The sequence below is a fragment of the Pongo abelii genome, chromosome 4 (assembly GCF_028885655.2).
Source record: "Pongo abelii isolate AG06213 chromosome 4, NHGRI_mPonAbe1-v2.0_pri, whole genome shotgun sequence".
Taxonomy (NCBI): domain Eukaryota; kingdom Metazoa; phylum Chordata; class Mammalia; order Primates; family Hominidae; genus Pongo; species Pongo abelii.
Genome location: NC_071989.2, coordinates 97,041,316 through 97,113,404, shown reverse-complemented (window position 1 = coordinate 97,113,404; position 72,089 = coordinate 97,041,316).

Here is a 72,089-nt window from a genome sequence, read left to right as displayed (position 1 = left end):
CACATTATCTAAATTGATATAGGGTAAAACGGTGTTTACTAAGGTGAAACATGAACAAGAACAGAATTTTCCAGAATTTTTTTTCTTTTTAGAGCAAAATTCTTTTTATATAGGAGTTATCTCTATCTTTGAGACCTGCCACCTGATAATGAATAGAAGTTTGCTGAGAGTTTACATATATCTATACTAGATTTCACTCACTGAGCTTTCTTTAATATAAACAAGCATAGAATTTAGGAATTATGCTGAATAAAAAATACCATAAAGGATGGAATAACTTGTCCTGATGATTAAATTTAGTTCCAAGTCTTCGGTTTAGAAAATTGTTTTTAATATCTCTGTTTTCATAATTGGTCTAGTAGAAGACACTAACCTCTTTTATTTCTTTATAAGCTCATATCTTTCTCAGTCATATTTTATGTATACATACACACACACACACACAGAGAGAGACACACACGAAAGTGCACTTTTTTATTCAATTGTTACTTTAGCAGTGTCTGCAATTAAGAACCAGCTTACTAAATGAACTGTAATTATTGCAAATTGTGGTAAGCACCAGTAATTAAAATGTTGCAGTAGTGCTAGCCAGCTTTGCTACATGCCCTTTGAGAGAAGCATAAAATGATATTATGTCTTTAACTGGTATTTGTATTACAGATGAGAAAACCTGGAAATTCTGGCCTTTAGAATCCTTTGGCTGAGACTTTAAAGCACAATGTGAAGTGGGGATTAACAGTTATCCAGTGAATTCAACTGGGAAGATATTCAATTTGGTTAATTCCACAGTGAAAGTGGCTTATTCTTTCAAATGTGCAATCTTTAGGGCATAAACATACATGGCTTCTCCATGGGGGGAAAATGAACAATAAATTCTAATCTCTTCTTTGTGTTTTCAGGATGTTAATAGTGAGCCTTCTGGGTACAAAACAGGAGGGAACTCCTTCAATACATACCCATCTTTTGAGGATCCTCACCCAGCTGCTACCCCCAGTGAACCCTCCAGCTGTGTAGTCATTTGGCAGGGTGCACTGTTATGCATAACTTAAAGCTATGTGTGTGTGACTCTAAAACAACTGGTGAATACAGATTGTTCACATGAAAACCCCCAAATGATCTGCAAGTGAAAAAAAAATGTAAGCAATGATTTGATGACCATGAAAATGACCCAAATTTCAGATTTAGCATTGGCTGACTTTATCCATCACCAACATATTTATTTGTTTCTTATCTGCCTTTGCTCTAGGTAACCCGAAAATGCTATCTGGTTAACCAAAAAGTTGTGACTTAGAGAAATATATGCTAATATGGATTATCATATATTAATTAATGCAAATAACATCAAGAGCTATGTAAAAACAGAGCTAATAAATAAGTACTGTGTTTTATAAGATTTAAGTACAATAAATCTACATAAGGTTCTCAGAGACTATAGAGACCCGGGGTAAGTAAAAAATAAAGTCAGGAAGTAAGGTGAAGAGCAGACATTTGCCATTCCATGTTGCTGAAACTATTCGGGTCACCAAAAACATTCCAGGTACAGAAACCAATGGACAGGACTTCTGGTCTTGGCTAGGACAGATTACTGGTTATGGGAATAATCTTCCCACCATAGGCATTTGTGTATCTAGACAAAATGTAAAAATCAGCTGATTTGAGACATTGTACAACAGACAATACCAGGGAATTGATTTTTTTTTTAACTTTTAAGTTCAGGAGTACATGCGCAGGATGTGCAGGCTTGTAACATAGGTAAACTTGTGTCATGGGGGTTGGTTGTACAGATTATTTCATCACCCAGGTATTAAGGCTAGTATCCATTAGTTATTTTTCCTGATCCTCTCCCTCCTCCCACCCTCCACCCTCTGATAGGTCCCAGTGAATGTTGTTCCCCATGTGTCCATGTGTTCTCATCATTTAGTTACCACTTATAAGTGAAAACATGTGGTATTTGGTTTTCTGTTCCTGTGTTAATCTGCTAAGGGTAATTGCCTCCAGCTCTATCCACGTCTCTGCAAAGGACATGATTGCATTAATTTTTATGGCTGCATAGTATTCCATGGTGTATATGTACCACATTTTCTTTATCCAGTCTATCATCGATGGGCATTTGGGTTGATTCCATGTCTTTGCTGTTGTGAATAGTGCTGTAATGAGCATACATGTGCAGGGGATTAATGGGTCGAATGGTATTTCTGTCTTTAGGTCTTTGAGGAATTGCTGCACTGTCTTCCACAATGGTTGAACTAGTTTACACTCCCACAAGCAGTGGATAAGTGTTCTTTTTCTCCACAACCCCACTAACATCTGTTATTTTTTGACTTTTTAATGATAGCCATAATAAAAGGGAAACACCCCTAATCTGCTTTACATTCACCCCAGAATTCAGCCTGGGGATATTTTTCACATTTCAGCACATGGAACTAGAGTCCAAACAGAAAGCACTGGTCTTTCCAGGCAGGCAAAAAAAAAAAAAAAAAAAAAAGGCGATGGGAGTTCGGGAATATCGAAGTGGCCAGAATTTGTAGAGTACTAGAAAGCAGAGAGCAACATAGAGAAGGCACCTTAGGCATCGGCAAAAGGGTCCCCTTCAGTCATTGGCCAAATAATGCGCTATATATACACAAGGCTTGAGAAATCAGTTACTGAGGGACTGTGAGATGAATTGCAGAGAGTACTTAGTGCTAAACAGTTTGGAGTGAGACTACTCACCGAAAAACCCAATTATTCTATTGAGATCCTAGAAAGGCCTTAATGGTAGGTCAAGTCTACCCCTAAAGTAAGGGATCTAGACCAATTGTAACAAAGCCTGAAAGTAAGCCTCAACAGGATCAAGTTGAGCTGCCAGCAAATTGACTGCCTGCTAGAGCAAATCTCAACATTTTAAAAGAAGACAGTACAATTTATACTGTAAACAATATAGTATCCACAATATGTAAAATTCAATAAAAATTTACTAGATATACAAAGAATAATTTTAAAATGTAACTCATAGCCAGGAGAATCTGAGTGAATAAAAACAAACCCATGCATAACCCAGATATTGGAATAAGCACACAGTGACTTTAAAATAGTTATTATAGGCCGGGTGGGGTGGCTCACGCCTGTAATCCCAACACTTTGAGAGGCTGAGGCGGGCGGATCACAGGGTCGGGGATCGAGACCATCCTGGCTAACATGGTGAAACCCCATCTCTACTAAAAATACAAAAAATTAGCTGGGTGTGGTGGCAGGTGCCTGTAGTCCTAGCTACTCGGGAAGCTGAGGCAGGAGAATGGCGTGAACCCAGGAGGCGGAGCTTGCTGCACTCCAGCCTGGGTGACAGAGTGAGACTCTGTCTCAAAAAAAAAAAAAAAAAAAAAAGTTAATATAAATATATTCAAGGATTTTTTAAAAAAAGATAATACGTGAAATGATGGGAAATCTCAACAGAGCAATACAAACTAGGAAAAGAAAACAACAAGTAGAAATTTAAAAACTGAAAAATAATATAATTGTAGTAAACATCTCAAATGCATGGGCTTAACAGCAGAGTGGATATTGTATAAGATCAGCTAATAAAAACTGTCTAAAGCAGAAGAAACCACTGAAACAGTGAGTTAGGGCACAGTGTCAAGTGGTCCAATACGCACGTGATAGGATAGGAGACAGGAAATGACAAAAGCAATCATGGTGAAAAAAATCTGAGCACTGCTCAGCTTTGTGTGGGAGAAATTGACTGGAAAGGAACATGAGAGAACTTTGGGGAAAGACAGAAGTATTTCATATTTTGATAAGTATGTAACACAATTGTATATATTTGCCAAATTTCATTGAACTACATACTCTTACAGTCTGTTCTTTCTATTGATTGTAAATTATATCTCAATAAAAAATAGAAGAAATCCGAGGGACAATGACCATCAGTTAGTATCATTACCTGATCTAAGCAACAAAATACTGGCAATTACCTTCTCATTCATGAAATCTTGTATAACTTTAGCTCTCACTTTAACAAACTGTTGGTTTCATCTCCTCCCTTTCTGCTTTTTTACAACCTCTTTCAGTGATCCTTTCTTCATCCCACTGTTAAACATTCATATTTCTAAGTTTATGTCCTTTTCCATATTTTATCCCTACTTTATGTATTCTTTCAAGGCCTAGGATATGCACAACGCAGGTGTTTAGTGTTTGAGAGATTGACGAACAAATGGACATATAAATGAACAGATGGGTGGGTGGATGGATGGATGGATGGATGGCCAGCTAAATAATGAGTACTCTCCTGGCTATCCAGTCATTCAATTTCTGTGCCAAGTACTCTTCCGGGTGCTGAATATACAATTTTGAACAAAGCAAAAAAAAAGAAAATCTTCTTTTCTAATGTTTACATCATAATGTTTGTAGTACAATCTTGGTTCAACTGTTAAGTTCGGACTCACATATTTCTCTAATAAGGGCAGACCTACCTTCAATTTGTACCCTCTAAGTCAATGCCAGAGTAAAATTACTAAGATTTATATATGATTTGTTACTTCTATATAAAATCTTTTTGATATTTAATGTCCATGTGTTTATGCACACTTTTTGGCATGTTCAACCACATCCTACCTTAACATTCTATGTTCTAGTCATATAACATTTTTGCTGTTCACCACTCTCACTGTGTGTTTTTACATAAGGTGTTCATTCAGTCTAGAATGTCTTCTCTCCAACTACCACCCTCAATGTTACCTATCACAATTCTCATTCATTTCCCAAGACTGCTTAAACGGTTTCATTGATATTTTCTTGACCTTCCAGACAGAGTTAAGGTTTTCTTCTTAAGGGTTCTTTTCAGTCCTCCCTAGTTCTCTGTGTATAGGTTTGTGTCTGTAAGCTGGGTGTTGGTACAGGTTACCTTTCCATAAGCAAAGCATGCAATGGACATGTAAGAAAGAATATAGTAGAAAAATTAGGGGTATTTGGTATTATTACCAAATAAGGCACTGGGTATCTAAAAAAGTCAAATTAATGAGGGAGCAGAGGCAAGAGTAGAATATAAGAAAACAGAAGTGGGATCCAGTGTTCCTAAGCAAAGATCTCTGAGGACAGTCTGCAGCCAGCTATCAGGTACAACAGGCTGGGCTCCTCATCCACACCCAGGTCCCAGGGATAGATGAAGGAGCACCTATACCTTTCAGGGTGGGGTACAAAAAGCCTAGAAACCAATAGCTGGCTGACCAAAATTTTTACAAAGATCATTAATGACCAAGAACACTGGGAGTGAGGAATATTTTTTTGCCTCAAACACAGAAAACTCATGACAAATTTTGACTTCTACTGAATCCTCAGCAGGCCACAAGAATAGTGTTACCATTGAATTGGCTATGTAATATAGGCAGCTGATATGGGCTAGTTTGGGAACATAGGCTGATACTTTCTCTCAAAAGGAGCTTGTTTGATTTGTTGTAGTAAGCTTGTTTCTCCATTTAGGCAATGAGGCCCTCAAAGGCCATGTTAAGTTCTTCTCTACATCTACTACCATGGATGGCTTATTGTAGGCATTAAAAATTGTCTTTTAATAATAAATTAACAGTTTCCTGCAAGTAGAACAGTATTCACAAAAAGCTTTCCTTAGTCCTTACACATTCATTCTTTGTTTGGAATTGTGATAAGTTTTGTTGCCATGAGAACACATTGCCAATTAAAATTTTGTTGAGAAAATAAAGATGTCACATTCAAATATCAAATAAATAGGTCACCTCAAACTCAATTAATAAGCTTTATAGTGCATAGACAAATAATCTTTCTCTATTCTATTTTTTCATATCACAAATGATTATTTTAATATCATCTATAATTATTATCCAAATGTACAAAGTCATTTTTCACCCATGATAAGTGGAATGGACTTCCTAGACATTTCAAAGCAGTTCCCATGCCATTCAGTAGCACACAGACTCAAGGAGGTATTAACAGATGCATCACATGAAAATAAGTTAGCCATCCTGATCTCTCTCAAAGATTCTCAATGCATCTTTACATACTAAAGGCTCCAAGAATTCTATGTGGGGAGAGTTTTAACTCACAGATTTTAACTCACAGATCTCCAGTTTATCACAACACACTTCTTTTATGACAAATCATCAACCTTTGGAACACTGCTTTCTGAGGATAACAGTTTAAGAGATTTCTTCTGAAAAATAATAGTTGTTTTCTTCTAGGAAGACATGGAAATATGTATAGTGAAATTATAATAGACTTTGGAATTAGAAGCTATAGGTTCAAATCACCCAAACTTGTTGTGACTCTGTCATCTTGGAAAAGTTCTTTAACTTCTCTAAAGATTATAAAGACTGTCTCACAGGTACAAACTGCTCAATAAATACTGGTTTTATTTTTCTCACTTTACAACACCTCCCATATTCTGATAATGGACCAAGTACCGGGCTGTGGGCCCAGCTGGGGGTTAACATCCTTTAAACAAGTGATGAGCCTAGCTTGTAGCACCTGTTCTTCTCGTGAGCCAGGTGGGGCATAGTGATATTGAGACTAGCAAAAGATAAGTGGGGAAGTGGTTATTCCACCCACACATTCTCACATGTTGCAAAATGCAGCTGGTGATTATTCTCTCAAGAGAAGTCTACTAGCATGAATGCCAATGAAAATAAGTCCTTGGGTCCTGTTTGGCACGTGCACCTTAATTACTGACCCCCCACTCTAGGGAGGTCAACAAGAAAGAAGGTCTCTTCTTTTCTTTGAAACGGTATGAAATTGAAACAATCATAAAATCTGGCAGGAGAGTTAAGGTCAATAATTTTCAAAGAGAATACTTGGAGGTTTCTTTACACTATAAGCACTATATAATCAAAAATTTTCTTTTTCTGTATTAAACTATTCAATGTTAGTTATAGATCAAAATGTTAAGCATGTACTAAAACTTTTGCATTTTATAAAGTCATGAATAGATATGTTTTCCACAAATTTTAAACAGATGAAGCTTTAACCTAAGAACCTTTTTTATTAGTTTCTTCATTTTAGTTTATCCTAAGAAACGAATAACTAGTAGAGCACCGACAAACACTTTGGTGAAAGGGGTATCCCTGATTAAAATAGAGCTTCAGCTCTCTATGGACACAGTGTTCACCCTCTCCCTATCCCACCCCCAGCCTACCTACACTCCATCCCAACCCATGGCAAACTATAAGCCAAAACACATACCATGTAAACTGTTTCTCCTTTAGAACAAACTTCCTTGGTCAGATTTCCTCACAAATTGGATCTATCTTCATAAGAATTACAGCAAATTGAGGAATATAGATTAAAATCCACAAAAGACTGAAAATTAAATGTTTAAAAATAAAACTACATTTTTTTTCTTGGAAATCTAGAGGAATGTCACAAGATTCAGAACTCACATATTTCTAGGGACTAATTCTGTGGTTGAACCTAATGTCAGCTATATTATGGCTGGTTGGGTGACTCCAGGAGGAATGAACACCTGAGTCAGGAAGATGCCCAGCAAACTCTACAAGTGAAAGGCAACACAGCAGCATCATGCATTCTTTTTCTTTTTCTTTCTTTCTTTCTTTTTTTTTTTTTTTTGTAATAAGAATGTGAAGTAGTTCCAGATGGTGTGCAAGTGGCCAGACTCAAACAAGTTACTAAGCTTGTTGGCATGAAAGAAGCTGCTTAGTGGTGACATACAAGTACAGAATCCCCACAGTCCTGCTTCCTGGTGAAACTGGAGAGAACAAACCAACAATAGAGAAATGAGTACTGTAATTTATCTTGGAGGCCAGTTAGGTTGTTTATCCCAAACTACATTTTGATTCTAGTTACAGTTTAATTATGAGTATTTGTTCTCTAACAGAGACTAAACAAAGGGTAACTATTTTCTTTTATCTTTTTCATTGTTATGAAAATTTCAGTTTCATGTTTGCCTATCCTCTCTCTTTAAATAGTATCTTATACTATGTGAATGCATTCAGCCCAATTTCTTCCCATTTGCATGAAGTTTCTAAAATAAACAATAAGAAAGATCAGAAGTTTTTACGTATAAGAAATGCATGACTTAATAATGCCTTGTGTATTTCTGTAAGCTTTTATTGCATGTATTTAACAAGTCCCTTTGGTTATAAAGGAGACACTACCATGTATCTCTGCCATCAAACTATTGACATAAAGTTTCAGAGTCGGGGAAACCCACCAAGTCAAGTTACCCACTCCAGTAGCTACTGTCAAGATGTTTTTGGTTTTGACCATGAAATGGGAAGTTATAAATATATGAAAGGCATGTGGGTGATGCTCATTCTCTTCTGTGTGCCTCATACAACTCTTCTCCCAGGGCAGCAGTAACTGGGATTTGTCTTCTGGGTTTCAGATCACATATGCTCTTTACAAAAGATAATCAGTATTTGCTTTTGCAACTGTTCAAAAGTTACTTTAAGTACATCATTTTTATCAATTATATTGCCAGGAGGTTTTTTCCTTCTATCTAAAACACCCCACACTATGCTCGCTGCTACTTTTTATGGTGGGAAATTATGTTTTCCCTCTGTAGCTGTAGATGGACTCCCTGAAACTTGCTAAACCATCTCTGGGTTCTGTCTAAATTGTATTGATGAGGAGTGTTTGTAACACCTCTATTTTTGCAGAAAAAGATACTTCCAGATTGGGTTGGAGCAGAAAACAAATCCTATATTGCTAAAATTAATAATAATACTGGATTAATTTAAAATGTTTAAATATATAAATCATTGTGTTTAACAATTTAAGAAACAAACTTTCACTATAAAGGTCCCCAAATTTTTATATTTAATTCATATTTACTACCATGAGAGTAATACATTTTAATTGTTTTCATCTAACTTTTGCATTATTGATCAGTTTTTTAAAATGAACTTTCCTTTATCTACATTTTGGACCAATTCATTGTTTTTTGACCATTCTCCTAAAAGATCTTGTTTTCATTTCAGTCTGTGTTTTATTTGGTCTAGCTTTTTATTTTCTCATGAAGCTTTTCTTATTTCAGTTCAGATCAACTAGGATTGCCACATAGTTTTAACAAAAGCTATCAGGGACAGACAGTTGTAAAAAAATTGAACAAAAAGAAATTAGCACCATATTAGTTTATCAGTGATAATCTGCATGTCCTTCTATATGTAACAGTAAATTTACATTGTATTAAGTTGATTTTGTTTTTCAAAAATCCATCTTTGGTCTTTGAACAATTAAAGGTATTTTAAAACTTTTACTCAATGTTCAATTCTTACTGATCCAAATTCAAACTTTTCTGTCCATAGTCCATATGTTTTACACTATACCACCAATTATTAAGCAAGAGGGGTTGAGGTCATTCACTTTTGAAAAAAATAAAAAAAAAAATGAATCTCAATTTTGTTATTTACAACCTGTAAGATGTCCAAGTCACTTAAATATCAAAGTATCAGTTTTCCAACATTAAGATAGAAATAATAATATTTACCTTATAGGTTTATCATGAGAACTACAAAATGCAAATTTATAAACATATAATTTATAAATTAGATATATGGAGAAAATAAGTATCATGATAATTTTGGTTTTTAAAATATTTTTATTTCCATGCAATAATTTGACACAGAAATTGAATGAAAATACTTAATAAATTGAAATTTTTTAGACAGGAGATAGCCTACTGAAAATGGTTTGTAAATTAGCAAAAGTTATTATCTTTGCAAGAAAGTGAACATCAAACTTAGGCACTGACTTCTTGAAAAAATATTACTTAAAGGGTCTTTTTGTTCCATGGGAACAGCTATAAGATTTTAATATAAATATTGAAAGAAGGAGTTGTCTCATAATTTATCAACTTGAAACATTGAAGTACTATAGTTCAAAACTTTGAAAGGAAGTGATTTTTCCAGATATCTGAGGTTCCTTGTTCACATTTTGGGCTGCATAGATATTGACCACATGAAACAAAGGTAATTTCTTCTACAAAGTAATATAACACTTAATTTGAAATATATTTCCTAAGAAATTTCAGAATGAAAAAAAATAAGAATCTACTTTGAGATTATAAGAAAGGTGAAAAGTAATATTGAACAACTCTTTCTCAAAGCTTATTTTTAAATAAATTACTCTGTATTTACTCAGTGTAGGCATATGCCACCAAACTACTGTCAGCTCATAAACATTCAGAACTCTGCTGTTTGACTTACTGTCAGGTACTCACAAGGGCACCCTCACTATTGCACCAGCAAGACTCTCACTGTTACAGTCAATAAGTAAGTTAATATAGTAGGTCAAATGCAGACCTAGAGCTGGAAAGCACATCTCAAAACATGATTATAATACAACTTACTTAATTAGACTATATTACTTGCCGGAAATATATTCTCTAGAAAAGAGAGCTTACTATCTAGGCCATCTGGTTCAAAAGTGGTATTTGGTGATTCTTAATTGCAGCAACCATTTATCAAGTGCTGATCAGGAACCAGGCAAGGCATTGGGGACCCACACTGAATTGAATACAGTTGCCTGTTCTTAAGGATATCACTGCCTCTGGTGACAGATTCATAGCAAACATTTGTAATGTACTGTGTTATTATGGAAAATGTGTATGTTCCATGGAGACACAGTGGAGATTATCTATCCCAATCTCTCCTGCAATATCTTATGCAACAAGGTACAGAGGAGATGACATGGTCAGGAGGGACATATAAACAATAAAGGGACAAAGCAACAGCTTCATAACTGAGGGACAAGTTTGCTTCAATTATAAGCTTTCATTTAGTGAGCAACAGGGATCAATACCTAAGGAGGATTGACTTGAACATGGCAAGTAATTGACTGAGCATCTTTGCACTTGGATAAAATGGAAAGGAAAATATCAAGTGTAAACAAGCTTGCCTTTTGTTTTCCAGAGAGTGGTTTTGCTGCTCCCCTACCGATAGTTTGAAAACAGATTTTTGAAGCACAATGTCTGTTCAGCATCTCTTGGTTTATCCTTCTATTTGAACTAAGAGTTATTATAAAGAGTTAATATGTTTCTCCTGATTCTAATTCCTTGTCTCTGTTTACTACATGTAGATTCGCTCTTCTTTTTAAATGTAATGAATGAAATATACTTCACATTTATGAATAAAACTATTCCTGATGGACTTTATGTATTTTAAAACGTGTCTTAATGGGGATGCATTTGAAGTTTACTCTTACTCTACAAAGAACTGTAATGGTAGTAATTTGGCTAGATACAAAACTCATTTTATGTTGCCAGATCTTTACAGCCTCCTCAAATTGTCAACAGGAAATGGGAGTTCCTTGACCACAAAACCATTGGAATTAATAGTATTTTGAGAGTACAGTGAATGGGATTTCCTAATGTCTCTTCTCAGAGTTTGGCAACTGCAGTGGTGACCAGAATTCTTGATGCTTAGCCCTCAGGCCTGTAACATGTTTCCTGTTCATTACCCAGGAGCCTGAAATTGGTAGTTTCTAAGTTACAATGCAAGAAACATCTGCTTAAAACATTTTTTAGCAGTTGGAAGGAATTTCTCACTGACTGTTATGGTGAGGTCTATTAATGAGATAGAGTTAATTTTTGTCATTCTTTGAACCATGGTAATTTCTTCTAAATGTTTGCTTTATATACTCAGAAACAATTGTTTTTGAATGAATACAAAATAATAAATACAATGTATTAAATAGTATTGGCCATACACCTCAACAAATAGACTACTGTAATCATGAACAACCATTTAGGTTCATAAAAACTGTATCAGTTTGGGTCCTCTAGAAGCAGATACCAAGACAGAATAAGAAGCACAAGTAATTCACTGGGGGAATTTTCTGTGAAAGATAAAGCTGAGAGTGAACAGGAAAGCAGGGAAGGCTTTCAGACCAGGATACAGGTCTAACACCTATGATGGAAGATTGGGAAGACAGAAACAGCTTGAACAACAGGAGCCCCAGACTGCTGTACAACTCTAGGAGATTCTTGGCCAAGCCAATGGGGAGCCCCAGAGCAAAAGTTGAGCATTAGCTGGGTGCTGCATTGGCCAACGAAACCTGGACACTAGCTTCACTACAGTGCTGTGTCATTAACTGATAGAGATTCAGTTATAGTAGGGCCTTTATGAATGCTGCAGTGGATCCCAAAGATGTGGCAGCTGGACGCTGTCCACTAAGTCCTCACAGCAGGTTCTTTATTATGGGCAATCCTAAGCACTGCACAGCCATGGCTGCCACACTTGTCTTTCACAATATTTTGCTTCTTATCATGGAAGTCATACTTGCCAGAAAAAAAGCAATTGGGGAGATTTCAAAGATTACAAATTTCATTACAACGTTATTAATTACTGCTATATTTTCAGTAATTTTGACAAAATTCAGTTCATTGAAAGAAATGAATTTCAAAGTCTCAATAAAAGTTGTAACTTTAAAATTGATAACTTTGACCTTAAAATGTCTTGGAGAAATTTAGTTTTTTCAACACTAACATGAAGTTTGCAAAGATAATTAGACACATTTTGTTTGAGCGGAATTGAGGATCTCATTTTCATTGTGTTAGAAAGAATACAAGAGTATCATAATCATTAAAACAATTTTGGATGATATTGAATAACTTGTGTTAGGTAGTATGGGAATTATATAAAGGAAACTAGACATGGAGATTTGTATAACCTATCCTATTTGGAGTCTTCAATTGTACCTTCTGGTACCAGAATATCTTAATAGAGAAGGAAAAAGAAAAGAAAAACATATGATCCATCATATATAATATACAAAGTACATAACAAAACAGTTTAGAAAAAAAGTTAATTACAGGAGCAAATACTTAATGGTATTACTAAAGATAATAAAATAGTGAAAAACAGTCTTAAAAGATCCTTCTTATTGCCAAATTTATACACAAATATTTTAACAACCTAATCCCTGAGTATTAGAATTCTATTTCTCTTTCTTTGGGTTTTATATTTGCAAATGGCCTACAATAAAGATGTCTGTTTAAAATTTCAACTTTTATTCTAGATTCAGGCGGTACATGTTCAGGTCTATGACATGGGTATATTGCATGACGCCAAAGTTTGGGGTAGAAATGGTCTAGTCACCGAGGTAGTGGTCCTACTCATCAATTTTTGTTTTTGTTGCAATTGCTTTTGAGGACTTAGACATAAATTCTTTGCAAAGGCTGATGTCAAGAAAGGTATTTTCTACGTTTTTTTTCTAGAATGTTTTATAGTTTGAGGAGTTACATTTATACCCTTAATCCATCTTGGGTTAATTTTTGTATATGGTGAATGTTATGGGTCCAGTTTCATTCTTCCACATACAGCTAGCCAGTTATTCCAGCACCATTTATTGAGCAAGATGTTATTTCCCCATTGTTTATTTTTGTCAATTTTGTTAAAGATGAGATAGTTGTAGGTGTGTGGCTTTATTTGTGAGTTCTCTATTCTGGGTTCCATTGATCTATGTGTCTGTTTTAGTACCAGTACCATGCTGTCTTGTTTACTAAAGCCTTATAGTACAGTTTGAAGTCAGGTAATGTAATACCTCAGACTTTGTTCTTTTTGGTTAAGATTGCTTTAGCTATTCAAGCTCATTTTAGGTTCCATATAAATTTTATAAAAGTTTTCCCTAATTCTGTGAAAAATGACATTGGTAGTTCGACAGGAATAGCATTGAAACTGTAGATTCCTTTGGGCAGTATAACCATTTTAGCAATATTGATTTTTTCCAATCCATGAGCATGGAATGTTTTTCCGTTTGTTTGTGTCAAGACATATTATTCTCGTAATTCTGAGCAACAATATAGTATAAACTTTTAGATTTCAGGGTAATAACTAGCAGACAAGTTTATGTACATGAATGCATATACATACACATAAAGAATCACAAATGCTTGCAACACATCAGCAAAAAGTCAAGAGAAGAAATATATTTGGCATACAGACTCATTGTGCACCATCTACTTTTCATTGCCCAGACTAAAAGGCTGAAATATATATCTGTGTATCCAGTTTTATTTCAGTGAAGCTTGCGTCTAAAACTGTAAAGATCCTCAAACTTCCAAACTGTGACCCTGAGCTAAAGTACCTAACTCTATCTAATTCGAACAAATGGCATTGGCTTTCATGTAGGGACATGTAGTGTCTTACATCATTTTTTTCTTTCATCTACATTGCATTTCCTGTCTTGGTGCTTATTTCTGACTTTTGACTTACCTGTATGTTTAATATGTGCAAAGAAGTAGGTTGAAAATGCTAATAAAAGGACATACAGAAAATGTGATTACCATGGAGAAAATACAGAAATCTTTTTAAGTTATAGCAGGTAGAAGATCACAAATTTGTATAGGATACATTTTTCCAGGGAAGATATACTAATAAAGGACAAAAGCTAAAGGGCTCTGCCTTTGTGATTGAATACAATTTGCAAGAAATAATTAAGTGCGATCTATAAAAAATATATATTTGAGAGATTGGATGATCAACATCTGTTTTGGATACTCTTAATATTAATTCAGGGAATTACCTAGGAGTTGGCTCAAGAGTTAAAGGTTAGACCTGGAGAATGTGCCACTGATGATACTTCAGATGCAACTATTAATAGAATTTGTTGGTGCTTTGGAATCTGAGCATCAGTTCAGATTCAGCAGCCAGGCCCAGAGTGGGGGGCCCATTCAATGTTATGCTAAGATCAAGAAGTGGGAGTACATGCTTCACCAGATTATGAAAGTAGGTGAAAGTAATTTGTTCTTGAAATTGTGTGCAACAGAATTTCTGTCACTAATAAAAAAAGAAATATACTTCGTAGAAAGTGTATCCACAGACCGCAAGCCTGTATCTCTGCCAGTCACCAATGACTCGGGAACAAATGGAGTCATGGGTAGAATCTTTTCTTTAGTAGATAAAGTTATCTCTATATTAGGTAATCATTTTTCCAAAGTTGAATTTGGGAAACTCCTTGAGAGACAAAAGCAAAAGAAAGTTTAGAAATACAACAGTATTTAATAAGTTGCGTTTGTCTTGTCTCTTGTTATAACACAGATCCCCGTTATTAATGTAAGTGTACCCAAAGCAATAAATAAAAGCAGCAATGAAATTGAAGTATTCTACATGGATAGCCATCTCAAAGTAGATTATTAAAGTGATAGCTCCTTAAAATGAGCTAACCCAAACCAAACACAAACATTAAAATATGAATTTTATAAAAATACAAAAATGCAAATTTAATGAAATACGAAATATCCTGAACTCTTTTTTCAATACAATCTTTCTAATTAAAAATAACTTATATAATTATATCAGTTTTAAAGCTAAGTTAAAGACGTAGAAGATACCAGGAATAATTAGGTGACTGAGTTCATCCGAGTGGAAGTTTTAACCATGTAGAGTCAAAAAAAAGTTAGATTTTGGATTAGAAAATCTTACTAAGAAGTGTCTCAGCTAAGAAATTCTTTCTAGTTCAGTGAATGGTCAAACTGTTGTAATTCTTTCCATGTTGCCTGATGTCATTACTACTTCATCCACAAGAGAAAAACTGCTCCTTAGAGCCTCACATCAAAAAGTTACATAACCTTTTCCTTCCTCTATCTTTGGTCCTAATTTTACCAAGTTCTCAAAGTTTTCTCTTCATGCACTGAATATTTTATTTTATTTTATTTTATTTTATTTTTTTATTTGTTCAAAGTGTTTAAAGAAAATTTATTCATCTCCTTTGATCCGTTAAAAATACATGTATGTGTTTGTATGTGAATATATATGACAGAATGTATTTTCTCTCACTAATCTATTGTTACATAAGAAAGAATTAAAACCCTCTTGCTAATCTATTTTTACATAAGAAAGAATTAAAACACTTTCTCTTAAAAATATATAACTAAAAGTTTCTCTTCAAAGTATGCAACCAGTGTTCCAGTCTATGTGTTATTAAGAGTTTAGAATTGAATAAACTAGAGCATGCACTGAATATTTTAAACTATTTCAGCATTTGTCTTTATGACACCTCCTGTCATCCTCCAGGTAATTTCTGGGTTCATCTGGACATTGCAGCTGTTACACCAGTTTCTCTTTTTTGTTAACCTCCTGAAGATCAAATCCCTTAATTACACAGCCACCATTACCATAACCACATCTTTTGACATGATCATCTTCTGAACTGCTCTACTTTTGAAGTCTCCAATTTTTTCTGTTACTTTCTCAGGAACTCTCCAGGATTTAAAAAAATTTTTAAAGCTTATGAAAAAATCAGAATATATGTCTTAACAATCTTAAAAGCTATGTGAAAGAATAGATAAATTACTTACAAAGAAATGACAATTATACTGACAGCATCAATAGACACCAGAAACAAATGGAATAGTGTTTTCAAAGTGCTAGGGGAAAATGATTGTCAATTAAACTTCCATGCTCAGAATTAATGAGTGAAGGGGAAATAATGATACCTTTTATACATACAGTGTCTGAGAGTTGTTCTGCTCATAGATCTTACTAAGTGAACTATCATATTTCACTGGATATAAGATGTCATAAATTATATGTTACACCAATAAAAAATGCTCCTAATTAGATTATGATAGGCTGTGAATTGTATAAGTTTCATCTAAACTACAGAGATGGTAAAATATAAAAACCTGTATCTTAGAATGGATATTTTTAAATCCATGGAGAATTAAATCTTCTCCTTCTTGATGAAGTGGAGAAAATACTTCATCAAGAAGGAATGAATCCAAAAGGTAGGAATAAGGTGTAAGAAACAATAACCTGACGATAGCTAATAATAATATCTATATGGCTTAAAAACAAAATTGAGCGAAAACACCAGTGAACAAAAATGTGGAACAGAGGGAAAAGATCATGTTATTGATAAAGTCTATGAATCTTCTATTGTTTGAGGGAAAGGTTAGCAATACCTTGGGCATTGCTAAATGTGTTAAACCTTTGAATGGTAAACTAGACAAGAATAGCAAAAAGCATACCATATTCAAGTAGGTTGAGTAAAAATATAGAAATTGTTAACACAACAGAAAACAATAGAACATCTAGGATGATCTAGATCTACACTACAACTATACACAAATCTCAAAAGTATGATAAATAAAAAAGAAACTGCAGTGTAATACTGATAATGAATACAAATTTTTAGAAATAACCTTTAGGGTTAGGGTTAGGGTCAGGATTAGGGTTAGGGTTAGGTGTTAATATAAAAAATTTATACTTATGTTATTAGAATTATACTGCAGTTTGATTTTTTCATTTTCTAATACTAAATTATACAATCTATAATATTAGAAATTTAATATATAGATAGTATACATACAATCTATACTAATTTTAAAATAAGTATCTCACATATATATATATAGCTTTGTGTGTGTTTGTGTGTGTGTAGAAGACATATAAAAACACTGAATGAAAAGATATTCATCAAATCCATGATGGTGATAGCCACTGAAGATAGAAGGAGAGGGAAAACTCTAAGTTTGGAATAAAGGAGATTCAGGTCTATCTGTAATGTTCTGTGATTTTTAGTTTGAAAATTTAATGAAATCCTCACAGGACGGTGGTGTTAAATTTTATATGCTGAGACCACAGAGGTTTATTAACAATTTTTCTATATTGTTCCATATTTTGAGCTTTTAACCACAACAATGGCAATTATCTTCATCCCTAGACCTGATCCTCTGATTTCCTTGCCCACTTCAGGAAAATGAAAAACTAATTCTTTCTCCATCCCAAACTATTCTTTCTCCAACCCATTCTAGCCCTCTTTATTTTATTTGATTTGATTTTTCTCTGCCTATAGTCTTGCTCCTCCTTCCAACAACAAAACTATTTTCCAAATTGGGGCAGGGATGACCTTTTGAAAGGGAAAACTATCTGACATGTACGTCCCCAACTTAAACTTCTTTGATGCTCCTCAAGTTCTTTAGCAAAGCATGCAAGGCCTTCAGTAACCTATCCTGGAGAAACTATTAAGAACACTCCTCCTCCCTTTGTACTCCAGACTTCAGCCAATCCAGACAACTTGTATGCTCTTAGAAAGGTATAGCTGCAAGTCTTTGCTGTTGTGAATAGTGCCGCAATAAACATACATGTATGTGTGTCTTTATAGTAGAATGATTTATAATCCTTTGGGTATACACACAGTAATAGGATTGCTGGGTCAAACAGCATTTCTAGTTATAGATCCTTGAGGAATCACCACACTGTCTTCGACAATGGTTGAACTAATTTACACTCCCACCAACAGTGTAAAAGTGTTCCTATTTCTCCATATCCTCTCTGGTATCTGTTGTTTCCTGACTTTTGAATGATCACCATTCGAACTGGCGTGAGATGGTATCTCATTGTGGTTTTGATTTGCATTTATCTGATGACCAGTGATGATGAGCATTTTTTCATGTCTGTTGGCTGCATAAATATCTTCTTTTGAGAAGTGTCTGTTCATATCCTTTGCCCACTTTTTGATGGGGTTGTTTGTTTTTTTCTTGTAAATTTGTTTAAGTTATTTGTAGATTCTGGATATTAGCCCTTTGTCATATGGATAGATTGCAAAACTTTTCTCCCATTCTGTAGGTTTCCTGTTCACTCTGATGATAGTTTCTTTTGCTGTGCAGAAGCTCTTTAGTTTAATTAGATCCCATTTGTCAATTTTGGCTTTTGTTGCCATCGCTTTTGGTGTCTTAGACATGAAGTCTTTGCCCATGCCTACATCCTGAATGGTATTGCCCAGGTTTTCTTCTAGTATTTTTATGGTCCTAGGTCTTATGCTTAAGTCTTTGATCCATCAATAATAGACTGGATAAAGAAAATGTGGCACATATACACCATGGCATATGATGCAACCATAAAAAAGGATGAGTTCATGTCATTTGCAGTGACATGGATGAAGCTGGAAACCATCATCCTCAGCAAACTATTACAAGAACAGAAAACCAAACACCACATCTTTTCACTCAAAAGTGGGAGTTGAACAATGAGAACACATGGACATAGGGAGGGGAACATCACACACTGGGGCCTGTCAGGGGGTTGGGGGCTAGGGGAGGGATAGTATTAGGAGAAATACCTAATGTAGTTGACGGGTTAATGGGTGCAGCAAACCACCATGGCACGTATATATCTATGTAACAAAACTGCACGTTCTGCACATGTACCCCAGATCTTAAAGTAAAATAATAATAATAAAAAAACACACAGTGAATCTGCCACCTACTTAAAAAAAAGAAAAAGCAATATATAGCTGCTTCACCTCTCCCTAGAGTCGTACTTCTGTCCTCCCTCTGGTCCCTTCCAGACTGGCAGACATTACTAACCTTTCAGGACCTCATTCAAATGTCACCTCCCCAGAAAAGCATCATTGCCCTCCTTCAAGGCTGTTTCAGTTGCACTTCTTATGTGTCTCCTCTTCCTTGCACTTTGAGCTGTAGCACGGTATGTCAATAGTGCATGATGAAATTGCATTATTTTGTAACTTCTCTAGACTTTGTAATTCTCGATAGAATGGATTCCATAATAATGATAGGTAGCAAAACAGCTATCATTTATTGATTGTCTATTATCAGTCATGCCCTGAGCTAAATGATTTGCCCAAATGTTCTTACTGAACATACTCAGCAACATTCAGAAGAAGCCCCACTTTCCAAGTGAGCACATAAATGCTCAGAGGTCAGCTGTACAGTACGAATGTTACTACATACTCTTTGATTAACCTAAGTGATGGAGCTCAGCTTCAAATCCAGTTGTTCTAACTCCAGAAGAGCATGTGTCTTTTACTACTGTCTCCTAGCACTATTTCTCAAATCCTTCTACAATAGCACCTCATACATAGCAGGCACTCAATGGACATATTTTAAAGGAATAAAATAAAGGAGCAGAGGGGAGGAAAAAGATGAAGGGGCAGAGAGGGAGATGCTGGGATGTAGGGAGGTAAGGTAAGGGGAAGAATGCCAATCAGGACACCAAAACCAACTACATTTACAAACCTTATTGCAGTTTTGAGATGCTGAGAAGGTTTTCTGGGTCCATTTCCTTAATCAAATAAATAGAATGAAATTTAAAATAAAGAAAGGTTGATCTATAAGTGTGCAAAGAGTCAAGGAATATATCATACTTGCACTCCTTGAAAAACATATCAAGGAGCAGCTAAGATATTTGCCATCTATAATCAATCAGTCTGATGAATGTCATTTATATAATTCTGGTAAGAAGATATCTTTATAGTTATTCTGCAGTTTCATCTGCTGAGAATATTTGAGGTTCTCTAAATGGTTTTAGTCTTATAAAAATGAGCAAGGTGGATGAGTAAGAGGGGAATAGAGTAGGCTGATCACTTATGTAAGATTATGAGGATCCAAATATAAATTTCTAGTGGTTTCCCATTATGGAAATAACAATTTCATTGAAATGTGAGTCAATGACTTAACCTAGAATATTATATATAACTTACTTGACTGGTGTGAGTCTTTATACTTGTAGGATCCGACTATTTGCTGAGACAGGGGAGAAAACAGATTTTTTTTTTTTTACTATTTTTAAGATTAGATAATCAGTGACAAAGTCAAAGTATATAGTGGCTTTTTTGCTCAGTGGAATATTTGATATTAGTATTTGATTTTTAAATACAGTACATGCCTCTCTTTTGGAACAATGTAACAACAGGATCACTTGGGAATGGATTAAAAAAAATAGCTTTCATCCCAACTATCTCCCAAATCTTCAGCATATCAAGGATTTCACTTTCCTTTATATGGGCTTTCAAATATGGATGGCATGACATATAGACAAAAGAGTAAGTAGAGAAACTCCTAGAAGGAATTGGAAAAGATAAATGCTGGAATTTGGAATTTGGAAAAGATAAATGCTGGAATTTGGAATTTGGAAAAGATAAATGCTGGAAATTGGAAAAGATAAATTGGAAAAGATAAATGCTGGAATTTTTCTTACCGTTATTACCAATGTGGGTGCCATAATCTTTCTGGGAGGTGACAAAAACTCACATTTGAATGTTTTTCGTTTGTAGCCCACTGACTATTTACAGACTTTTTTGGGGGGAGAAGGTTTTAAAATAAAAATGTGGTCTAAATGCACGGTACTCATGGAATCAGTTCTACCATTCTGCTTCATAGGGAAACACCTAAGTTGTACTATTTCATATACCAGCAAATGAAACAATATGTATCTTATTTGGGGTTGAAGAGTTAGTTTAATGCAGACAAGCACAAGTATTTCTCAAAATGTGCATAGTTATCATTGTTGATCCTAGGAATAAAGCCACATTATTAAAATTTTAACCTTTAAAAATTACCTATACATCTCCCTTTTTTTTTTTTTAAACAAAAAAAGAGGAGGCCTGAGAGCCAGAACCTGTGGCAGGTATTAGTACCTAGGTAGAATCAAATAATATTATTCTGCTTTGACAGTATTTACTTCCATTTATTTTAGTGATTCTAGTTTTTCTCTTAGAGTAGTAGCATGTATTTTCTTACAAACAAATGTATTCAAAGTAATAAAAGCAATTCAGTTTAAAGACAATATTGGACAATTGCACAAGTTTTTTTGGTAAAATGAAAGTCACAAGTTTGATAGAAGAATGTCTGAAATCTGGTGCAAATTGTGGATGGTGTTAAGAAGGTGATTGAAACATTAATTGAAGGAAGGATAATAGAGAATAAATTCCTTCTATATCAGCAAACTTGATATGGCTTGGATCTGTGCCTCTGCCCAAATCTCATGTCAAATTGTAATCCCCGTTGTTGGAAGTGTGGCCTGGTGGGAGGTGATTGGATCATGGAGGCGGTTTCTCACAAATGGTTTAGCACCATCCCTATAGTACTGTTTTCCTGATAAAGTTCTCATGAGATCTGGTTGTTTAAAACTGTGTAGCATCGGCCGGGCACGGTGGCTCATGCCTGTAATCCCAGCACTTTGGGAGGCCAAGGCGAGCAGATCACGAGGTCAGGAGATCGAGACCATCCTGGCTAACACGGTGAAACCCCATCTCTACTAAAAATACAAAAAAAAAAAATTAGGTGGGCGTGGTGGCGGGCACCTGTAGTCCCAGCTACTGGGGAGGCTGAGGCAGGAGAATGGCGTGAACTCGGGAGGCGGAGCTTGCAGTGAGCCGAGATGGCCTCACTGCACTCCAGCCTGGGCGACAGAGCGATACTCCGTCTCAAAAAAAAAAAAAAAAAAAAAAAAAAGTGTGTGGCGCCTGCCGGCTCTCTCTCTTCCTCCTGCTTCGGCCACGTTAAGACGTGCCTGCTTCTCCTACACCTTCCGCCATGATTGTAGTTTACTGAGTCCTCCCTGAAGCTGATGCTGCCAAGTTTCCTATACAGCCTGCAGAACCATCAATCAATTAAACCTCTTTTCTTTATAAATTACCCAGTCTCAGGTATTTCTTTACAGCAATGTGAGAATGAACTAATACAAAACTGAAGTGAAGAGTTGTGACTTATTCTTCAAACGATACCTTGAACACTCAATATTCTATGTATTTTTGTGCAGTAGTGTTGTGTGTGTGTGTGTGTGTGTGTGTGTGTGTGTGTATGCATTAGCTCCTAGCACTGGGGAGTTGCCTCATTTCTCCAGTTTCTTTGTGACCCACGGTGTCCTCTGCCTTATAGTAACTAAGCAGTAGAAAGTGTAAGCTAGTATATTTTACTGGGGAGATGAGCATAAACACCTTCGGAGTACATATGCAAAACCCATGAGCAGAGTCAGAGTGAGTGTGGATAAAGTGCATGAAGGAACAATTTGCAATGGAAGGAAGAATTCCCTCTTTTCCTGTCTTAGAAAGGACTTTGGTACAGAGTGTAAGCTTTCATTGCTTGCTGGTTACATTTAAAGGGCCCATATGTTTTTGGAATCTGAAACTCAAGAATAAGGTCAAACGACATGCCATAATTAGGATGCTCATCTTTAGGAATGGAGAAGGATTTGTGTAAGTTTTGAAAAGCATTATGAATGACGACACAACCACAAGCCTGTTAAGTTGGTTGTTACTGTAACCTTTGGACCAAGCAATTCATAACAGCCCTAGTTCAGAACCATATCAAAATTCAGAATTATTCAAGCTCTCTACATAACAGGAACTCAGCTTGCTCCAATGATAAACAGACACACATGAAGGAAAATTCCACTGACCCTGTATTCACCTCCGCCTCAGAGGCCTAATTGCTTAAGAAGTAGTGTCAAAACAGAACACATACCTTCAGTCTCTGCAGTTTGGAAGAGCAAGGAGGTGAATGTTTTGCTTTTAAGTAAACCAGAGTATGGTTAAGGTTAAACTGTTGCAGAATGATGAGCCAAATATTGTAATGATTTACAAAGATGAATTAATATTCTTCTATATGCAGAAAACTTAAACATAAGTTGGGGGGCAACAAATATCGTTGTCTTTGTTTATCCTTAACAGTGGTTAAAAGAATCACTTCAATGGTAGTGAGATTGTGATATTGATATAAACAGAGAGAATGATTAGACAGATAAATATAGATTGTGATATAGATAGTGATATATAGTGACTAGACAGAAGATAGATAGATAGATGGTGGAAATGTAGAAAAGCAAACTCATACTTTTTTAAGGAGATTTAACAAGATATATCAAAACTTAAATTACAGATGTTTTATAACCCAATTATCTCACTTGCAGAAATTTACTTTGTAGTACTTAATCAAGTGTAGAACAGTGATGTTCATTAGAGTTTTGTTTATAATAACAAAAAATAAATTGGAACAACTGGGTATCTATTAATATCAAGACTGGAAAAACAAGCTATGGTATAGCTATGTTCTTGAATAGTATTTAATTCTAAAAACAAACAAAAAAAGTAAAGTAAATATATACACAAGCACATGGGAAAAGTCCATAATATATTCCATATTGCTAACCAAGTTACAACTATGTTTAATAAATAAGCAAATAAAATATGCATTTACTCATATACATACCTATATGTCTATGTATTTATTACTATATTATTTTATAAATATCATCTGAAATCACCTGAAGTGTTATTTTCCAAACAATTAGCATCACTGAGGGGCCACTCTCCAGTGACTTCCTGGGAACTGCAGTCTACAGGAATGCAATAGAATTATTTGTAGCTCCTGGGAGACACTCCTGTGAACTCCTGAACAGAACTGGATAAGACTTTGACAGAAGTTAGAAATTCTACATTAGCAAAGGAGGGTGTAATATATCCATGATTGGGGGTTGCTCCAATGTAACTATATACATTGTATAAACCCAAGGAAATGTGAGTTACAATTTCATTTTAAAAATTTTTCATTTGGTTTTTTGATACCAGAGACAGATGAAAGAAGTATATGAACAGCCCTATACAAAAGTGAAATTTGAAGGGATACATTTATCCACAGGACACTCAAATGTTAAGACTCATGCTGATAACTGGCATTTGCATCAAGCATGATGATTTTCAAAATATGTTCACATAATAGCATCTTGCTTACAGTCTAATGTCTTGACATTAAATAATACATTCACTTCGCTAGTGTTATACCATGTTAATGCATCAATTATGAATGAAAAATATATACGAAGGAAGAGATAAATAAATATTTAATAATTTTGTCTTTGTAGTATATTAAAACAAGTTAACCAAAACAGTCTACTGCATTATGGGTTAAGATCAGAAAGGAATGCTTTCATCATATGTTAAGATTTTAAAGAGAACTAAATGAAGCAGTGTGAGGTTTCTGACAAATATGACTATGAAAAATGCAAAACATGGTGACACAAAAGCCCTCTGAGAAAAAGCACATTTTTATCTTTCAAAAGTCCATAGGTCTGAATCAATACTATCTTTTCAAAAATGAAAACAAGTGTCTGTAAGTAGGAGCTAAAGTACACATGGACGTAAAGATGGAAATAATAGATACTGGGGACTCCAAAAGTGGGGAGGGATGGAGGCAAGTGAGGGTTGAAAAATTAACTATCAGGTACAATGTTCACTATTTGGGTAGTGGGTACATTAATAACCCAGTACCCACAGTATGCAATATACCCATGTAACAAATATGCACATGTACTCCCTCGATCTAAAAATTAAATTAGGCCAGGCATGACGGCACATGCCTGTAATCCCAGCACTTTGGGAGGTCGAGACGGGCGGGTCACCTGAGGTCAGGAGTTTGAGACCAGCCTGGCCAAGATGTTAAAACCTCGTCTCTACTAAAAATACGAAAAAATAGCTGGGCGTGGTGGTGAGCACCTGTAGTCCCAGCTACTCAGGAGGCTGTGGCAGAAGAATCACTTGAACCTAGGAGGTGGTGGTTACAGTGAGCCAAGATCACACCACTGCATTCCAGTCTGGGCGACAGAGCTTGACTCTGTCTCAAATAATAATAATAATAATAATAATATTTTTTAATAAAAAGGAATAAAAGCAAGTGTCATTCCAAATATGAGCCAGGAATTTTTCTGGAATAATGGGGTTAACTCTACCTTACAGAGTATGACCTTTATGCTGAGAAAATGGTAAATGAAGATCCAATAGTGTTTTTGAATTAATTTTTCATGTTTGAGTCAGATATCTGAAAACAGAAGACCTGATAAAGGAGGAAGTGGAAGGAAAGAGGAAGAGGAAAATAGGTGGGAGGTTGTTTTCAAGAATATCAAAGAACCATTTCAATGCCTATTGCAAATGTTTATTTCAAATTGAAAGTGACATAGAGAGGAAGTTTTTAAAGAATTCAGGGGAAAGAAGTGATTCAACCCATGAGTTTCCTTTGTCTACCAAATAGAATATTTTTTTCTTCTTTTTTTGCATACAATGTTATTTTAGGAATTCTATTTCCTTTTTTAAAAACAGGAATGAAAGCAATACAATTTAGAAACTACTGACTTCTTAGTCCACAGATATTCTCTTTAGGGGAAAGAATGTTCTGTAACCAATATCCATTAAATATTTGTTACTTAAGGAAAACAGCGGTAATAACAACAAAAAAAGGAAAAATGATTGTCAATTTTAGTAGAATGCTTTCAGCAAAATGATCTTTTTCGCCAAAACAGTTGATGATTTAAGTATATTCTATAACTAAATGAAGTATTTGTTCTAACCAATAATCAGAATTGAAGACAGAAAATAAAATTAATAGAAATTTTACTCAAGCAATTGACACAATAGTTTTATTTAGATGACCTGATAATCTTGGTTCACCGTAATAAGAACATGTTTTACTCCAGGCAGAATTAGAGAGTGAACAGTAAAAATAAATCCTCAGAGGCAGTTGTGATTCAAAGTGGCTGAGTCTTACAGTAATTTTCTGGAGAGTGTATAATTTATTTTGCAGAATAGTAGTAAAACAGTATATTAAATATTATTCCTAATAGCCCTTTGGTACTTAGAAATAGTTTCTCTAAATAGAAAATTTCTGATAATTTCCCTGTAAAAGAACTTGATCTAGCTCTCTATGATTCTATAATGTATTGCTAATGTGACTTTATTTTCAAATATGAAAACAGAGTGAGGGATATCCTTACAGCCACTTGCATTGAAAAACAAACAATATATGATCTCACTGATATGAAATCTAAAAAAGTCAATCTCATAGAAACAGATAGTTGAAAGGTGGTTACCAGAGGCTGGCTGGGAGAGGGAAGGATGGAAAAAAAGAGATGTTGATCAAAGAGCACAAAGTCTCAGTTAGACTGAAGATATAAATTTTAGTGGTCTATTGCACCTCAGGATATCACAGTTAATAATAATGTATTGTATATTCCAAAATTGCTAAAAGAATAGATTTTTAACATTCTCATCACAAAAAAATGGTAAGTTGCTAAAATAATGGATACGTTAATTAGCTTGATGGAATCTTTCTATAATGTATACATAGATTATGACATTACATTGTACCCCACAAATATATACAATTATTATTTGTCCATTAAAAATAAATTACTTTTTAAAAATTGATTTTTAATTTTTTATCATTGATATTTTATTGATTCACTGATGGTCTGCTACATAATCCAAAATGCAATTGCCATGCCTTCTAAGAATTTGTATTGAGGGAATCATTTTTGTTTCAATCTCATTCAACATATTTCATTTAAATACAGAGTAATAACAGAATCTTTTTCTTTCTGTCTTTTTTGTTTGTTTGTTTCAGATAAAATAGGGAATTATTCAAGTTGGCAAATATGATGACTGGCTTGTAAAGTGAATACACAGTTTGTCTAGAGTGCCTGGGACTTGAAACTCTCTAGTATACCTTTTCAATACCACTAATTAATGAAGAAAATGTTTCACAGATTTGTCTACATCTAAGAAAAATGCTCACAAGGCTTATAAATACCACCATACATTTCTATCATTACTTTATCAACTAATTCTCTTGAGCAAGCTCTCAAAGAGTAGCTATTGGCTTTTATAAAAAGGCTAGGTGTAAGGAAGGTGGAGATAAAAGACATAGTCTATGTTCTCAAGGAACACACAGACCAGACTGATTTGTAGCATATAATACAACATAGTGAGATGCAATATAGTGCAACAGGTAGTCTGATAGAGACATGACTGAGATATAATCAGTGCCCAGGACAAGAGCCCTTAACCCTGATGTTAGAAGTAGAAAATTCTATTTTTATTTTAGTTTTTATTTTTCTGTGATAGAGTCTCGCTCTGTCACTCAGGCTGGAGTGCAGTGGCACAACTTGGCTCACTGCAACCTCCTCCTCCCAGGTTCAAGCGGTTCCCCTGCCTCAACCTCCCAAGTATCTGGGATTACAGGCACCCACCACCATGCTAAGCTATTTTTTGTATTTTTAGTAGAGATGGGGTTTCCCCATGTTGGCCAGGGTGGTCTTGAACCCTTGACCTCACGTGATCCATCAGACTCGGCCTCCCGAGTGCTGGGATTACAGGCATGAGCCACCACGCCAGGCCAGAAGTAGAAAATCATCTAGAGAAGGTTGTATTGCTTGTTTTTCTTTCAATGAAATCTGAGCTGAATCCTGAAGATGAAATTGAAGAAAGCCAAGTAGACAAAGTGGAGATGATGTTCTTTAAGGCCTAGAAGTATGAAACTATAGGATATATCCAGGGAATTAGAAATAATTTTATTTTTAGAGCGAACATATGTAGAAACTACAACAGGTGAAACTATATTGATAGCAAAAGCCAGATTATGAAGGGCCATGTATGCTGAGCTAAGGACACTATTCTATCCTTAAAATCATGGAGAGCTATCAAAGGATTCTAGGGGGATAACATTCATAGACGTGTACTTTGGGTAATGCACTATGACAGGCGTGGGCAGTGTGGTACAAAAGCATGTGATGAACAGCAAGAAAAGTAGGGGGTTTGTTGCAATAAACTAGATTTAAAATAGACTAGCAACATTGGGAGAAGAGCAGGGGATAGATCAAGATATTTATGGAGGCTGTACAATAAGACTCAATAATGAACTAGAGATTGAGGGAAAACGGAGCAAAAAGAAAGACTGTAACCAGATTTCTCTATTGGGAGACTGGAAGTGAGTGCTATTGCTTTGCATTCTTGAAATCATACTATTTTTGCCTTTAAAGCTACTCCTTCATCCATTTGTTCCTTTAATATCACATTCCTCTTGCCCTCATTAATGAACAACTGGAAAGATGACGTGCCATGAACTACTGTACTCCATTCCAGCTATATACTTATAACCAAGACTTCCCTAGTTCTTCCTTTAAGGACCTTTAATTTACCTGTCATTCTTAAGTGCAATAAAGAGTTTTTACTGTGAGAAAGCTCCATCAGTGACCAATTAGATTTTATGGACTCATCACAGCAGTAAGATTTATTAAGGCATAATAATTGATATAATAGAACATTAAAATATGAAAATATGTTGTGTCTTTTTGGGGAAATTCCAAATAAACAAATATAGAATTAACTGACTAAACTTTCTTCTTTATTCAGAAAACCTAAAATGTAGGACACGTTTCATATGAATTAGACGTGTATCTCTGACATACTTTATACATATTCACTATTGTACACACATATTAGTTCTCTAAGGCTATGTACCAAGAAAAATTATTCTGCTTGGTGCAAATACAAATAGGCAATATTTTCTCAATAGAACTTCACCTAATTTTTGTATTAAATTATTGTCTCCAACAGTTTCCTACTGTGTATGTTATACTGTGCAATTATATTTTATATGTAGAATATTAGCTTAGTTTGTTAGGATATGGTTATTGTAATAGAGGTTGCTAATTTCCCACATTATCTATTGCCTGCTATTTCCTTTTGTACATAAACTCCCTGCATGGTCATCCAGCTATATCCCCTGTTACCTAGCATTGCTTTCAGCTATCTGAATCTTACAACTAAGTCATTTCAAATGGGATATAAATGGAAATAAAGATAACTTTCAGGTCTTGTCCTTAAGAATTATTAGACTCGGTCACCTCTTTTCCTCTTCCTTTTCCCATCGGTCAACAAAAGACAATAATACATGTCTGAAATACATGTAAAAGGAAAATGTTTTACAAAAGAACTGGTCAGAGTGAAGGGGCAGAGGAACAAGGGAACAGACGATAAACCATAGCAAAATTAGTCCTGGACTAAAAAAATAATGATGATCCACACAAATGGTTCTTGTTCCCTTTCCCCCAAATTCTTACTAACTTCCAAGTTTAGCAAGTAGGAATAAGTATTTGGAAGATAGACTATCAAAACAATATTCTAACTGGAGCTTATGACTCCTTACTACACTGATAATGACTTATAGAGTTACCATAAGGTAACCACCCAACCTCATATGATTGATGAACCACTACGTATGTATTTATCGGAAAAAAACACTGAATCAATACGCCTTTCTCACATTGTAAGGAAACCTGCATACAGGGACACAGCTAGTAAGTGGCTTGGTCATTTGGAATTTCCATTCTGGAAAAAAGAAATTCTCACTCATTTTCACTTCTTGCCTCCAACCAACTAGATTTGGATTTTACACCTTAGACTATGACATCTTACTTCTAAAAACTAAAATGTAAATGTTTGGGTGGCATTACTCATCAGCTCGTTTAAAAATGCATTTGAACTCATATTTATAGCATCATGCACATATAAATATCATGAAGCAAGAATAAACACTGTGCCTTAAAGTGTTTTATTCCAAGAGTCTGTGGAAACCTTTAGAAGTGGGCAATAGAAATATCACACTGCCTGATTTAATTTATGATCTACCCCTTAAGGAGTGGGCAGACCAGAAAAATTTGTGCATTTCTTGAGAAGTCAACTTCATCTGGGAACAGGACAAGGTGTGAAACTGAGAGTAAAGTCTCAAAGTAATGTGGTTAACAGTGGAATGTGAATTAGTGTAATTTAGGTTATTTTTCCCTCTGTTCACACAGCTTGCAGAGCTACCAAAAAACTCGTAATAGAATTCCCTCCAAAAATAAAGTTGATCTTCAATTCTTGGCATTTCAGAGTTGATTCCCATGATTCCAAGATGTTATATGGGTTGCAAATGCCAACAGTAGTTTTACAATAAGAGCCTAGGGACCCAGCAGAGGTTGAACTAAACTCCTAACAATTTAAACCTTGGTATGTTCAGCATTTCTGCCAAACTTGAATAGAAGTATATGCCTTGAGAGATTAATGTTGACTTTAACTGTAATGACAACAAAAAACTGTAGTTGAATACAATTGAGTAACACATGGAAAGTGTACTATTTACAAAGTAAAATGAGTTAAGACATCTAGATCATTTATCACAAGTTTTACTTAGATTTTTTTAATCTCATAAAGAATATGACTATTTTCTTAAAGAAAGAAGCAATGGATTTTTTAAAATAAACTTACTTAAAGACATACCTATCAATTTGCAAATAAATATGCTAAAAGGCCCAAAGAAAATATTCTTGCACGACTTAATCAGATCTGTTTGAAATTAAAGCCTTTAATTTCCCTACCAGTATTTTCATCATTCCATACTGAAATGGCTTTTTCAAAATTAATTTTCTGTTGGGTGAATTTCTTAAAATTCAGAATTTTACTGAAGTTAGAAATTTAGAATTTCATTTTTCACATTTTTTTGCAGTATAAGTGAGGTGGTAGAATAAGGATAGAAATGTAGAGGACTACTATATTTAGTAAACAACTTCTAAAAATATTACTTCTTTTTGAGAACAAATATCTTTATGAAACGTTCACCACATGAAATTGTAGGGGAGGAGTTATAGTTAGATAGAGCCATTATAAAAAGAAGTTAGGTTAGTAGTAGGTGTAGTTTTATTGGCCTAAAATGACTGCCTCTTACTGAGAAATGACTTAATTTCACTTGATTTGAATAAAGTATCAGGGATGAGAAACAAGTAAATCTATTTTGCTAAGAAGACAGCAGAATAAATTAATTTACCCAAAGACTGCATGATGAAAACTATTAATATTTCATCCATACTAGCACTTTTTTCCCAAGAATCTAAGAATGTTTACAGTGACTATTTTTACTTGGAAACCTTTTTATCTAGATGGCAGGAACTTAGCCCAAATTAACTATAACATTGTTTATATCTCTCGTTTCAAATTATTAATATTTTAATACTGAATTCTCCTTTGTTGGTAGACAACAAAAGACAGAAAAGAGAAATATGTGTTTTTATTGTATAATCTGAAATAGGCAAATTTAGTCTTATTTGGATTTTTTGGAAGCCTACCGACTTATAGCTATCAATTTCAAGAATAAAATATTCTTAGAATATGAAATGTATCATGCAAATCATTCAGTCCCATAAACCAGGGATTAAAAATATTAGGAACATCCCACACTTTTCTCTTAATGAGTAAATATTTTGACATGGCTCTGAAACCTTCCCTGCTTGGTAAATGAGTTTTACAATATAATATGGATATGTGATACTACAAGCTTCCTGGTCCTACCTCTATAGCAGTGGTTCTAAAACTTTGCTGTACATTAAGAGTCACCTGCAGGTATTTCAATAATACAATTACCTTGAGACTGGAGACATATTTACTGCCATATATTTCAACAGTCTCTTACTGGTTAAAATACATATTTCAGTTCCCATATCAACACCTGACAATGGTCTATTCTACCCATATATTATGTTAAATTGGCCCACCTAAAATCAAACTCTTCTTCCCTACAAAAAAGCCTCTACTCCTGTTCTTATTCTATTGCTATTACCACCTATTTTCTACTTTTTCTGAGCTAGAATTACCCAAGTCATCTTTGACTCCAGAGTCATTTTGATTCACCTTATTACACAGTAATTTACAAAAGCCCATAAATTTTAATTTGCATGCTTTATAGAATGTTTCCTCCTTTCCATTCCAATTTTTATTCCTTTAGGTTAGGATCCTAAAGCCATCAATACTAAAGTTACCAATACTTTTCTAACTTCTGTCTTTGCCTCCAATATCTTTCATTTTAAAGACATTGTTACCAAATTAATTTTCCTTAACTATAATTTTCATCATACCATTTTGTGCATTGGAGACATTCTAGCCTTGAATCTGAGTTTTCCTAACTTTGTGACATTGGATATGTAGCATCACTCTTTGGCCTCAGTTTCAAGTACAAAAATGCAAGTGTTGGACTAAACAATTGCAAAGTCCACTCTAACATACTGGTTTCAGATAAAAAGATCCTAAAAGCTTCCTGGTCTTGCCACTGTTTATAGCAGTAGCTCTGCAACTTAGCTGTACATTAAGAGTCACCTGGCCAGGCATGGTGGCTCACGGCCTGTAAACCCAGCACTTTGGGAGGCCAAGGCAGGTGGATCACGAGGTCAGGAAATCGAGACCATCTTAGCTAACACGGTGAAACCGCGTCTCTACTAAAAATACAAAAAATTAGCCGGGCATGGTGGCGGGCGCGCCTGTAGTCCCAGCTACTCGGGATGCTGAGGCAGGAGAATGGCGTGAACCGGGAAGGCAGAGCTTCCAGTGAGCCAAGATCGCGCCACTGCACGCCAGCCTGGGTGACACAGCGAGATTCCACCTCTAAAAAAAAAAAAAAAAAAAGAAAGAAAGAGTCACCTGCTATACGTAATTTTCCATTTACCCTATCCCATAAATGTTTACTCCTTCTCTGTGCTGTTTTATGCCCCTGGAGGATAACTTCTACACAATATGCCATTGTGCTCCCTTGCTCACTGGCTTCTCCTCAGATTTGTCCCATGGAAGGCATGTACAAAAGACAGGCGGGTGGGAGAAGGGAGGTCGGGGTATTTTCTCCCGAATTTTTTTCCTGTTTGGGAATCACATGTCTGGCAGCAGTTTTGTCCCACTCTGACTCTAGGTTAGTAAGCCTAATGGATTTCAGATGTTACTAATCTTCTGTCTACCTTCTCTTTAGTACTAGGTTTGTTGCATTAACCTTGCTCACACTTTTGCATTTAATCCCTTAATGAAAGTCTCTTCATTTCAATCACTTGTTGGGACTCTGACTAATATATCTAAAGAGATATTTTTGAAATACCAATGCTCAGACCTCACTCCAGGTTAGTAGAATTGAAACTTTGGATGTGGAGCCCAAGTAGAAGTATTTCATAAAAATTCCTCCTGGTAAATTATAGATAAAGTCCAAACACTTTGTATTATCATTCAAGGCCATATGTAATCTGAAACCAAATAATCTTATCAGTCAAGTAAATATGATTAAAAAAAGAAACCTCTCACAACAAAATTTGGCTACTTAATAATTTTGCTAATAATGTAAAGAAACGTGAGAAAGAAACTTCAACAAGTATAAATAAATAACAAAGTATATTAATGACAAAATATAAATAAATGACAAAGCACTACTTATATGCCACAAAACAAAGGCTCCCCAATGGGAGTAATAACCTAAAATGAGAAGGATTATTAAGACAAAGTCTTCTGGAAAGAGGTGCTTTAGTGTTAATGAAATATACTAAAAAGGAGAGGGCTTTACTGTTCACAATAGCAAAGACCTCTCCTTTTTAATATATTTCATTAACACTAAATCACCTCTTTCCAGAAGATTTTGTCTTAATAATCCTTCTCATTTTAGGTTATTGCTCCCTTTGGGGTGGCACATATACACCATGGAATACTATACAGCCATAAAGAAGGATGAGTTCATGTCCTTTACAGGGACATGTATGAAGCAGGAAACCATCATTCTCAGCAAACTAACACAAGAACAGAAAACCAAACACTGCATGTTCTCACTCATAAGTGGAAGCTGAACAATGAGAACACATGGACACAGGGAGGGGAACATCACACACTGGGTCTTGTTGGGGAGTAGGGAGCTGGAAGAGGGATAGCATTAGGAGAAATACCTAATGTAGATGACAGGTTGATGGGTGCAGCAAACCACCATGGCACGTGTATACCTATGTAACAAACCCACACGTTCTGCACATGTATCCCAGAACTTAAAGTTTAATAATAATTTTTTTTTACAGACTATCAAAAAAGGAGAGATCTTTAAAAGAATCATATACTTCTTAGGTATCTCTCATACTCTGAAATACAAAGGATCTAAAAACATCATTTATACAATTTTCCTGTGAGGCATCTGTCTCTTATTATTTGATCAGTTATCAAGAAGTCTCACATTTGACTGTTTCATATTCTTTCACTTGCATTGATCACTATTCGTGATCACCTCCTGGGCTGAAAGGATCCTCCCCTCTCAGCGTCCCAAGTAGCTATAGCTGGGACTACAATCATGCACCACTATGCCCAGCTGTTTTTTTGTTGTTTTTTTTTTTTTTTTTTTTTTTGTACAGATGAGGTATCATTATGTTGCTCAGGCTGGTCTTGAACTCCTGGATTCAAGCAATCCCACCAGGTGTAAGCCACTGTGCCCGGCCCATATTGACTTCTTATCATCAGTATCCAAAGGTGAGTCAGCCAATGACTTTGAAATAGTAAAACATGCTTTGATGACTTTGGTTCATCTAGTTTTGGCCAGATGTGGGGAAAAAAACAAAAAACAAAACAAAACAAAAAAACTGTTCTCTGGCCAATTAGTTTCAAGGTCCAAATTATTTAGTGTTTATGTAAGGTTATGTCCTATGGAAACATACTTCTTCATGCTACACTTACTGTTTAATACACATGAAGATTACAAAACCACGTAAATGAGCAGTGAAAAAAGAAAAGCCCTTTTCAGTCAGTCAGAAGATATGTTTATACTACAATCAAGAAACAAGAGCAGCCTTAGAATGAGACAAAATCTCGGCAGGTATTGTGGGCTTGGAAGGGATTGTGTGACTATGTCATTAGAAAACCATATAATATTTTTTCACTCTTTGAATCTTTTAACAGAAAAATGACTTTTGGCAGAAGGAAGAAGAGTATGTCTTCTAAACACTAAAAATTTCTCTCAGAGGCCTTTCCAAGATGTTTTAGATGGCTCTCTGCCTCTCACTCTCTGGCAGCCCGCTCTGCCATCAGTGTTTGCTGAAGGTCAATAAACCCTGCGCAGGCGGGTGCTGTGGAGTGCATGTGTGAGAAAACCTGCTGTTGTTGCGGTAAATGCAGTGTCCACAAATTCATTAGGAATGCATTTGTTCCTGGAAGTGCTAGCTATTCCGGTAACTGGCTGTCGCCAATGTTTTTAACCATATTCTCCACTTTTATGCAGACGTTACAGGGCAGAAAAACAGTCTTCTGTTCTCACTGCCTGCATCAATTTGTAATTTGTTACTTGATCAGCTCGTTTTACCTTTCGTCTAGTATAAAAGGGCAGTCTGGGACACTATAGTTATGTCTGGGGCCTCCTTATTAGACCTGATGATGAAAAGGGGCTCTCTGGGTTAAGGGAATCTCTGAATCTACTTATTCAGCTCTAAAGAAAATATTGGGCATCAGGAAAAACTGAAAAATTATAGGCAGTATGAAAATTAGAGGAAAATAACTTCTACCTTCCAGATTTTCTCATGCACAACAATAGAAAATATATATATATATATACGCATATTATGATTCCATTGAAATGTTAAGATTTACTTTATTGAGGGTTCTTTCTTCTTCTCTTTGAGAAAATGTCCCCATTTTTTCTGAGCAACACTTTTGTAAGCTAGCCCTTCTGAATGTCAATAATACTAATATACTTGGACTTTATAAGGAAAAACTGTAAAAGGCAAAAAGAAGCTGTGTGCTGAAATGGCCAGGATTTTATAAGCTTACACACCAAACAAAACATTGCCACTTTTAACGTGACCTGACTGCCTATCTGAGAGCAGAAAACACTAAACAAAAATGGAATCACTGCCTTTTTCTCTGAAGACAATTCTGGTCTGGTTTTCTTGAAGTAATGTCACCTTAAGGGGGTGACAACATTGAACTTCCTGTGATAACAGTAGCTGACACACAAGGCTTCAGCTTACTTGTAGCTGGCATGTTAGAACTGGTGAGAAGTGCGAGGCCCTTCCCTCACGAATGGAACACATCTGTCCAGGAAATACACTTCACTGTGCCAAAATGCTTTTAGTGTATCTGCCCCGAGTGCCCTATCAAGCTACAATTCCCTGTCAGCGAGTACCTTGTAATTCCTTTCCTTTTATGTTGATGAAAGTCTTGATCTATTATGCCAATACTGCATACTTTCCACAGTCTCCCAGAAACTATTACTCAGTTATGTGCATAGGGGATGGGGCTCTGTTACTTAGACAACCAACCTCAGCTAAGAACATCAGCCCTTGAAGAAAAACAGTAGCTAGTCAGACTGCCATAAAGCTCAAGTTGCACTTTGGGGGTGGAAAGAGGAAGAAAAGACCAATGGTGAGATTAGACGCTAGAGAAGATAATGCACTACCTTCAGTAGGAGTCAAAAGGGGTGAGTCAAGTAAGGATTTGACTTGCTACGTTCTTCAGCCTAATGGGTTCTGACCATATCCAGTGAGTTAGGGTTAGGATGAGTCATACCTGGAAGTCCCCCTGGTTCTAATTATAGTGGCAGTAACAACAGAGCCTCAGAATGAAGCCTGAGCAGCCTCTACCCCCATTCTTGAGAAAAGTATAGGAGCCCAGGTGGTCACTATGTGTTCAGTTACACACGCATTCTGAAGTACATTATATTCAGTCTCTCTGAAGAGCAAACTGAATTCTAGAGTTCAAGCGTGTTTGGTTTAGCACAATCAGAGCAATTCTAAGTTCACTAAGACCATAGAATCAGACAAAATGAAGTAGATTCAGGTATGTAGTTAGCTGAAAATTATTTAACCCACTACAGTTGATTTCTTTTGCTTGTTTCTAGATGAATCAAAATGTCATTAGCTGCTCATTCAGAATGTATTGAGGGTTCACCATATGCCAGTTATTTTGTTTATTGTGTTGAGTACTGAGGTTACAGAGCAAATAATAACTATCATACTTGATGCTGTTAAATCTATGCCAGGCAATATTCTAAGTTCTTTAAAATATTGAATGGTTCATTCCTCACAACCTAAAGAGGAAGGTATTACTTACTCTTATACCAGTTTTACAGGTGAGGAAACTGATTCCGAGAGGTTAAATAACTTGCTCCAAATTACAGAGCTCTTAGGTGGCAGAGCAGTGATTCAAACCAGGCAGCCCAGCTCCTAGACCATGCTCTTAACCATCGTGCTCTCACATTCCATGATCATTAAACACCAACAGAAACACTACTGGATGAATGGCTGCCAAGGTCACAGGCCATTGATGACAAAACGAAGAGACAATCCATCCACTTCTGAATCCCTGACCACTTGTGATCAGGCCTCTGAGACAATGCCAAGTGAGAGTGAGAAATGCTCACAAGCCTTTCTACAGCCCAAACTATGCTGAACAAAATCTATCCCCTTGAATGTGGCTTTTTTTAGGTTAATCTTTTGTACTTAAACCATTCAACAAAAACAAAACAAAGACTAACATTACAAATCCCCCAAATTGATATTTCAGATTTTATGTATTATATTCAAAATCCATCCTAATAAAAGATATCTTTAAAGGCAGCACTAATATTTCAGCATTTTCTTCTTTTTTGATAAGAAATCTGCTTTCCTGTAAAAGTACTCAAAAGTTGCAAAACTTTGAAGTCACGGTCCTCAGTGGACTTTTCTCAATGAATAATATAGGCTTTGCAATAGATCTTTTAGCCTCCATACCCCAGATATCTTTAGAGGAGGATAATAAATCCCATGGCATAGGTATAATTCAGATTTTCAGCTCCATATTCATATGATTGTTTAATATTTATAGACAAGCACTATTTGTTGGAGGCCCAAGTCAGCCAAACATTTAAAGTAATTTCCCCCAGCAGAAACTCCAGTTTATAAAAATAACTTGGCAAATAATTTGTAAGTTATATTCTTAAGTAATCAGCATGCCATCTAAGGAAATTTTGAAGTTGGTATGCTATTTTAGAGAGGAGCATACAAAAGTTTCCAATACAATTTATTATGAGACAAAGTTGTAGGTGGAAAAATCCTGAATATTATCTTTGGGTAGATATAACAGATAGAAAAGCACACCATTTAAAACATGTCACTGCAGGAGTGAGTTAATTATCCACTTTGGCTGTTGAATTGTGTGTTCAAGCTTCATAACTTTTTGGTTAAAAGAACCTGCCCTTTACTGGTTGTGGGCTGTTTTTAATAGAAAAAGAAAGTCAAGTGAAGAATTGTCACCATCTCTGCCATAAAGGAAAATATGGTCCATTTTCTTTTTGATATGACTGCAATTCTTTTATCTACTTAATTCAATATGTATATATATACATATTTATCTAGATATGCAGTAAGGTAATCTGTAGCTATACAGATCAACTACTACATCCATGGTTCTATTTCAAGCACTGCAAAGATGAATAAGGCATACTTCCATACCTTAAGAAATTTACTGCCTAGTTAGAAAAATATAGTAAGAAGTACAAGAGTAACTTGTATACTCTCATAAAAGAAGTATGTGATAATTAACAGTTTATAATGTCAAATATATATTTGAAGAGTTCAAAAAAGGAGCAATCACATCTATTCTGAGACACTGAAATACTTCATGGAGAGAATGCATCTGAGAAGGGCTCTGGGTAATAAATGGATAGCAGCAGACTTGAAAAGGAGGTTCAAAAAAGAATACATACATCATTATTCAAAAAAAGATACTTGCACATGCATGTTTATAGCAGCACAATTCGCAACTGCAAAATCATGGAACCAACCCAAATGCTCATCAATCAATGAGTGGATAAAGAAATTGTGATATACATATATATATATATGTATCACATGGAATATATATATATTCCATCATATATATATATATCACATGGAATATATATATATACCATCATATATATATCACATGGAATATATATATATTCCATCATATATATATATCACATGGAATATATATATATATATTCCATCATATATATATATCACATGGAATATATATATATATATATTCCATCATATATATATATATATCACATGGAATATATATATATATATTCCATCATATATATATATATCACATGGAGTATATATATATATATATATTCCATCATATATATATATAATATATATCACATGGAATATATATATATTCCATCATATATATGTATATCTCACATGGAATATATATATATTCCATCATATATATGGAATTCCATCATAGCATTTGCAGCGACCTGGATGAAATTGGAGAATATTATTCTAAGTGAAATAACTCAGGAATGGAAAACCAAACATTGTATGTTCTCACTGATATGTGGGAGCTAAGTTATGAGGACGCATAGGCATAAAAATGATACAATGGACTTTGGGGACTTGGAGAGAAGAGTGGGAGGGGAGTGAGGGATAAAAGACTAAAAATAGGGTGCTGTGTATACTGCTCAGGTGATGGGTGCATCAAAATCTCACAAATCACTACTAAAGAACTTACTCATGTAAGCAAACACCACCTGTACCCCAATAACCTATGGAAAAATAAAAATAAAAAATAAAGAAAATAAAGAAAAATAGACCAAGGCACATACAATCAATGAGTGGATAAAGAAATTGTGATACACACATATATATATATACACACATCTATCACATGGAATATATATATATATTCCATCATATATATATAAATCCCATGAAATATATATATATATATTCCTATATATATATATATCTCACATGGAATATACATATATATTCCATCATATATATATATATATATATAGCCCATGGAATATATATATATGTCCCATGGAATATATATATATATATTCCATCATATATATATCACATGGAATATATATATATTCCATCATATATATATATCACATGGAATATATATATATTCCATCATATATATATATATTCCATCATATATATGGAATTCCTATATATATATATACATATATATAGGAATTGATGGAATACTACTCAGCCATAAAAAGGAATGAGTTAGAGACAGAAACAATGCCAAGCCAATAATCAAGCATGACATCCATAGGAAAAACAGTGAGGAGACCTATTTGACAAGAGCATATAATGCCTTAAAACTTAAGGTGAGAAAAGTGAGTTGAAAATGAAAATGATGAGCTAACTTGCATTTCATCTTATAAGGTAAAAGACCTTTTGAAGATGGTAATTGTGTAATTGGAGTTGCCATTTATGCAATTATGTCAGGTAGTGACTTGTAAGATGTATAAGCCAGAGGAAACATGAGAGATAGCAAAGCCCAATCCAGATTTTGGTGTGTGTGTGGTAAACCACAGTAAAGTGAGGAACCCACAGGTGCTAGAAGGGCAACAGAAAAAACAAAAAATCGAATAGGAGAGAGAGGATTTGTGAGTCACTGTTAATGAATTTCTAGGTTCTGTCATCTGATTAGATTTAAAACCTGGGTTAAGAACTGTGATCTCTTCAAGATGAATTTTCAAACTTTGATGAGTAGGAGAAGCATCCCAAGGAGAATTTATCAAAATAAAAGATAAGCCTAACATTAAGCATCAGGCAGTTTAACATGCATGAGTCTGTTGAGAGATCCTTTCAAGCCCCCACAGCATATTCACAAAAGTAGATTTGCTGCTTGAAATCATGAAAGCAGATGCTTTTCTTTGACCAGGACCATTACCAAAAATACCCTCCAAATTTCTTTTGTTTTAGATGAAAGTGCTGCTTAGGTAAATGCGAGCTTTCAAATTTAAGGTGCTGCTATTGTTACTTAGATGTGTTCTTCTTACTTGAGAGTGATATTTCCTGTGGCTTGGGTGTTTTCTGATAACACTAGTACATTCTGAGGGCCCCTCGCACAAATTGGAGGAACGGTCTTCTAGCCAAGGCTGACAAGGCTCATGGCTTTCCAAATGGAGGTCAGAGAGAGTACAGCATTTTGTCATGCAACTCTCCCCAGAAGGTTCAATGGAGCCGACCACTGTGACTACTTACTGCTGTCACTGCTCAGTGATTGACAGTTACATTGCTCAATTCTCATTCCATTTTGTTGTAGTGAAAAATGCAGGTGATTTTGTGTCCTACAGACTTGGACTCTAAGTCTGTTTTAGCCATTTTGGTTACAAACTCATTTAATTTAATAATTTTTAATTTAGAAATCTAGGCTTCATCAATTCTACCAGAGATAGTGATTTAATTGTGCAAACTTGAATTGTTATTCATTGTTTTTATACTGTTAATTGACAAATAAAAATTGTATATGTTTGTGATGTAAAATATGATGCTTTTGAGATATATATATATCTCTCAAATCAATCTATTTACCTTACATACTTTTGTGTGTGTGTGTGGTGAGAACCCTTAAAACCTTCTCTCTTAGCAATTTTTTTAATATGCAATATGATATGTAAAATAAATCCCTTAAACTTATTTATCTTTTGTAAATGAAATTTTGTTTCCTTTGGCCAATATCTTCCCAATCTCCTATTCCCTACTCCCCAGCCTCTGGTAACCACTGTTTTACTCCCTGTTTCTGTGAAATCTTATCATTTGCAACAACATGGATGAACTGGAGGACATTATGTTAAATGAAGTAAGCCAGGCACAAAAAGACAAATACTACATGATCTCATTTACACAAGGAACACAAAACAGTTTAACTGAATTTTTGACAACTACTAAAATGGACATTCAGGCAGTTATATGAAGTCAGAAGTAGAACCATACACTAATCTTCCTTCCCTCTTATCCATCTTAATTATTAATAACATTTTTCCAACATACCACTTTGGTAGTAGATTTGATGATTCCATTCATTTATTTAAAAATATAAATGGGTGCCTATTATGTTCCAAGCAATGTGGTAGGCTCTGAGGACTCACAAGTAATATAGACACAGATTTATTCTCAAGTGGTTTATTGTCTAGGGACAGAGAAAGGGACATATACTTTTTTTGAGAATGTTTTTGTCCAGACTTTGAGAAGATATTTATTAGGCAGTCAATGAACCCTTAAAACAATATACGTTAACACCTATAAAGCATAAAGCAGAGGATGCTATAAAGCAGACGATGTGGAGAAATAGGAACGCTTTTACACTGTTGGTGGGAGTGCAAATTAGTTCAATCATTGTGGAAGACATTGGCAATTCCTCAAGGATCTAGAACCAGAAATACCATTTGACCCAGCAATCCCATTACTGCATATATACCCAAAGATTATAAATTATTCTACTATAAAGACACATGCACACATAGGTTTATCGCAGCACTATTCACAATAGCAATGACTTGGAACCAACCTAAATGCCCATCAATGATACACTGGATAAGGAAAATGTGGCACATATACAATGCAGTCATGAAAAAGGATGAGTTCATGTCCTTTGCAGGGACATGGAGGAAGCTGGAAACCATCATTCTCAACAAACTAACAGAGGAACAGAAAACCAAACACCGCGTGTTCTCACTTATTAAGTGGGAGTTGAACAATGAGAACACATGGACATAGGGAGGGGAACATCACACACCAGGGCCTGTTGGGGGGTGGGTGGCTAGGGGAGGGATAGTATTAGGAGAAATACCTAATGTAGATGACGGGTTGATGGGTGCAGCAAGCCACAATGGAATGTGTATACGTATGTAACAAACCTACAAGTTCTGCAATGTATCCCAGAACTTAAAGTATTATATATATATTTCCTGATAACAGAAACTCACAAATCAATTTTCTAAATATTATTCATCCAAACATTTTTGACAGCCGTTAGCCAAACTTTTAATGCTTCGTTTATTTACTCCCAGAAATTCCCACAAATTTAAGGCATCAGTTTCTAGACAGTTGTTTCTGGAGTTTTTATGTTCTCATTGAAATATAGAGAGGAAAAATGGTACTAGAACGAAGAGTCAAATATTACAAGATATCATGTGTCTGGTCACAATCCCTTTTAATTTTATAAGAATGCAAACCTGGGACTCCTTTTTCAGAAACAAAAATTCCTATTTAGAACTGAAATTGTTCTGACAAGACTGAAGCTAGCTCAGGCAAAAGAGTTACTTCCTCCATGAGGTGAAAAATGAAATGAAGCTGGACCTATGCTCTAACAATATACTTTCTGGTACTTATTCCTCTGGCACTTTTGTCCACACCCAGAGACTGAAGTTATTGCACCCAAAGGGAGTATTTTTATCTTTAATTATTTATCTGTAATTGATTATCTTCTAATTAATGAGTTTAATTTAAAGTAATTATAAAATACTCTTCTTTTTCCTAATTTACAAAGAATTAGAGCTGAGGATATTAAATGGTTTCAGGGTACAGGCAGGAGTGACTTTATTGTTCCCTAGCCATTGCCTTTTAATATTCTATGGCAGATCTGCTTTCTGTGCTATTTGACAATAATTTGGGCATATCTTAGATTTCCAATCACTTTCAGTTATTAGAACACATGGTAAGTCAATGATGATGAGAGAGAGAGAGGAAGAGAGCAAGAGAGAGAGGGGGCTGGATATTTAAAAATTCAGTCTCTATTAAACACAGGTGTCAATATCATATCTAATTCATGGCTCTTTTTCTCACTCCCAAAAGAACTAGTTTTCCTGCAAAGATAATGAATTTTAAGCTTCAGAACTCTGAACTTGGAGGGCCTCTTACAAACCCTGTACCTAATGTTGCATTTGTATGTTTTGTGTTCTGCTTTTGAAAGAGCATTCTCCAAATTTCATAAGGCCCTACAAAAACTGGATTCATCTCTCCCAGAAATTTAGGCCTGATCAGTGGACAGAAGGACATGTGGGAAGGTGTGGAGGAACTAATCTACTCTCTGACTCCTCCTCCTACCTCAATCATTTCTACCCCTCACTCCTTGAGAGTTAAAGCAGAACTGGGCTTAGAAGAAAGAATCAATTGTTTCTTCACTTAACAGCAACTGTTGGTAGTTAACTCTTGACTGTAGCTACCCTCTCCAAGACAAACACCTAAATGCTGACTTTCTTTTGAAGTAGAATTTCTTGATATGGGCAGTGGTCTCCCTAGATGACCTCAGATGACTACTCACAAATCACTCCTCCCCTGGTTCCTGGTCCTTGATGTTCACACTATATTTATTTGTAGTTCACACTACAAATGTACTATTTGTACATTTAGAAAAATGTATAAATAGTATAGTTTAATCATCGGAAAAAATTATTTATTGAACATTCTCTCTGCATGAGGTTCTACGTGAGATATTTTTCTCACATTATTTCTCAATAGCAATTTAAAACATTACTTGTGGTTAACACACACAAAGGTCCACACATGCACAAATCTTTACACAAGTAGCAAATAGCACACTTAATGTATCAATTGTAGGTGCAAAGAGCAGAAGGAGACAAGTATGTATCCATATTGTTTGGGGATTTCACAAAGTATAGCTTTAGAAAATTTGGACAGCACAGTGAATTTCTAATATTCCAGACAACTCATTTTCTGTGATAATGAAGATAAGAGATTCATTTAAAGTTCATCTATTGCCAAATAATTTATCCAGAAATTTTGTTGAGAACCTAGACAGTAAATTAGACATGGACCCTTGAAGTATTGTTAACTCAGTTCAAATAATTGTAACAGGAGCACTGTCTATGTGACTCACCATTCTGTCTCTAGGTTTATACTCTTTGTGGCATGGCATATAGTAGGCACTCATTAAGTATTTGTTGATGAAATGAATGAATAAACAAAGGATATCTTCCCCCAACCTATTATTCATCACACAATGCAAACCTGAGACTATATCAGTAAACACAGAGAAACCTTATCATAATCTGCCAAGTACACTTTTTATTTCTTGCCAAACTTGCTGTACACAAGGGTTACATATACATTTCATCTCATTCTCAGCTTCCTCTGAGGTTTATGACTCCATGCAGCAGCCATGTTTATCTTCTCTCCACATGCACTAGTAGAATTCCTGGAAAAGATGCCAGAGCAAAGAAAATGCTTTCATTCTGCTATCTGTTAAGGAATGAATCTTTTTCAAACATAAACGAACCTCCCCATAATTATCTGTTTCTCTATTCTTCTGTTGTATGGTTTATCCCAACACAGGTAAATCAACAATAATTTCATTAAAAGTCTAAAAATCTTAATAGTTGTTCCTTTGCAAATTAAATTCTTAGAGAATGTAATGAAGCAAGATAAACAAAAAATTTTCATCAGATTGAAATCTTTGATACTGCAATGTGTCCTGAATATATCTGTAGCCTGTTCTTTATTTTTTAACATATTATGAGAATCACAGTTCTTTTTAAAGGGAAACTTTAGAAAATATATCGCTAGTACCATATATGTAATATTTATGACATAATGCTTTACATTATAAAATGAATGTTATGTTGATATTATCATCAATATATAAACACAATTGGAAAAACAAGAAAACAAGGAAGATTCTCTTCAGATTTGTAGCTTGCCATTTGTTGAATATTAGAGCTAAATTGCCAACCCTTTAGAGACTTCTCTTTTCTCTTCATGAGTTGACAAGTTTGCCCAAAACAAGACACATTATTACCACGGTGATTCTATGGCAGTGACTTTCCAGAGTTACTGCTCAGGACTCACTGCCTGAATTGATGATAGGAAGCCCTAAATTCTTCTCCTCCTCTCATGATCTTTGCAGCCTTCACCACCCCATGAAGGTGCAGATTATGATCCCAGATTCTGGCCATTTGTGTATATTCCATTGTATTTTAATTTTATAAGCATCATGGCTAGTAGAAATTTCCTATAGAACTATACTCGTAGCCAGAAATGAAAAATGACCACTTTTTTTGGTCTTTCACTTCACTGGAGCTGCACGCAAACTATTACCTATTTAATTGAAGTGTAAAAACAAAACCCACTAAATATTCAAGGTGAAAGTCTGGAGTATGTTTTAGGATGTTTTTTAACCTCAATTAAATTTCTTTTTTTTTTTTTTTTTTTGCAATTTGTATGCCTTTTATTTCTTTCTCTTACCTAATTTTTCTTTTTTTTTTTCTTTTATTATTTTTCTAAATGTATTAATTCTCCATTTCACTTAGCATTTGTTAGGTGAGAAAGGGAAGCCCCAAGAGAGTTTTATAATGATTATGGCAAGAAGCATATATTGACAAGGAGAGGCTCTCTGTGTGATGAAATTTGCCATCCTCAGTGAATACAATGACAGCACCGTGGGCTTAACACATTTTTTAAAATTTTAAACTATGGTGTAATGTTCTTTTTTTGAAAATACACAAGAGTGATGTAAATTGTGTTATTAGTAAACCACTTGGGATTGTGTTTTTAAGGCTTTTTATATTTGAACCCACAAGTAGTTTGCCAAGGAACGGTGCCCTTAATCACTCTCTGTAGCTAAGCAAACACATTAAGCTGACTCTCTAATGACATGAGCTGGATTTCCCTCACCATGATGAGTATGATTTTGAAACCAAGAAACTTTAGGTTTGTCCTTTAAGAAAAGTGATTTACAGGAGAAGGTTGTGGGAGGGAAAAAGGAACCCTATTTTACCCAAAAAAGAGACAACATCCTTGCCCGAGGTAGCATTGTGACATTGCCAGTGCAACAGGGTTGTGAAATACTGAGTTTTTGTTTTTGTGGTGATGTCTGAAAGTACTGGTTACTGCACCGATGTCTTGTTATCATGCATCTCTACTTCCGGATCTACTTCCTTATAATTGCTGATGAAAACAGGGTGATGAGCAGAGCAGTGGCTATATCTTCACTTCAATTCTTCTGTTGTTTATATTAATAGATGACATCTTCTGAAAATTTCTTAAAATTATCTTTGGCATTTAAGAAACAAAATACAATTGTCTTTTCCTATATTTTTAAGGCTATTTAAATTTTTGACTTATAAGTAACTTATCTTTATTTCTCTAATCCTAGGCATCCATTAAAAACAGCCTCTATTAGTGTGTATTTTGCAAGTAATCAAAATCACAGTAACTGAGGAAAATCAGGACAAGCCTAATAGTAGCCAAGCTCTAAATAGGCTTTAAAATAAAAATAGGATATGTGACTCAGAATACAGTACTAGTTCTTCATCTTACAGATGTTCTCAGCCATCAGAGTCAGCGTGGGCTATGACACTGGTAAGTGTGGGTGAAATGGGTAAAATTTTGGAGAGAATGATAGGCTTTTTTTTCAGACTATCTTCCAATTACCTCATATTACTTTATGTTTTACAGAATGTACAGAAAACTTTGCCTACTCATTTCTTATTTGCCTTAATAGCAAGCTTTTAGTGAGCCTTAAATTAGTAATAGAATTGCCTCCCTCTTCTAATGGCATTTTAGGTTTATACAAAACCCATCTCAGGAAACAAGTGTCTGGCTTTAGTTATTTATCAGCTGAGTGGCTACCTCATTAAACAAAATTCACTAATGATTTCTGTCATGACACACCATTCATTGGGCCAACAAGATAGAAAAGACAGCATCTCTGACCACGGAAGGGACATGACAGAAATGCTGTCATGATATTTATATTCCACCTACTCGAAAGACCAATTGAGAAACTCCATATGGACTCCAGTTTGCCACTAGCCCACAGAATTGAAGTTTCTTAGCTGGCTTAAATTAAGAATTTTGGGTAAGCGTAAAACTTTGCATATATTTATTTTCATAATTCTAGGCAGTTTATTTTCATATAGTTCCTACCCAATTCTCTTTTAGTTGACACAATAGGCAAAGGCAATACATTCTTAGAAAGCTTGTTAAGAAGAGAGGGCCAGGTATAATAGGAGAAAGTAAAAGAACATTGCCCGATAGCTCTAATCTAAGGTGTATTAGTTAGGGAAAGGTATGTACACCTAGTTTAGGACACCAAGAAAAAGAAGATAGCCTCCATTGAGGTAGATTGGCTGATTTGAATTATCTGAAACCCCTTCCTCTCACTTCTCAACAGTGGCCAAATGGCAGGTGGTACAAGTCCAGTTCCCCAGTAAGTTCCTGTAAACAAAACTACTTATTTATAGACAGCTTCTCAGTACTGTTTTTCAGGAGCTCAGTCAGAATGCAACTCAGAGCCACATCAACTGCAAAGAAAAATAAAGATATAAAATCCTGTTTCAAAAATTTGCTTTACAACTGGAATGAGGTCCTCCATATATTTGGGGGGATCCTCAGCATTATGACTTGAGAACAGGTTTAAAGAAACATAGAAATAAGCCCCATGAACTCCTGCACTGGAGCAAAAAGAAAATTCGGCTGACATCATGGAAAACTGCCAGCAGAGTTAAGCAAAATTTGAAATATCTACTTCTCCTTTCTATTCTTTCTTCTTTCTTCTTTCTATAGGGCATTCCTTGGAATCAGCTTTGATGGAGGAATAACTCAGCCTCCGTGTATACAGACAGATCATAAAGCAGTGAACTGGGCTATTGAAATACTGAAGCTTTCCCAAAAAACTTTTGCCATATTTATTTATATAACGCAAAGTAAAATAATAATGTCTCCCTTTCAAAAAATACATGTCAACGTGCTTTAATTTATTCTCATAATTCTCCATATGAAATTTGCAGATACGTGAAGATTAACTCAGCATATATTTCAAAAGGTAAAATCTTCAGTAGTTTTAATCTAGGCTTATGTTACATACAGAAAATAGTAGGAAGAGGTATAGTTGCTTATAAGATGAAAAATATGGCAGCTTTTAGTATAATCTCTTCTTACATTCTAAATCACTACATGTATTCACCAACAGCTAAATGAAATCACTTTACACATTCACCAATTGTTATTCAGCAACTATTAAATTCAAGACATCTTGTCTGTTCTGAATATAACTGCAAAGGTACATAAATATAATCTTATTCTTCAGAAACAAAATTTCACCAAAGAGGAAAAGTGTAAGCTTATTTGCAGCAAAGATATATTTACTACTTGCTGGCCCACATGAGGCACCTATTACATATATACTGCATGAGTGTATAAACCATAAAATCAAGCAATTTCATTATAACATAGGATATAAGACACAAATGTGATTAATTCCTGTGGGATTTAGAGCAAGGGGCATCACTGTTAGCTGAATGATCAGTGAAGAACTCATGGAGTTGTATGAGCTGATAAAGATTTTAGTTAGGCAATAGTTCAAAATAGGGCATTGTTTGGTAGGCAGAAATAAAAGAGGAAGTCTCAGGCAGAGAGAACAAAAAGAACAAGACCATATAAGGGTAGGGTATAAATACAGGATGGGAATAAGGGAGATCCAAGAGATCAATTCTATTTGAGTAGGTGGAGCAGTAATGGGAGAAAATGGATTGGAGCCAGATTACAAAGGCCTCGGCTGTTACACTGAGGACCTCACACCTTATTCTGAAGACCAGTGTTTTCCATGTCTCCTAGAGTGCTCTCCTATTGCTAAATTTCTTGAGCACTCACCACCATAAGTGTATAGTTATATATCAGAATTTTGTAAAGTATACACATTATATTGTCCATCTATATCTATCCTTTATGTATATACACACAGATGTACATACATGAACACATATTACAAGTAGGGATTTTTAAGTGTTGACTAAGTGTGACACATCTACCATAATTTTTAACCACATATGATAAATGCATTTAGTTATTTTTGTACATATTTGCTTACTACATATCATCTGTATTCCCTGCTGAATTGTCATCCTTATAAGAGAAGGAAACATTTTCTTGTTCTTTCCATATTGCAAGTCCCTAGTGCAGAATCTGGCACAGAGTAGGTGCTTATTAAATATTTGTTTGATGAAGAAATAAGTTGAACAGTTGACTGATCAAATTTCTTTTGAGGTGAGAATACACTAATCTGGAGCCATCAAACATTCTTCATATTTCCCACTAGAGACTATCTATGTATTATGTATTATAAACATTAACGCTCAGTCTTGAAACTATCAATGACAGACTCCATGTTAAAGAAAAGATGGGAGAAATAAGGCTGTTCCCTCTTGAGTATAACACTAAAATGTTCTCTTTTCTTTAACAGCTTTATTAACATATTATTAATATACAATACACTACACAGATTCAATGTGTACAATTTGAGGATGGATATATTCATACACCTGTGAAACCATCACCAGAAATCAAAGTAATAGATATATCCATCACCTCCAAAAGTTTCCTTATGTCCTTTTATTTGTTATTTTTGGTGAGTGTATCTGTGTGTGTGTGTGTGTGTGTGTGTGTGTGTGTCTGTGTGTGTTTAGAATACTTAAGGAAACTTTCTTAATATAGTTCCCATTTCTACAAACTAAAGACATAGCATTTCTTTCCACAGATGTATTTAAAAAGGAATATAAAATTCCATTTATAATTTCTTCGTATAAAACAAAGCATCTCAAAATGAGTTTCCTGGAGTCCAAGGGTTCCCAATAGGATCTTTAGTGGCTTTTCTAGGATAAGGGCTAGAAAAATGTGTTTGAGGAGAGTGACTGCAGACTGCTATTTCAACTAGCCATCTCCAATTTTCTCCTTTAATATAGATACTTTTTATAGGATACTGTTTGGAAAAAAAAGAGCTCAGACAATTAACACAATGTTTTTTAAAACCAATAATATAAAGGTGTTTAAATCCTGTAGAAATACAATAGAGCTAATTAATAACTGTGTGAAATCTAAAATGAATTTTAGTCATTTTTGTCATATTGGTTTGTTTATATATTGGCACACCTACTCCTCAATCTATGGTATTGCTGCTGAAACTACAGTAAAAAGAAATAAAACTACTACTGTAATTAAAGATGCTTTTACCCCTAAAAGTTGTTGGTGATTATTCTTCTTTGTCTTCCCAAATCCATCTCCTCCCCTTTACTACTTATCAACTGGTCTCCCTTGTTAGCTGGCGTCTGGTCAAGGTCAACCAATGGGACGCATTGGAGGGAGATGAGACCATGGGAAGAGAAGAAAGCCATAGTTTATTTTCCAGTTCCTACTTGCGTTCACACTGTATGTCTAGCAGTAGCTGCATCTGCCTCTTGGTTTCCTTTTCCACAGTTCTAGTAGTCACTGGACTCTAGTAACACTTTTTCCTTCTGTTCAGGTCCTAGCAGGTAACAACTTTCCACTGTTGCTATTCTCTGGGTCTTCACTATTTCTTTGTTTGCTCATTCACTCCTCTCACACCTCTGTAATTAATTTCTTGTCTCTTTATTTGATCCATCTACTGAATGATGTTTCCTACCATTTTCTTGGCTGATACAAAGTTAAAGCCTATTAAAACATCTAAAACTAAAATACAGAAAATTAAAATACTGGTCATTTAAATTTTTACCATTGATTCAACCTTGTTTACCATGTCTCCAATATATCATACTGTACATTCTTTTTGCCAAAAACAATAACTACTCTATATTCTTATAGACTATGAGCAAATTAAAACTAAAGAAAGAGTTCATATAATGTTATGTAAAAGAATATCCAGAAAAATTATTACTTCATTGTAAATAAATATTCAGAACTCTCCATTCTGCACTTGCATGCAAGCTAGAAGGTGACAAGACCATATAACTCACCTCACAAAGGCAGAGAAGACTAAGGAAATATCCTCAAAAAAGTTCAAAGCATAAATTTATATATGTGCACATGTTCACTTACTACAAAAAAAGCAGAATATGTTATTATCAGAGGCCCAAGAGACTAGTCAATGACTAGTAGCAAAATATTTTTGCTTAAGTGTCCACTACTGTCTGTATTTCCGCAAAAAAAGTATAGCTGGCAAGCGCCTTAATAATCAGAACTAGCATTTCCTCTAAAAAATATTGTCCCAAGAAACCCTGAAAAAAATGTATGACGTGAACATGAAGAAACTTTAATAAGACAAAATAAATAAAGAATTGTATGTTTTGAACATATTCTTGAAAAGAGATCATAGAAAGTTTCCATAGAGCTTTTTGAAAACACTGACTGGTTATTTTTATGCAGCTGAAAAAAAAAAGCACAATATTTTACAAAGGAATAAAGAAAAGTGTCTTGCAATGAGTTTTAAAGAAAATCTTGTTTTGAGAGAAATGTTCAGCAATCCACTCTATTATTTTAGGCCTCTTAAAGGAATATCCACAAAATTGATTGATATTAAAAACAAAAGCAATCATTGAATATATATTGTGAATTAAATAATTATAGCACAATCATCTCTGAAAATCAGAGGGAAATCTCATCTAGATCCATCATTAGTGAATAGGCAGGACATGTTCTCAGGTCAAAGTTGAAGTAAACCAGATTGCTACAGTAGTGTCTTCTGTCTGCCTTGAATTTACAGAATGGGCATCAAAGAATCCAAAACAAAACAAAGAGGAACGATTTAGGGCGATTTTTGTCTCTGTCAAGTAGAATCACAATACTGAAACAATAAAACATATCTGTAGTTTCTTCAGTGATGCATGTGAAAGACAGCTATGGCTATAAGAAATGTATGAGAAATAGCAGTATCCTGCCCATAGTCTACCCACACCAAAGAGAAAGAGTTGAGGTCAGAGGTGAACTTGCCTCCCCCCACAGTTGTATGGCAGAATGGCCAAGACCACCTGACACTGTGAATACCGAAGATGAAAGATCGCCACAGATATCACCAAATTCAGGAAAGCATCAGTGGCTGATGAAATGACATCATGAGTCACATTTGAAATCTAGAGCTCTCAGAAGCCTGATTGATTGGAGAAAAATAGTTCATACATGAGAAAAAGATATGTATTCAAACAGATTTATAAACATAAACAAACCTCCTGAGCTACTGAAACCATGATGCCATTTTGCAATTTGATAAGGCTATGTTCTTCTAATTCTGCAGTAATTTTTCCCTCCACATATATGATAAATTTGTTAAAGTCATCACTTTATGCTACTTCCTAATTTTGACATGATCCCTTGGTACTTACAATCTGGCTCTCACTATGACCAATCAATTGAGAATTCTCACGAAACCTGCAAATTCTCTTTGCAATATGCAACATGATTTACTATCACCTCCACTTATAATTGTTCTTCCTTTGGAACTGATGACACGGTATGCCCAGGGTTTTTTTTCCTGTCTCTCCAACCATACTTTCCCTGACACCTTTCCTTTGCTCATCCTCCAGATGTCAGGATGTCTACAGAACAGACATTTTCATCAGAGTATCAATTGTAGGTTTTGGGCCTCAAGACATGAGGGGAAACTGTTCTACATCCTTAGAACTCCATCATCCGCCAATTCCTCAAATTATCTTTGAGATGGTTCACAGGTTTTTTCTTTCTTTTCTTGTCTTTGCTTTTTTTTTTTTTTTTTTCTTTTTTTTGAGATGAAGTCTCACTCGGTAGCCCAAGCTGGAGCGCAGTGGCGCAATCTCAGTTCGCTGCAACCTCCACTTCTGGGGCTCAAGCGATTCTAGTGCCTCAGCCTCCCAAGTAGCTGGAACTATACGTGCACGCCACCACACCTAGCTAAATTTTTGTATTTTAGTAGTGACAGGGTTTCACCATGTTGCCCAGGGTGGTCTCGAACTCCTGAGCTCAGGCAATCTGCCCACCTTGGCCTCCCAAGGTGCTAGGATTACAGGCATGAGCCACCTCTCCTCGCCCAGTTCTCAGGTTTTTTAAGATCAGGAAAAATGAAACTTTGCTTATAACATTCTTACTTTGGCACAGTCTTATTTGTTTCAATGTGGAGTGTGTGTGTGTGTGTGTGTGTGTGTGTGTATGTACATAAAAACAGTCATAGGCAAATCCTTAGACATATCAATCAGAGCTTTTCAACTCAGAATATTTCTGTGATGCACATATTTATTGTAAAAGTATATGTTATGTACTAGTATGGGGACTTGCTAATTATGATAGAAATAATATTTATCTTCTACAAGTTACAAATGTTTTACCTAAGAAATAGTTCAGTAACAATGCAAAGTTAGTGGACAATTATGATTAGCTGAAGAAAGTTTACTTCCTACAGCAAATAAATTGCTATTGATAAGAAACCTTCTTCCTCAGCATACAGACTTGCCTTGCAAGATTTGGTCACTTTTTTTTTCACAAGAGACTTAGTTACTGGTTTGTATAATTTCCTTGGAACACAAAATATTATCCAAAATTACTTTTTCTACCAAGTCTAGCAGTTATCAGCTACAACCTTGTTTATATGTTTTGAAAAGTACTATAAACACCTGTCCCCTTTCCCCAACTCTTCACCTTATAAGTGCTGTGGGGACTCTCCTATTTCCTTGATGTCCTGAGTTCAAATTCCCTAGTAAACCCACTGAGTATGTGCTGTTATATGAAATGCTATGTTATTATTAGAATGAACCAGTTGATGATGAAGACATGAGTCCCTGAGAAGTTCAGATATTTGCTTGGCACAGACAGGGAATAAGAGAGTAAAACAGAACAGTGTCACCTGACAGATTTGGTGTAGAGCACCTCTTAGCCATCATAGTGTATTAAACTAAAAATATTTAAACCTAAGATCTATTCTAAATCAGGTAACACTTGTATTTTATTCTCATATAAATAGGTAGTGGTAGTTACCAATATTTTAAGAAAGATTTTCAAAGAAAACATTCAATTGGAAAAACTTAATATCTATTTTTTTTTCAAATAAACTGGAAAAACATTAACTTTAGCACTGAAACAAATGGAACCTTAAGGAAAATTTTTAGAAGAGAGCTTGCAGACTTCTATACTGTATCACAAAGTAATAAAACCACAGACTATATGGGATGAATCAGAGCTTATATATTATTTATACAAATCCTTTAATTTTAGGAATATGAAAAATGAGGCTCAGATAATTGGGTGAATTTCCAGGTTCTATAACCACATACAACCGAATTGGGACTCTAGAACGTGGGTATTCTGATTCCTCATTCAGCACAATTTTCCCTACTCAACAGTCTCTTCTGCCCTCTTCTTTCATGAAAATAACTTTTTTCTAAAAACTTCCAAGAAGTATGAAAGTATTACAGGTTTCATGGTTAAAAAGTTGAAGTTCTAAATTGTTTTTAATTAGTATTTGATTTACTACTTTTTATAGTCCTTATCCAGCTATTTCAATATATTTGTTAAAAGAAAATAAAAACTGTTGCTCAGTAATGATCTTTAAAATTCAGTGGCTTGAGTGCATTAGGATTTCACTGAAGATTACTTAAACAAAACTCTTTTAATAACTTTTGAAATCAACATTTGAACAAATAATTATTGAGCTATTATATGACCTACATGCTAACATGTAAATATTTGGTATTCAAGAGGCAATAATTTAACTTGGAATTATAAACGTATTTTAGAAAATCTGATTTCTTGAGATTTGGGTATCCATTAATTTTTGCCACTTTTGTGTATTTCAAATACCCTAGAGTTTAATGGTAGTATTCACAAACTTATTTACTTGCAGTTCTGACTTTCCTTGAGGCATTTCTAAGTGCCCAAAACTATTAATAAGGATGAATAAATAGATACAAATGAGCTTCTTTTCAGTCATTTACAATTTAGTCTACTATGTGCTAACCCTGTGTCCTCTGTGAATCAACCCGAAAACACAAGTCCTCCACTGTGCTCTATAGAGATGAGGCATATGTGGTGGAATTCAGTCAAAATATTAATTTAGACATTTGGGAACCATCACCTCCTTGAGAAAACTACCAGGTAAAATACATTCATTTTCAGCCAACTTAAATTCCCATGTCCATGAACTGCACAACCCTGTTAAAGTCAGTAAGTATCAAAGTCTTGAGCTAGGGACTAGACAACATTGCCCAATAACCACAATTAGGGTTTCCAGCATCTGCTGTTCCTCTTTTATAAATCTGAATTCTTCTTCCTATGCTATCTCTCATACACATTATTCATGCTGATGTTGAAAGAGTGACAATTTGTGAGGAGAGTTCAGTAGTTTCATTCTAGCACTGGAAATCACTGTCCACATAACAGAAGGAAAACTGACCCCAGGAAATTGTATCATAAACGTTCTTAAACCCCCCATTGTATTATGATACACTTTAAACATACAGGGAGTATGGTATTTTGTTAAATATTTGGTTTGTCCTGAACACTAAAACTAAGATTTTTTAACCCTCGGTTTCAAGTTCCTTCACTGACTTGCCCTGATTTGACTTCTCTTTTTTTTCCTCCATTCCCATATTTGTCCTTTAATCAATAAACTCTACCTACCTTGCAATGAAATCTCTTATTCCTGGCTGCCATTCTAACTTACACTTGAAATTTCTCACCAGTATACAAAATTCTTTCTTTCCTCTAATTCACAGAGCTCTCAAGATATAACAATTTACTGTTATTGATATTTAAATGCAATGATCATTTCCACTAATCCACTCTATATTCTTCAGGAAATTTTCCCCTTTGCTCTTTATAGTACCAGAGAGAGAAAGAGAAACAGAGAGAGAGATAAAGAGAGTAACAGCAAGGGGAAGAGAAATCTTATACATTTAAATCAGCCTTAAAAATAGATAATAGCCCCTCAAGCCCGAAGCCTGAAAGAAATAAAATAAGGTCTAGTGAGAATCAAAAAGTGGAACTGAAACAAAAAATTAAACATATTTCTCTTCATTAAAAACATTTGTTTGATTTTTGTGGAAATCTGAGTTTTTATAAAACTCTAAATATTATTTGGTGAAAAACTATGTCTTCTCTGATACAGAAATTGACCAAACTTGAAGATTACCAAGAAGAAAATTCCATGTGGGAAGGGCCAATGTACTCACACTGAATTTTTGAGCAAAATACGCATTTGGAAACAAGAAAATATGAAACAATTATGTGTTTATATTATGCATTCAATTAATATTTCCAAATATGTAAAATTCTTTGTAGGGCAGATGGGAAGTCCAGATACAGCTGATCATTTTTACATTAAGTACAGTACATACATCTTTCATCACTCTTCATAAATGACAAATTGTTCTATGTGTGACCTAAGATTTCTGGCTGAACCAAAAGAATCTCCATGATACATGTTCTTGAGGTTTGTAATAAATAAACTTTTGGCTTGAGGGAGAAGTTGACTTGTTGATTTGATGACTTATTACAGCCAACTTTCAGGAAATATCTAAAAATATTTTCAACATAAAGTTAGCAATGTTCAGAAGGCATCCTAACGTTTTTATCCACTCCTTCTATGCAGACCACATTTGTTTTCCGTGTAATCCTTTTCCCCTCCTAACAACAGCTGTAGCACTACTTAGCGCCCATTGGTCTAATGCTATTCTTAACTAAAACTACTAAATTACGTCTCAGAGAAGCACTAGAGAGGGCCAAAGAGTAACTCAGGTGGAGTTCCATTGTCCTACCCAACAAGTTATCCATTCTGCTCTTACTAAATCACATACTAATCAATCAGATGATCAACCAAATTAAAAGTTCATTGATAATCTATTACGTGGAAGTCATTGTAGTTAGTGATTTTTTGATAATACAAAGAAATGTGTTACTGACAGAGGATTTAACATTGTTATTTTGACTACCCTCAAGCAATAATCAAGGGTTCATGACATGTAGCAATTTGTAAATTTGCTGAGGCACGAAATTGAATTACATGTGGCAAGAGGCTGGTTTCTAGCAGGAATCCTTTAGCTGGAGTGTGCCTATGTGATTGACCCACATATCTTCTCACAGTGGTTTAGATATTCTCTGCTTGTGGTCAAGTTACTATGTAATAATTCTCATGATATGATTTTTTAAATAAATACTTTCTTTGTGAGTACTTTTCCAGCAAATTAAGTCAGCTACTAGTTCTGGTGATAAAAGTAAAATGGAAGCAAAACTATCCAAGAAAGTGATGGTTCTAATCCAGGAAATAAAAGCTTTATGGAGACAATTACATGTTAAACTGACATTCATGAATTTGGGACTGTGGTATCCCTCATGAATACTGAGGATCTGCCATATAAAATAAAGTCTTTATCTTTAGGGAACATTTAGAATAACACAAAATTGCTTTGTCAAAGTTACCTTCTTACAACCCACATTAGCTTTAGATCATTGCAGAAATGAATGTCATTTTAATTACATTTTAAGATCAAGACATTCATGTTATTTGTATTTTGCCGAATACCATGCATAAAATCACCACAGTATCTACTCTTTCACAATACAAGATTTGAAATAATGACAAAATACAGAAGTTTTATTTACTTAGTTATTTCTTTTTAGTTTTAGGTCACAACTAATACAACTTAGGTTAAAATGAAGCTATGAATAAGAAAAAAAACCTTCCAATTAATTGCGTCAATATATAATACACACCTAGGTTAAAACAACTTCATAGGGAAGTGGGATTTGATGTATTCTCAAGTTGGCTTAAATACTTTTTCTAGGCAGAATAAGCTTGGAAACAGTTTTTGAATCCCAGAACATTGTGACAATATACATGATGTTGCACAATGGGAAGTATATGGCATATCTTGGCCACCTGTCCCGTGTGAAGATCAAGGCCCATCATTTCTGCTTATGGCAGCTGTTGTTTTCCATCCTCCCTTCCTCCTGCTGATGACTGTATATACAGCCGCCCTGGGTCTCCTAACCTTACGCTGCTTCTGTTTGTGGTGCTTGCCCTTGCTATTTTCACTTTAAGTGAGCTGCTCTGTCCTTTCTCAAACTCGTTAAAATATTGTTCCTAATAAAGATAAAAAATCCAATGCTTGACTTCTTGAAAAAAACCTTTCTCTTTTCCTGGGCAAGCACACAACAGAATGTCGGGGAGGAGGGGGGTGGGGGATGGGGATAAAGAAACAGGAAAGAAACACATACTTATCTCTTAAAGTTTGCAAAGTACTTTTTGAAAATGAGAATTCTTTGTATTTTTAAAACCCTCTCCACCCATTAGCCTCAACACTACATTGCTGCTATACTTACACCTCGCTCGTTATGTATTTACTTTTTATATAACTAAGCAGCACCCTGTCATAAATGAAATATTCATGCAAAAAAAAACCTGCTCAAAATGAATTTATAAAAAGAACATATAAAAACTACCATCTGCTCCCACTCCTAGCAAGCCCTTAGATACCCAAGTGTAAGCCCTCTGATTCCACAGAGAGGTAAAGCAACGTGTTCATGATGTATTCCTGAAAGCCCAAACTTTAGAGTTTGTATTAAGATGGATCTATCAGCTCTGGCTATCAAAATGCTTAGATCAACATTGATGGGCTTAGATATTGCACATAATGAATTCACGTGCTAGCATATTGTAATGGGTAGTCATATCCGGTCATATTGTGCTGAATTGAACTGAAACTCTTCTGGGAAGTTGTGAAAGCGTTTTGTAGTCAATTGATACTACACTACTTTATAATAAGCCTTCCTTTAAAGAAAGTTGTCCAGACATTCCAGGACTCCAAGTTGAAGTACAGACATTTGGATACTTTATTGTTTTAATCCAGCTAAGAAAGCTAAGGCTACTTCTGACATACTCCGTGCATTTTACTGCTCACACTTGCAGTATCACAATTGCAACACACCAATGCTAATAAGACACATCTGATTTTCTTAGTAGTTAAATTTCTACCAAATGGCAAGTTGCCTTTTTAAAAGTTCAATGAGCACTTTAAAGAAGTTCTCCCCTTTCTGTACCGTTCCCTTCCTATCCAGCACATTCTCACTTTCCTCAATGCTCCCTGCTAACCACTCTGAAGTTTATATATGAAATTTCATGTTTTCTTCCTGAGTCAATTAGAATTGTTTGTTTGCAAGTGACCAAAAAGCAGAGTAGCAGTGTTATAAACAAGAAAAGAGTTTTATTTCCTCTCACAGGGAAAATATCCAGAAGCAGGCAGTCTAGAACTAATTTCATGGCTCCAGGATCATTAGAAAACCAGCATACTTTTTTTCTTGCAACACACATGTTGACTTGGTGTGTTGACTTATGGTTGAAGACGGCTTCTTCAGTTCTAGGCATTCCACTGCATTCCAAATAGCAAGAAGAAGAAAGTTCTGCTCCCTCCTTTCTTAAAAAGACTTCCAGCAAGTAACATACATTCCTGAATACATTACTTTGACCAGAACTCAGTCACATTGCACGTCTTGCTGTAAATCTTGCTACTCTGGGAAATGTAGTCGTTAGCTTGACTCATTGCCACCCCAAAATAAATTCAGAGTTCTTACATGAAGAAGAAAGAGGAGATTAGATGTTGGGATAGACAATTCCCAGCTTCGGTTTCATTTCACTAGGTCATATCATAGCTCATTGTTACGTAACATTTGTTCAGGTTTATATTTCTACTTGTTTTAGGTAAATAATCCAGGTATTCATCATTCAATAATCAAATTATAGATAAAGTGATAATTAAAATGGGTACAGAAGAGTTCTGTAGAGTATTGTAATTAGTACCTTAGCTCCTGTTACACTCTATTTATGTATACAGGAAGCTGTGAGACTGCCTTCAAATAACCAGCCACACTTATCTACCTAAACAAATATAAAATCAAGGCTCTAGATCTATAGCCCAAGACTCTTGATGCTTTCCTCAGTAGTGATCTCTCACACTTTTGAGAGTGTGAAAGGAGAACTTATTGATAATAACACTGGAATATCAGAAGTAAATCAGGATTGTCCAGGGAAAATTGGGGCATATGACCACCCAACTCATCCTGCATACTGAATCCTGTCACATACCAAACCTTATAGAGACATCAGTTTGCTTTTGTTAATTTACCAATCACTTCTCATTGAAAATGTTTTACGATATGAAGAAAACATAACAGAATTGGATTATTATCATACACAACTCTCTAAGTCTATTTAGGCTGTTATAACAAAATATCTTTGCATGAGTAATTTATAAACAACGAAAGTTTATTGCTTACAGTTCTGGAGGCTGGAATGTCCAAGATCAAATCATGGTCAGATTCAGTGTCTGGTGAGTGCCTATTTCTCATATATGGCACCTTCTATGCATATTTATATGGCAAAAGAGCAAAGGGGCAAACAAACTTTCTCAGGCCTGTTTTATAAGGGCACTAGTCCCATTCACAAGGGTTCTGCCTTCATGACCTAATCACCTCCCAAAGGCCCCACCTCTTAATACCAACACATTCAGGGTTAGATTTCAACAAATGAATCTTAGAACACAGACATTCAGACCATAGCAACATCTTATCTCTGAATTGGGTATAGAAGGGCAGAGACTTCAATTAAAAGGACCAGATGAACTGAAAAGTAGCATTAAGAAACTATTTCCATGTACGTTCTCACTCATAGGTGGGAATTGAACAATGAGAACACTTGGACTTAGGAAGGGGAACATCACACACCGGGGCCTGTTGTGGGGTAGGGGGAAGGGGGAGGGATAGCATTAGGAGATATACCTAATGCAATGATGAGTTAATGGGTGCAGCACACCTACATGGCACATGTATACATTCGTAACAAACCTGCATGTTGTGCATATGCACCCTAGAACTTAAAATATAATAATAAATATATATACATATAAAAGAAACTATTTCCAGTTGTTCATGCTACTGTGAAGTCAAAATTGTCCCAAGAAATGGGTATGAATAGTGGAAATCTACTCTTAGTGCTCAGAATCTAGTTATAAAGGGTTCTGCTTAGTGTCTCTGAGTTTGTAGTATTTTTATCCAATATTCTGAGTAGTTTGTCACTTCAATCTGTAACCTGTGACAGTTGACAGCTGTCATTTGGGAGGATTTGCTCTGGCTAAAGACCAACCATACAGAACAAGGCTGGGTGTGAGGGCCCAGGCTGACAAATTATTTTAGCTTTCTTCACAGGGCACTAACATATTATTATGATTGAAAATCTCCTCTGTCTATGACAGAACCTAATACCAGATCCCACTTTTTTTCTCATTCCCATATAATTTTGTGTAATTTTTCCTGAAACATATTTCCATCTGAAAAAGCATTACTATTAGATAGTACCTATTGATATAGAAGCTTCCAAAGATGCAGAATGCTCAACTAAGAAGAAACAAAACCACTAGAAGAATTTGGATTTGTAAAAATTACTTAAAATATCCTAAATATCCACAATCTACACTCTACTTTCTTTGTTGGTTGTTGAAGTTTTATTTCCCTAAGTGAGTTTACAAGAAGCCTCATACCATGCAAGTTCAAAACATGAATTTTTGAGTCTAATTCCTGAGTTAAAATCTTCATTCTGCCACTTTCTAACTGTAACTTCAAACATATCAACTACCTGTAAATGAGGATAATCTTATTATCTTATGGTTGCTTGAATATTTATTAGGGTAATATATTTAAGTTATTTAGAGTAATGCCTGGAATAGAATGAGAACTTTATAAGTGTTTGAAATTTACAACCTAAAAATGGACACAGGATGTATAACTTGTGTCTATACAGGTCCAATCAAACTCAAGTAGTTAAAAACTGAACTTATCTTCTATAAAAATGTGTGCTTTTTCATGGCATCCCAATCTTTATGGAGAATATCACTTTCTTCTAGGTACCCAGACCCTACATCTTAGTCTTAATTTTTATTTCCACATTCTCTTCTCTCTCACATCTGAAAGTATTCAAGTCTTGTTCCAAAATCCATCTTCTTTCTCTTCATACTGTAATTGTCTTAACTTAGATTCTCTTTAATCCTTGCCCAAATAATTCCAATAACCCTTTGTGCATCCAGGCTACTCCCATCAAAACAACTTTCATACAGTTTATAGAACATCCCTGTTAGAATCCTACCATGGATACTCCTTGCCCAAAATAATATCTAAACTACCCATGATGACATTCAATAATGTCATGATAAGGTTTCAACCTATCTTTTTTTCTCATCTCTCTCCATCCTCATGCCCTAGGTCAACCAGATAATTAGCTGTGCATTTTGGCACCTTAATATTTTTTTGCCCACATTCTGCCATCTAAATGGAATGTTCTTATGCTCTTTTTTTTCTGAATATGCGTTCCTATGCTCCTTCTTTTCTGAATATGAAAGCATTCATAGCCCATCCTCTGTCTGTCAAGCCATGTAAGGTTGGTTGTATCACCACACAGGGGAAGATATTTTCTAATCAATCTACCCTGAATCTGCCAAGGAGGATTGCCTCATTCTTTCACTCCCTTCAACAGGAAAGCCCTGCCTCCTCTAGGAGAAGCATCTTTTTCTAACTCTTACAAAAAATGAAGTTTCAGTTAGCAGTGACCTTGGACACTCACAATAGGTTTTTAAATTTAATTAAATAAATCAACATCGTCACAGACTTGTGACAGAAACATGTTAATGAGTCTGTAGTAGAGAACTCAAACCTGGCTCCTCTTCTATTGACAGCCTCTTTCACCAAGTACATCACATGGGGTAGTGATGATTGACGATAATGTGACATGATCATACAAACAACAGCATCTTACGGTTGTAAAGCACCCAAATTCATTTGGACAGGACAGGCTACAGTAGCAAATAGATTCAAGACTATATAACTGCCCAAACATAAATGAAGTTTATCCTTTGCTTACATAATATTTCAGAGAGAATACTCTTGGTGACAGGCAGCTCTCCTCCACACAGTAATTCAAGCGCCTAGCATTCTTTAATCTTATTGCTTTACCACTCATTGACATCTGATAATTACCTGCATCTAGATGCAAAAATTAGGGGAAAAGAATGGAAGGAGCATATTTCTTTTCTAAAATCCTTGGCTCAGAAATAACACACAGCAGTTCTACTCCTAATTTGCTAGTGAATATTTTTCAGATGGTTCTACATCACAGAAACAGAGGCAAGAAATGTAGTCCAGCTACATGAAGAAGAAACAATATGGATTTTTGTGAACATGTATGATCATAGTGCCATACAGTTTAGGAGCTATCTTTATAGATGTTATCTCTATTAGGTAAATAGAGATATTCCTCCTTTTCAATTTTTAACAGATGGTGAAGCTGAGATTCAGAGATTGTAAATGGTACACTGAAAATAGCAGAGCTAGGTGGTGAAGGACAAGAGTCACAAGTCCAAAGCTTCTAACTTCAACTTTCAACTTTTAACTGTTCTCACTGAAGCATCTCAGAAAGAAGATAATTTAGTGGAGAACTCTCAAAGCCCTTTTTAATGACTTGACTTGAAAGCTACATAAATCCTCCCAGTACCAAATTTCTGACAACTAAATAGCATTTTAATATTTGGCAAGAAATGGCTATTTTTTCTTGTTTTGCAGTGAGGGGAGAGATGACCTCAGAGCTGACAAGGGCCACATCATTTACAGTGGTTTTCAAACTTCTTTGGGAAGTAGAAACTTCTTGACATAAAGTCTTATGTTAACCCCTAAGATAGGAGACAAGTAACAGAAGAACCACTCTGACCAACGCAGGGTTGGAAACCCAGAACCTCTCTTTTTGAGCTTCCCTATCTCATTTCCTGCAACCAAGAAGACCCCAAACAACTTTCACAGGTCCTTTAAGAACTCATTTGAAAATGACTATATTAGAAAAATGCCCATTTACCAGTTACAACTGGAAAACAAACCAGTAGGTCTATGTATTAATCAATTCTACAAGTACTTGTTGACAGTAGTACCAGGCACTATGTCAGCTGCTAATGACACAAATAGGAAAAAATCAGGGACTATGATCTTTCAACCTATTATGATGTAGAAGGGAATATAGGTATGCATGCAATGCAATGAGAGAAAATGATATTACAGAGAAATGTGCAATGTGCTTAGAACACATAGAGCAAGGGACCATTTAACCTCATCTGGGAGGTAAGAGCTTTCTAGAAAAGTTTTATGAAAATGTAACTTTTGAGCAAAAAATTGAAGGATGAGTTTGCAACATGGATAAGGGAGAAAATGGGTGAGGGAGAAGGTGGACAAAGCATATAGAATCCATAGCAGGGGTAGAGAACTGCAAATAGTTCAGTCTGGCTAGTGTACTAGAAGCATGGAGAAGTATGGCAGAAGATGAAGCCAGCAAGATAGGTAGGGCCCAAAATGTAAATGTATTGAAAATCCTGGTCAAAACTGGACTTTGACATTCAAGTGATAGAAAGCCACTGGAGTTTGGTCCTGGATTTGTTGTTGTTGTCATTATTGTTTGTTTTTAATCAAGGTGATTCATGCTATCTGATAAGAATGTTAGAAAAACAGTAATAAAAATAATGTGTAAACTGATTTGGATTGCTGTGAACAGAGAAGCAGGATCACCAACTAAAAGGCAAAAATGGCATTCCAGAAAAGATGATAAGGCAATGGTGGTGATGATGGAGAGGAGGGAAGAGGATAAAGAACAACTTAGAAAGCAAAGTAGAGGAGGGTTGGTGATTAACTACATTCAGGAGATTAGAAAGAAGAAATTGAGCATGCCCCAGCTTTCTGGCTGAACTATGTCAGTGCCAGTAAAAATCAAAGTTTATTCATTTCTACTTTGCCACTGAATTTAGTTGTGCTACCTAATAAGATTGTTTATTCCAGTCACTAGTGAACAAATTGAGAGAAATAAGTACACTTCCTACTACTAATCTCCCAAAGGTCATGTGGATAAGACCCTTCAAGGTGGAATATAAGACTCCATCATATTGTCAAAATAGTTTCCAGGATCTCTAGTGGTGAAGTAGGCAAGTAGCTGGCAAGAACCGACTATAACCATTCAATGATGGCTGCCTGACCTAAACAATAGGAAAAAAAAAAAAAAAAAAAAAAAACCTACTGGAGCCTCAAAATAGAATTAGTTTTGCCTATTCTGAAGTTTCTATTTATTACTCATTATCTTACTTTATTTCAAAAAGAACTGGAGTCTGAATATTTGCAGTCCTCAATAAAAATCAGCATATATTGGAGGATTACTTGCTCTGTATGACTGCTGAGCACTATAAAGTTAGAAGCAATCAGGGAAACTTGTGGTTTCCGCTTTATTTCCCCAGCAATGTGAAAAAGGCAGACTGGCCTCTTGAATCCATCTCCCAGGGATTAAAGGAAACTGGAAATGGTTGTGACTCTTTACTGACTTGCCATATGAGGCAGGCTGAAGATGGCATTCTGAATGAATTGGCACAGCCCTACAGCATTGGAATGGTATTTCTTGACAGGGTTGGATGGCATATGTAGTTTTGTGTATTGTTCTGGTGCTTCTTAAATCAAGTTGCCCAATTTAAGCCAAACAAATGTTTTATTCTCTATTCTTTATTCAAATCACATCAATCCTTTGCATGGTCAAGTCATATCCCCTGACTGCACTCTGAAAATCTCCCATGGTGCTTAGAAAAGGCTATTATAATAGACAGTAATTAAACAATGTACTTGGTATGCTTTAAGTGATTCAATTTTCAAATTTATTTTAACTATGTTATTCCTATAAAACTGTTTAAATTGATTAGTGAGTAAATAGAAGTTTGTAAATCCGTACAAAATAAAGGAGTATAATTGAAAACAAAAATGGTTTCCAGGTTTTCATCAGTTTTTAGATTGCTCTATATCTTGAAGACAATTTACCTGCACTAAGCTGTGTCCAATATTTAGTCAAAGAATGTCTAATTCACCACTGTAACTCATGCAAGAGAAAAGGGACCAACTTGAAAGGAACGTAGGGTATCATTGGGAATTTCCTCAGACATGATGAGCAGGTAAGTACTAAAACTACTGCTGGTTTGTACTTTATTGGAGTCAGATTTAATAAATTTCAGGATGATTATGTAAGTGTTTATCTTATAATATTTAACCTTCTATTTTAATTAATAATGGTGCTCCAACATTATCACTAACTAGATAATTTTTAAGCTTTTTCCACCAATCACTCAAATGCAGGCTTTATGACTCCTCTGTTTCTGGGTCTCAGCCCCCAAAGCCTATCATGCAAAATGTTGGCAAAACTCTGTTCATGAGGGATAATTCCCAGTGAGTAGCACCACAAGGAAAATAGCTGAACTGTAATAGAAACATGGAGTGACTTATGTGTCACTGATACCTCATGAATCATACCAGTTTTAGGCATCTAAGAGTACCTGAGGTCAGTGGAAAGGCAATAAACATAAGAAGTGAAGAATACATGGGCCCATATCAAATTCTAACTGACAATCTCAATGTCTGTAAAGTTCCAAAATGGGGAAGAGTAAAGATCAGATTAAAGAACTAACACTTAGTGAAATGGCTAAACTTGGTGTGAAACAGAGCAACCCTAGGGAATACCCTATCTGGATTTTCACAGCCTGTTTACCTTCCCATGACATTTTGCGAGGCTCCTACCACAAGGCTTACACCGCAGACTACAAGGTCTTTGCCTTCTTTATACTTCTTGGTGGGGACCTACCCAAACTGTACTGCCCCACTACTTCATGTTCAGAATCTCTCCTACGGCAATTGCTCTGCAGACCTTTAGCTTGTAGGAGGTTGTGATATGCCTATGGGCTATTTACTTAGACATAAACTCTATCTTCTCTTTTTTTTTTTATTTTTTTTTATTTTTTTATTTTTTTATTATTATTATTATTATTATTATACTTTAGGTTTTATGGTACATGTGTGCAATGTGCAGGTAAGTTACATATGTATACATGTGCCATGCTGGTGCGCTGCACCCACCAACTCGTCATCTAGCATTAGGTATATCTCCCAATGCTATCCCTCCCCCCTCCCCCCACCCCACAACAGTCCCCAGAGTGTGATGTTCCCCTTCCTGTGTCCATGTGTTCTCATTGTTCAATTCCCACCTATGAGTGAGAATATGCGGTGTTTGGTTTTTTGTTCTTGCGATAGTTTACTGAGAATGATGATTTCCAATTTCATCCATGTCCCTACAAAGGACGTGAACTCATCATTTTTTATGGCTGCATAGTATTCCATGGTGTATATGTGCCACATTTTCTTAATCCAGTCTATCATTGTTGGACATTTGGGTTGGTTCCAAGTCTTTGCTATTGTGAATAATGCTGCAATAAACATACGTGTGCATGTGTCTTTATAGCAGCATGATTTATAGTCCTTTGGGTATATACCCAGTAATGGGATGGCTGGGTCGAATGGAATTTCTAGTTCTAGATCCCTGAGGAATTGCCACACTGACTTCCACACGGGTTGAACTAGTTTACAGTCCCACCAACAGTGTAAAAGTGTTCCTATTTCTCCACATCCTCTCCAGCACCTGTTGTTTCCTGACTTTTTAATGATTGCCATTCTAACTGGTGTGAGATGGTATCTCATTGTGGTTTTGATTTGCATTTCTCTGATGGCCAGTGATGGTGAGCATTTTTTCATGTGTTTTTTGGCTGCATAAATGTCTTCTTTTGAGAAGTGTCTGTTCATGTCCTTCGCCCACTTTTTGATGGGGTTGTTTGTTTTTTTCTTGTAAATTTGTTGGAGTTCATTGTAGATTCTGGATATTAGCCCTTTGTCAGATGAGTAGGTTGCGAAAATTTTCTCCCATTTTGTAGGTTGCCTGTTCACTCTGATGGTAGTTTCTTTTGCTGTGCAGAAGCTCTTGAGTTTAATTAGATCCCATTTGTCAATTTTGGCTTTTGTTGCCATTGCTTTTGGTGTTTTAGACATGAAGTCCTTGCCCATGCCTATGTCCTGAATGGTAATGCCTAGGTTTTCTTCTAGGGTTTTTATGGTTTAAGAGAAAGCAGGAAAGATCCAAAATTGACACCCTAACATCACAATTAAAAGAACTAGAAAAGCAAGAGCAAACACATTCAAAAGCTAGCAGAAGGCAAGAAATAACTAAAATCAGAGCAGAACTGAAGGAAATAGAGACACAAAAAACCCTTCAAAAAATAAATGAATCCAGGAGCTGGTTTTTTGAAAGGATCAACAAAATTGATAGACCGCTAGCAAGATTAATAAAGAAAAAAAGAGAGAAGAATCAAATAGATGCAATAAAAAATGATAAAGGGGATATCACCACCGATCCCACAGAAATACAAACTACCATCAGAGAATATTACAAACACCTCTATGCAAATAAACTAGAAAATCTAGAAGAAATGGATAAATTCCTCAACACATACACCCTCCCAAGACTAAACCAGGAAGAAGTTGAATCTCTGAATAGACCAATAACAGGAGCTGAAATTGTGGCAATAATCAATAGCTTACCAACCAAAAAAAGTCCAGGTCCAGATGGATTCACAGCTGAATTCTACCAGAGGTACAAGGAGGAGCTGGTACCATTCCTTCTGAAACTATTCCAATCAATAGAAAAAGAGGGAATCCTCCCTAACTCATTTTATGAGGCCAGCATCATCCTGATACCAAAGCCTGGCAGAGACACAACAAAAAAAGAGAATTTTAGACCAATATCCTTGATGAACATTGATGCAAAAATCCTCAATAAAATACTGGCAAACAGAATCCAGCAGCACATCAAAAAGCTTATCCACCATGATCAAGTGGGCTTCATCCCTGGGATGCAAGGCTGGTTCAATATATGCAAATCAATAAATGTAATCCAGCATATAAACAGAACGAAAGACAAAAACCACATGATTATCTCAATAGATGCAGAAAAGGCCTTTGACAAAATTCAACAACCCTTCGTGCTAAAAACTCTCAATAAATTAGGAATTGATGGGACGTATCTCAAAATAATAAGAGCTATTTATGACAAACCCACAGCCAATATCATACTGAATGGGCAAAAACTGGAAGCATATCTTCTCTTATCTTAATGCTTGCTATTGCTTTTTAGCCTCCAGCAGTTTGCCTCAGGTAATTCTTGATAGCACTTTTCTTTTTCAGATCTCTCTTAGAGCACTGACCCAGGGATTCTTGAGATAACAGTAGCCCCTTTCCATCCTGTTTTAATATGAGTACTCTTTCTAACCTTTGAGGTCATCAAAAGAAGGAGATGTGGAAAGGAAGTGTGGCTTATTTATTTTTCTTTGAGGGCCTCAGACCCAGCTCCTTTGAAAATATGGAAATTCTTCACAGTCACTGCATCAGCCAGTTTTGCCTCAGATAAACTTTGGATCTGAGAAATAAGTCTTTTACTCATTTTTTAAAAGTTTAGTTTTCTTTTTTGTGGTCAGTGTTGTTTAGCATCATTTTCTTCTCCTTATTTCTCTCTTTGCTTTTATTTCTTCTCTTACAGCCCTAGTGTCAGCCCCTGCCAAGTTTCTTTATCATCTGTCTCTATAGCCAGCTTAACTTTTCTGAGCCAATGATATCAAATCAGAATACATATGGGTACTGTCAATCTCACATGGTGCAACTTGGAATTAATTTCTGATGCCTATCAGATATTTAACCCATGAGCAGAGTAAAACTTGGGTGGCCCTGAAGTCTCTAAAGAGCTCCCTCCCTAATTCTCCATTCCCTTTCCTGCTATTTAACTCAAACAGAAAGCCTCAGCATCTGCCTTGAAGCAGAGCGTATCCTTCTGACTTTTCTGAGGCTGTCACCTAATTTTATTCTAGGGCTTGGGTCCATGTTTGCATTCCAACCTCACTTTTTTATGGTCCTGCCCAGCTTTTGCTAATGCCCTGCTTCCAACCCCTTAGTTATTATCTGTTCTCGTCCTGCCCTACATGGGGAGGTATCTTCAAACCCAAATGCAGCTGTGCCAGAAAATGCTCTAGAAAACTCTGTGCACGCTCCTGAACTTCATCACCATCGCTGCTGGCTCTCATATTTGCTGGGATCCAATGTGAGCTTAGACAATTTCCTCTGCGCACTTTGCCTTCACCTTAGCCAGACACTTGAGCAACCTGGCCGTAGTGAATAAGACTGTGATTCAAGCTCACCACCCCACTATCTTTAGATGATGTTGTTTTAATATGTCCAGCCAAAGCCCAGGTCAAATCACAGTATCTAATCTGGATCCTATGTATTCTGTCTGCCAAATTTACTTTTCTCTAGAAACTACCTGGAAACCAGCTTATTTCTTTTTTACTCTAAATCGCCCTTTTAAATACACCTCCCTAGATCCCCTTACCACACAACACAATCCAGCTTAATAGAGAACTTAGTTTTTAAAATCTCTGTTTCATTTTTGTTCAATAACTAGTTAGCTAACTCTTAACAAAATACACCTGTATCCACTATGATTTTGGAATAAGTCTCCCCACCATTTGTTTTGTGTGCTCAAAACTTAAACCTGACCTAAGTATAGTTAATGTTTATTGACTACTCACTATTTACTAGTCACTGTGCTAATAATGCAATACTGGCTTAAATCTCACAATATCCATATTAAGGAAATACAATTCTAACCGTGCTTTCACTGTAAGAGGATTAGCTTAGATAGATTAAGTAATTTTCCTGTGGTCAGCCAAAAGTAAGTGATAAAGTGGAGATTTGAACAGAGTCCTTGCTTTAACCCCAGTTATAATCGGTATTGTATGCCCTGAAAGGAGTGTTCCTTAAGTCCCATTTAAGTACCAGTTTCCTTGGAGATAGTACTTCACTCATTCACCAAAGATTTCTAAGCACCTAGTGCCAATGGCTGTCCTAAGCCCTGGAGACATATCCCTTAATTAAAGAGACAGGAGCCATTCAGAACACTCAGTTATAGAGTCAGTTGTTCTGCTATAAGAAGAATCTTCCCCTAAAGTAAGTGTCTAACGCCCTGAGGGAGGTAAGGCTCCTCTACCTCAGGCCTCACAGCACAGCTGGGCACAGCCCACGGAGAATCTAGCATGTCAGAACCAGATAGAACAGTTGTGGTCATCTGATTTAATCATCTCGGTTTAGAAATGAAAAAATAAAAATAATCATAACATGCTGAGAATTCAACTTTTTCAAGATTACATAGACTTGTAGTGAAAGACTCACTTCTTAATACAGTTGCCCCAAATCCCCACCCAGTACTTTCACCAATACATCACACTGTCATCTTGAGAAAGATACAGCACATGTTGAAAC